At 36.1% G+C, this 72,089-nt stretch overlaps 4 protein-coding genes across 5 annotated transcripts in view; 2 read left to right on the top strand and 2 right to left on the bottom strand.

The window, feature by feature from the left end:
• The first annotated feature begins 8,166 nt into the window (after positions 1-8,166).
• Positions 8,167-9,688, top strand: LOC145605854 (serine/threonine-protein kinase WAG1-like). The gene has a single exon (XM_081661919.1). It carries the CDS (start codon positions 8,215-8,217, stop codon positions 9,631-9,633), a length of 1,419 nt encoding a protein of 472 aa, XP_081518045.1. The 5' UTR covers positions 8,167-8,214; the 3' UTR covers positions 9,634-9,688.
• A 6,200-nt stretch (positions 9,689-15,888) lies between these two features.
• On the bottom strand, positions 15,889-25,358 carry LOC145603684 (T-complex protein 1 subunit eta-like). Its single transcript, XM_081659638.1, has 13 exons — positions 24,905-25,358; positions 23,970-24,095; positions 23,659-23,862; positions 22,308-22,477; positions 22,096-22,231; positions 18,360-18,476; positions 18,156-18,275; positions 17,973-18,071; positions 17,803-17,892; positions 17,125-17,212; positions 16,926-17,014; positions 16,775-16,849; positions 15,889-16,392 (listed from the first exon to the last, which is right to left on the bottom strand). The coding sequence occupies exons 1-13, from the start codon at positions 25,178-25,180 to the stop codon at positions 16,297-16,299; spliced, it is 1,686 nt and encodes a 561-aa protein (XP_081515764.1). The 5' UTR covers positions 25,181-25,358; the 3' UTR covers positions 15,889-16,296.
• Positions 25,359-30,996: 5,638 nt separating this feature from the next.
• Positions 30,997-31,734, bottom strand: LOC145604184 (uncharacterized). Its single transcript, XM_081660127.1, has 3 exons — positions 31,695-31,734; positions 31,468-31,610; positions 30,997-31,374 (listed from the first exon to the last, which is right to left on the bottom strand). The coding sequence occupies exons 1-3, from the start codon at positions 31,732-31,734 to the stop codon at positions 30,997-30,999; spliced, it is 561 nt and encodes a 186-aa protein (XP_081516253.1).
• A 32,398-nt stretch (positions 31,735-64,132) lies between these two features.
• Positions 64,133-72,089, top strand: part of LOC145605877 (zinc finger BED domain-containing protein RICESLEEPER 1-like) — a 9,295-nt gene continuing 1,338 nt past the window's right edge. The window contains exons 1-3 of one of the 2 annotated variants that reach the window (XM_081661944.1): positions 64,133-64,293; positions 69,674-69,790; positions 70,861-72,089. The exon at positions 70,861-72,089 is cut by the window's right edge and continues 764 nt beyond it. In XM_081661944.1, the coding sequence (XP_081518070.1) occupies positions 70,891-72,089 (1,199 nt within the window). In that variant the 5' untranslated portion in view covers positions 64,133-64,293; positions 69,674-69,790; positions 70,861-70,890. The remainder of the gene's footprint in view (positions 64,294-69,673; positions 69,791-70,860) is intronic. The other variant, XM_081661943.1, reaches the window with a different exon arrangement.

Genomic DNA, 72,089 nt, shown 5'->3' with positions numbered 1-72,089 from the left:
GACAGAGAATACTTCAAAAAAGGATGATATAAGCAACAAGAGCCAGACAAAATCAAAAGCTACAAGCTAAAGTTATGGTTTTGACAAAATATGCACCATTATTTTGGCAATATATGCACTAAAGTTGGGAGATTAGTTAGGTCTTGACTTAGTTTTCTTGGGTCACCATTGTTGTAGACCAAAGCAACACATAACATGGCAAAAAATGGGAAATGCTAATCATAGAACCTTAATGTTTAAATAGAGATCATGTATGATGTTAACTTATTATTAGGCAAAAGAGAACAATTTAAATGCTCATGTGATTTCAGGACCTACTTATATGACCCCATGTTCTTTGATTAATTTTAGAATAATGTTTAGAAGATTGAAATTATTTGCATTTGGGCATATTGTATCACCTTGTAATCGAATAATCATATGACCATACTTAAATTAAGACTTTAAACATGAGCAACTTGTGGCCACATGGCTCTGCCTCACTTTATCCCTTGACTTCCAATTTTGTAACTGTGTCAATAGATTATCATGTTTGTTAGACCTTCACTTAAAGCATCTTTTGACTAGGTAAACCATAAGTCCATCATCGAGCTATAAAGGTAAAATTTGTATGAGCTATCGAGACGGATTTACAGTAATTTATTTGTAATGCTGGTATAAATTTTACGGAATTAAGATCATTTTAGTTTTTCATAAATTTGGTGAGAAATTGTTTGTTTTTTTCTTTTACAATAATCAATGTGTATGATTATGATAGGAACAAAAGAAACCATGATAGAGTGATTCGTAACAATCCTTGAGTGATTTTGGGGTGAAGGCCCTAACCTTTAAGAAAATAGACAAAGTGTGGCAATCTTTTGAATACGCAAATTCAAAAAACACTATAAAGGAAACAAACATTGAGCTGTTTACAACAACCATGATTTTGATATGTAACTAAATTTTTTTTTTGACAAATAAAAAACCTTACAATGTTGTACTTTCAATGAATGAGCACTGAAAAGGAACATAAACATTGAGGTGTTTACATCAACCATGATTTTGATATTTAACAAAAACAATTTTTAGACAAAAACCCTACATGGGCTACATTGTACATTTTTTGAAAATACAGCTTAACATGGATATTCTAAGCTAAAGTAAAGTTGAGACTGTCCAAGTTAAAATAATCGATACCCCTTATTCATCTAATAAACTTTCATTTTATAACATTTTTCATATCAGCGCTAATTTGATGTGGCCAGTCACATCAAGCGGCAAGCTGACAATTCTGACACACATCAAAACATTGACTGGATTCTCATTGACTGAGTAACCCTGACCGACTGAGTATCCTAGACGATCGAGTAACCCTGGCCACACCACCTATGAAAATTTGTTTTATCATATAAGAATATAACAATGTCATGCACTTTGATTAATATTCTTGTATGGCCACTTGAAAGAAACTATTACAATGATGATAAGATTTGGCATAGGATTCTCCTGCCACAATTTCGCTTAAAATCCAATTAACGAACTAATGACAATTACAGGAAGAGGGGGCATATGATCCAAGCCTGAGATATTGATGCTGAAATTAAATATAATAAACACCCGTCAAATAAGGAAACCATGACTATAATTAGAAGAAGCAGGTGATCTTAGCATTATTAGTACCATATCTTAAGCCTCAGTTATTGGTTAATTATGTGAGAACAGCCAAACCATAGTTAGTTGATCTGGTGATCCAGAATTATTCTTTTTAAGTACAACTAAGCTAGTGAGTGTCTCGGACAATGCCACGAATTGTTATTTTAATAATTTTTTTATTTATTAAGGAAATTTGATGTCATAGCATAGAAGTAATTGCAAGATTTAGGGAAAAAAAAGTACATACTTGAATATAATTTTTAAGTTTGAAAAAAAAAATAGCTTAAGTTAACCCAAGTTATGCAAGGAGCGAGCTAGCTAGCTAGGGTAAGAATAATTTATGTACATTAAAAATAAATTTACCGGTTTAATTAAATAATTGAAAACATGTCGATGCAATAGTCACCATTATCCCTACCTTATAAAGAGTAGAAGATGACTCTTAGGAATAGTGTGCTTCCAATTTTACCCTCATTAAATTAATATGTTGACTCTCATTATTATATTTAATATTTTTTTTTTTCATTAAACATATTATTAATTAATTCAAAAAAAAATTTTAACAAAAAACTTATAATGCTTTTTTTTTTTTTGAATTAAAAGTTCTAATGATGTATATGTTATTATTGTTATGTAAAAAGAAAAAAAATTGTATATACAAAAAGACTGTTTATTTTTCTTCCTTCGTGGTTGTTATGTTCTTTTTTATTACAATCTTGTCGTCCTTTAATTGCACTTATTGCTAAGGTATATTAGCTTTTGAAATGAACATTGTTTGATGGCACATAAACTACGTTATGAAATTTGAATGTGATTCATATTAAATAGTGATATTTGAGCAGATGTATCAAGAGATTTAAAAAAACTCTCCTTAAAAAAGTATAAAGAACTTAAAATCCCTAAAATCAAGGAAAATCGATGATAGGAAAAAAAAAGGGTATTAGTTATGGGGGAACTAAGAAGAAAAATAAACCTAAGTGGTTATTGCTTTAGGGCCTGTTCATATTTACTGAACTGAGCTGAACTGAACTGATTGGAGCTGAACTGAACTGATTGGAACTTAATTGAACTGAACTGAATTGAGCTGAAATGAATATTTTATGTGAGAGGGAAATTAAGAGCTGAACTGAACTGAACTGATTGGAACTGAACTGAACTGAACTGATTGGAGCTGAATTGAACTGAACTGAACTGAAATTAAGTAAATGTGAACAGGCCCCTAGTATTAGATATAGATATAGATATTAGATGGTCTTAGAACATTAAAGAACTTACATTATTAAATTTTTAGCTGCAACAAACATTTCACATATTATTACTCTCACAAACAATTCATTTAAAGAAAAACACACTAAATATTATTGAAACATGCAAATCAATTAAGAGTTCTAAACTAATAATTGTCGCTTAAGTTATGAAGGGATGCAAATTTTTAATATTATTTAATAATAATTTTGAAATAACACTATCAATCTTTTGAGGGTTTTAAAAAAAATTGTCATAAAATTTTTTTGGTGACTTTCTTGTACTTCTACAAAGCCACCACATAGGCACATAAACCAAATATTACGTATTAAAGGTCTACCACCCAAACCAAAGGTGTAAATATATACGTCAATACAAGTTCTCTACAAGAGCTAGTTCTTTGGGCGCATCACGGGAGTAGGCCACCCTAGTATAAGAAAATTTTACAAATATTGCAACATTACTATATACGCATATGCTTTCTCTCTTCTCATCACATGGGTCGCTATCTTTATTTCTCTTTGTCTCTCATCTGAATTTCCATGACTTTTCTTTGTTGCAATATTAAATTAAGTAAACGATGGAAGTATAATTAAATATTAGTAATATATATATATATATATATGTATATGTATATATGTATGTATATATATATGTATATATGTATATATATATATATATATATATATATATATATATATATATATATATATATGTATGTATATATGTATATATGTATATATATATAACAACGTATTTTATTTAAAAACATATTTCATGAATAAATTCATTTAACACGGAGTACGTTAAATTAAAAAAATAAAAATAAAAATTGTCAAAAGTAGTGTATATAAATAATAAAATGAAACGCTTCATTTATTTTGAAATGGAGGGATCGGAGTATTAGACAAAGGAACTGGGCTAAAAATACTTGTGTCTTTAAATTGAGATATCTATATGACTGAACTTTTTTCTTACACTTGTATGACTTGCCAGCATCACCACAAACTGAGATCCATGTGAATATACAAATTGTAATGTCTGCCACGTGGTCAACAATGGACCTACATTGTCGCTTCCAAAATATTAATGGAGGTTGCTTAAATACTTTCATGTTTGGAATTAACCTTGTAATCAAAAATTAAACATTATCACTATTTAAATACTTTCATGTTTGGAATTAACCTTGCCATGTAACCTTTGAAATTGAGAAACTAACCATCAATCAATTTTATAACTTTTATCTAACTAATTGAAATTGAAGTTCTCATAAACAATTGTCATATGGGTCGTTGTGATAATCATCTAAATATTTATATACTCCATATATATTCACAATACAAAAACTGTTGAACGCTCCCGGGACATTAAATAAAAGAATTAAAGGTGAGAATATTAAGGTAAAATCAACATTAATTACGCCGATCAAGGCGTGATTAATTATGTCATGCGTCTCAAACTTACTAGAACGAGTACTATTTTAAGTAATATATCAATTCGATATCTAACGCCGCCCTACGACGCTCGTCAACAAGATCCATTAAATGATTTGTTCTTTTCTCAAAAAGATTAAAAAAAAAAATTAAGGCCACTTTTTATTAATTTTCTTTGGAAGAAAACTTGCACCTTTATAAAATTAAATGTACTTAAAATCTACTTTCCTAAAGTTCATCTTAACTCACTAAAGTTACATTCTAGTGTTCTTATTATTTATTCTATTCCCTCTTTTTTCAAAATAAATGCTTCATTTTAATCTCTATATTTGCTAAAGCGGGAATTTGACCTATAGTATCTTTATTTATTCATATATATAATGTTGATACTCGGAAACAAATACCAACATGACTATGCTTATCTTATGTAAAGTACTACATATAATATATTAGTCAAAGTGACGTAAGTAAATAGTGTAAATGTCAAAATGGATCATTTTATGAAAGAGAGAGTATACTTCATCTAACAAAGACAAATTCCCTTGCCTTCTTGCCTCATGCAAGTAGCCATGCATTGAACGTTTGCACCAGCTAGCATAACCCAGCCTCCTCACCCACCACCCAGCCACCAGGCCTACCACCTGCCCCACTTTGTATTCTTAACCGATAGATCCTCCAAAACCTATTCTTCTAAACAATGGATGTTAGTTAATTAACTTCTAGTACATTCCAACAAATTAATTAATATAGTTTAACATCTAGTGACTAACTATATCTTTAAACTAACTCATGTACTTCTTTAGCTTTCATTTCCTTGCAACACTTCTCATTTCACACTTGTCGAACCAATACATTAGAAAAATTCTATTTTTAAAGTTAATAAATAATCATAATTAAAAAAAAAAAAAAAAAGCATACTATAAAAGTTTAAATTAAAATAGAGATGATGGAAAAAAGTCATGTATAGTCGTAGTGTCGTGTTCATTTCGTACTGTACATTAAAGCTATATAAAATATGTAAAATATAGAAATAATTTGACCAATTTATCAGAACGGATCGTGTTTAGGTTGATTTCTTGTTTTCTTTCAGTAACTTCATGTTCATGTCGTGTTGGTTTTGATCGTGTTATTAATGTGTCAAAAAATTGTCAAACTCTAATTTTAATTGACCAAAGCAAATCTAATATATATAGATTACCGAATTTAGTTATACGAGTAGTAAAATAGGTGAATAGTGCTTAGTTAAAGAGATGTAAATTTTTTTTTTTTTTTGAATAAATAAATAAATAAATAAATTTAAAAAAAAACCGTAATAATTTTGATACTCTCCCTTAACATGATTTATAGAATGGTAAAATTAAGAACGAATAAAACATAAGTCAATAGATAATGCATGGATGAAGGATGACACAAGTGGTTAAAAAGTAGGTAAATCATGACTTTAAGCTTAATCTACGCGTCAAATATGAATGGATAAAATCATAAAATTCATGAAATGCGAGTATAAACATTTAGTTAATTTATTAAAATAAAAAAATGTATTGTTTCAAAAAAAAAAAAAAAAAATGTATGCTTAAAACATAATCGATGAAAACTCGTTTTACTCCGCCCCATGCATACAAGTCCACCACCAGCACGTCAGCACGTGGCTTTTCTGCCGACTAACCGTTGTTTCTGCATCTCTTCACCTTCTATTCTGCTGCATGTTCTTCTCATTACAACTCCTTCTTAATTCATTATTACTTCATTAAATTATTTTCTGTAATTTTTCTACTCGTATTTTTCAATTAATTAGTTTAGTATGAGAAAGATGTAAGTGAATATGTATAAATAAACATGTATTGCACGTACTATAAATCAGACTGATTAATTAGCTTGATGTAATAAACCATGATTGTTTGGTAATAATGATGAAAATGATTTCATGCAAATTGAATAAAGTCATGCTACTTAAATGAGTCTGATCATTTACATAATTACATCAACTTGACTCGCATGTCTATCAATTTATATTGCTATTTAATTAGGGTAATATTGTTTTTATTTTCGGAAAAATAAGATCAGATAAAGGTTAGTTTAATCATATAAAGAATTTCATACAAAGTACTTGTATTAATTTAGATAAGGTTTGATGAGAGCTAATAAAAACTGCTTTAAAAAAAAAAAAAAAAAAAAAAAAAAGCGCTAATAAAAACTACCTAAGTCAACAATTTCATACAAAGTTAGGGCCTATTCACTTTAGCTTAATTTTATCAGCTCCCAATTTCATTCTCTCATAAAATATTCATTTCAGCTCTATTCATCAGTTCACTTCAGTTCAGCTCCAATCAGTTCATCAAATGTGAACAAGCCCTTAGTGCCGTATATATTTATTAGATAGGATTCGATCTCAATATCTTAATCCTCTATTTATATGGCAATATCCATTTGATATATAAATTTCCTCTATTATACATAGAAAGTTTTTTATGCTTCCTAATTACCAAGAAAATTACTCCCTTTGTTCGTTTTTTGTTCTTCCTATTTGAGATAATTTTACAAGGTAAAATAAATCAAAATAGAATAACAAAAATTAAGGATAGAGTAACGAATAGTCGAATAGATATTTAATTTAGCATAGCTCAACTTTAGCTATTTTGACAATTTGGTATCATGCGATCATAAATTCATAATTCAACGATGACGACTTATTTTTTTATTTATTTATTTATTTATTTTTTTTTTGAAAGAAGGTGACTTGTTGATATAATAGAGGTTCAAAGGGTGATAAAAAAAAATTAGCCTTCCGCAACTCGGCGACTATATTACTTGATTTATACCTCTTTGTTTAAGATTAAGGAAAATGCTATACATAATCCTTAGGGCTACATATAAGCATTAAATTACACTAAAAAATCGTAAAAAGTTAGGAAATCATGAAAATATAAACACTAATTACAATGATTTACGCTTGTTTTTGTCATGAATTCCTAATTTTATACAATTTTCAAGAGTGTATTTAATACTTATATATAGCCCTTAGGGCTACATATAACATTACCCTAAAATTAAAGTTCTTTTAATTATTACTCCCTCCGTCTCTTACTGATGGAATATATAAAGTCAATTAGGAATATATAACTCACTTGTAGAGTTGAATGGAGTAACCTATACAATAATTATATATACCATATGTTTTTCAATTAAAGATTAGGTTACTTATCAGATAACTGTGAATATTCAACTCAAATCATATTCTTATATAATATTCCAAGAAAATGTGTTTTTGTGGCCAAATTTCTATCTACGAATACAATTCAAATTCGCAATTAGTTTACTTTAATTTTAGAGGTGTCAAAACTTGATTCAAATTGATCCAATCTAACTTGAAAACTCCAATATAAATTTGAGTCATAACGACACAATTTTTTGACACAAGATTACTTTAAAATACACACCCAATACAATTTGAACTCACCATACTTGATTCAGATACCCGAATTGACACCTCTAATATTAAATCAATAATTTTCCTATGAATATAATTTTGTTTTTGTTGACACAATGGCACGACCCCCCAACACTGACGCTACATTGTCGCCTAGAAGGCCCTCATTGTCAGCACCAGCCTTTAATTCCCCGAACCACCCACTTTCTTTACTCTCTTCTTCCTCATTAATTAGTCAAACTCATCCAATTAATTTTACTCTTTACTTCGTACTTTCTTTTTACCTTTCTAATTAAATCCTCCTTTTTTCTCGCTCCACTTCTTTTTAGTCAACTCTTTTATTTTATTCATTTTATTCCTCTCTTCTCTCTCTTATAAAACACCCTCATTTCACATCCCCTTCAATGTATTGCTTCCCTCATCATTTTCACAAAAACCTCTAAAAACAATAAAACACTCAAAAAAAAATTCACAAAAATGGATGATGATACATTTTATTACTCTCAAGACACCGATCTTGATTTAAGCTTCACATCCACAACCACGGATCGAACCTTCGGGTCATCAAGCGCGCGAAGCAGTCTAGCTCGCAGCAGCTTAACCCTCAGCTTCAACGAGCGTATTTCAACTGGCGCATGTACTCCACACACCCACCACCAAAACATTATTCGTCCTCATAGACGAGAAGACCCGCACTGGTCAGCTATCCGTGCAGCCACAAACCTCTCACCCGACGGCCGTCTCCATCTCCGCAACCTTAAACTCTTACGCATACTCGGCACGGGGAATCTAGGCCGTGTCTTCTTATGCCGTATTAGAGATTACCACCATTCTAGCCCAAATTCCCATTTTGCCCTTAAAGTCGTAGATAAAGATTCTTTATCTTCGAAAAAACTCTCACATGTTCAAACTGAGGCTGAGATTTTATCTATGCTAGACCACCCTTTCCTCCCTACGCTTTACGCGCACGTGGAGGTTTCTCATTATACATGTTTATTGATCGATTATTGTTCGGGTGGAGATCTCCACTCGCTGCTTCGTAAGCAGCCGAGCTACCGGTTACCGGCCTCGGCGGTGAAATTTTACGCCGCCGAGGTTTTGGTAGCGTTGGAATATCTCCACTCGTTAGGGATAGTTTATCGAGATTTAAAGCCGGAGAATATCTTAATTAAGGAAGATGGTCATATTATGTTGTCTGATTTTGATCTTTGTTTTAAATCTGACGTGACGGCCAAGATAGAGAAACTTGAAGGCCAAGTTTATCGGACGGGTGGGATTAAATCTAGGAGGAGTAGAAGGTTTGATCGGACGATGGAGGATGAGTTTGTGGCGGAGCCCATTGGAGCATTCTCGAAGTCATGTGTTGGGACCCACGAGTATCTTGCTCCAGAGTTAGTTAGTGGTAACGGTCACGGTAACGGCGTTGATTGGTGGGGTTTTGGGGTATTGATATACGAGTTGTTGTATGGGACCACCCCGTTTAAGGGGGTTAATAAGGAGGCGACTCTAAGGAATATAGCCTCGTCTCGGGATGTTAGATTTGATTATGTTGAGGAGAGAGATATCGAGGATGATAAGGATATGGCCGCGGCTAAGGATCTTATTGAGAAGTTGTTGGTGAAGGATCCGAGTCAGAGGATGGGTGCTACTAGAGGGGCCGCTGAGATTAAGAAACATCCGTTTTTTAACGGTGTTAAGTGGGCGTTAATTCGAAGTTACCGGCCACCCGAGGTGCGTGGGGGGCTCGTGAGGAAGAGTAAGAGTCACGTGAGCATGGTCCATAGGAGGAAGAAGTGGTGGTGGCGAAGTTTGAATCATTTGTTAAGGAAAAATAAAGGGTCTAAGGTGTCACATAATAGTAGTAGTATCAGTTGTGGTATTGTCAATAATAATTAGTAAAAGTAACATATAATTAGAAATCTTTGATTTGTATTACCTTGTTTTGTTAGATTTGAGGAAGAGATTGAGGCTTTGTATAAAAAAAACAAGTGAGATGTTTGATCAATTTTGTGGGTTTTGATACGTACACTTATATTTGAGGTAGTTTTTACGAAGATCTTATGTTCTTGTATATGGTATACGTAAAATTTAGTGAAAAAAAAAAATCGAGATTATTTTTCATTAATGGATCTATATATTCTTTGCTTAATAATTTATTGTTACATCAAGTTGATTGATGCATTATTGAGCGTCATTTAGCCATTAATATGCATGTTGTTCATTTTTGGATCTGAAATTTAAAATTTTCTATGATTTGTTGTCAATTTGCAAGTTGACCTCATCATTTGCACCATTCTACAGTTATTTTTACAAGTATTAGAGTGGATAACTTTATATTAGCCGATGTAACTCTTTCTAGATTGTTAACCATATTTATATATATAAAAATTATATGAAATTATACATATAATAGCTCGGCTTTTCCTTAAAAAACGAAAATATAGAAAGTATATATATATATATCAATATGATATCGTAGACTAGAATTAGTCTATTACTCTGAATATGGATATATTCAGAGTTGGTCGTTTTAGGTTTAGTTTGGACAATGCTTGTTTAGGACGACTAGAGATGGGTTAACAACCACGCTAATTAGGCCATTACAGCGAGTCATTGGAAATTTTGTTGGACAACCGCGCCTGGCTTGGTAAGCTGAAGAGTTTGAACAAAATTGAGGTGTTTAGAGCTCCCTTAAATCTTACAACATTTGTTCATCCTCTTTAGGGGTAATGCCCTAATCTACTATATCATAGAAGTATTCAAATAAATCAAGAATATGCTTTAGAATGATAATTAACATATCATAATAGAATTACAATAACAATAATCTAGATTCTTTCAATGATGACAAATTTAATTAGTTGACTTTTCATTTCAAGCACCAATTTTAATTATGCAAACAAATTTTGCAATTGAGTTAATAATTAGTTCAAGTTGAGACATAAAAATAATCTCTCTCGAATCTTTATTAGGAATTACATATAATCACAAAAATATTTAGCGGCAACCCCTTAACCATATCCATATCCACCCACATACCCGCTGGGTACATATCAAATTCATACCGAACTAGGTGGATTATAAACCTAAATCCATACTTACATACCAATATTGCTGATGCTAACGCAAGTGCAAGTTAGTCCTACAAAACATCATCATTATAAGTCAAACCTCAAGGTCGCGACACATAATCCTTAGCAATAGACCAAGTGTTACTTGTTTAAAAATATGCCGCAAAATGATACATTAGATAAAATATTGTTAAACTATCTCATACTACAGGTTTGCCACATTATAGTCATATGGATACATGTGTGTAAGTGTAACCATGTACGAAGTATAAGAGATTTAATACCCCTGTCGCAAATTAACTTATTGTTACTCTACCTCATATATACCAAGTGTTGGCTAGTTTGCCACTTTATAGTCGTATGAATACGCGTGTGTATCCACATGAGATGTCATACTTTTTCTTGCGATATAAATTATTGTTAATCTACCTCATATAGTCATATATATACTACGTAGCAAAATTTTGCCTCTATTATTATTGATTTCATATGAATATGAGTGTGTATTCAATGTATCCTCAAGATACTATATACCTTTGCCACGATATAAATTATTGTTAATCTACCTCATGCTACGGGCAAAACTATGCCGCTTTGATTGTATTCATATGAATAAGGCATGGAAGACGGATTTTTTCAGGATCAATTGTTTTCAACTCTGAGGCTTGTCGTTCAAAGAATGTTGCTCCATAACATGAGTAAAATGGTGCATTTACTTTCTCTGTTACTTAGATGCCAATCAAAAGAATAGGTTTACCATTTAGCCAACAAGATAAAGTACTAATTTATTGACCTCCTTACCAACCAACCATTGTATTTGAATTCCAAATATTTGCAATATTTGGTTACTCATTTTCAGGGTGAGTACATTGTACTTGACTGATGAACTACATTAATGCTTTAAAATTGAAAGCATTGCATATTTGTACAATTCAGTCAATTAATCATCAATCACTTTCAATATTGCTGGAAAATAAAATGTTACTGATTAGTAGTTCAATTATTTTGTTACTCCCTCCGTCCCTAAATTACATTCCTCTTTGAAAATTTACACGGGAATTAAGGAGGGAAGAATAAGACAAATAACAATAATTAGATAATGCAATGGGAAGTACAAAGATAGAATAGTTAATACTCATGACATGTCATCAATCCTTTGCTAAAAAAAAGGACCAATCACATGCTCCTAATTGAAAATTTTTAACCAATCACATTCATTGTAATTTGGCACAAGGATTATAAGTGAGATTAGGTAAGGATGAGTGAGAAAGCATTAAATATAAAACAGAAAAAGAGAGTTGATTTACTAAAAAAAACTTACCAAAAATAGAAAGGAGGAATGTAATTTTGGAATATCAAAAATAGAAAGGAAGAATGTAATTTAGGGGCGGAGGGAGTAGTATTATTTGTGGTATCAATTGATACAAAACATAATAATGTTGCGGAGTACTCTGATTTATTTTCTTATACTATACTCTCTCCGTTTCACATTTATCTTCGTTTTTTTTTTTTAACTATGTAGGTTTCTCAATGTAAATCTTTGGCCATAATTAATTGTGACATTAGAAAAATCTAATACTATTTGACAAGAAATTCAATTTAGTTGATTGAAAAATCTTTGTGTTCAAGGTAATAAGCTCTACTATTAAAACAAAATCGTTACCAAAATTTCAGATTATATCATCAAATTTTAAGTGAATCAAACAATCATTTGATTTTCAATAACAGAAATCTTGTCTGATTGGAACAATAATTTGGATATACTTTGGAAGACAATACCAAATGGGCTTCCATGTACCAAACATTCAAACAATCTTGATTGATACTTGTAATAAAGTATTTTTAAAATAACTTGTAACCAAAAAAAAAAAAAAAAAAAAAAAAAAAAAAGGCAATTCTAAAATAAACTATTCCCTCTAATTTATGTGGACTGTGGAGTAATATATATAGTGCATGTATCTAATTTCCCAAAATGTTATGAATGTTTTTGATAATTTTATTTTTGCTTTACATAATTATACTATAGCTTTTTCATATAAAATACCCTTACATTTCTAAAACGGATTTTGCCCATGAGTTATTTTTTTATTCACCATATACCCATGAAAATTTTCAAATTAATCATATACACTTGAGCTTTACAAAAATATCACCAGATGCCCAAATGACTAACGGACGTTCACTCCGTTAGTCATTAAGGGGTAGATTTGCCACGTGGCAACCTATGATTGCCTAACATTTATATTAATTAATTTTTTACATAATTATATTTTATTAATTATCAATAAATAAATAAAAAAAAATAAACCCACCTACCATAGCCTAGCCCCGCTGGTGCGGATGCTGCCTGAAACCCCACGCCGGCGATAGCCCAAACGCGACACCCCCACCTACCGGTCCCCCTTTGCTTCCCCTGAACCACCCATTCCCCAATCCCTAAAACACCTTCCTCTCTCCCTCAAAAACCCCTCCCTTTCCCACCGCCAGCGTCCACACTCTCATCCCCTAAACCATCTCACCGAAACCCCAAAATAAAAAAAATAAAAAAACCCCAAAACCAAAATCCTAGATTTTGATATTTAGGGTTTCGAATTTTCGATTTTGGGCTTTTCGTGGGAGGGAAAGGATTAAAGAATGGTTGTGAGTGGTGGTCAGCGTCGATGGGGAAAGGACCAGGGCTGCTGGGGTCTGTTGATTCCAGCACTAGAGCGGGGAGGGGTTGGGGTTCGCTAAAGAAGAGAGAAAGCTTTACATTTAGGGGTCTCAAGGAGGGGTGAGGATGTTAGGGAGAGTTCGTCGGCGGGGAACGGGCTAGTCGGTGTCGGCGACGCTGGCAAGGGGCTGGCTGGTGCCGGCGACGTTGGCTAGCTGGTGGGTTAGAGGTGGTGGATAGGTTTTTTTTTTTTTGAAATTTTTTTAACAAAGTTTTTTTCTTAAATTTTTTATAATTAATGAAATAATTAAAAAAAAATAACCAATCAGGTGCTGTCACGTGGCATAATTAGCCCTAATGACTAACGGAGTTAACCACCGTCAGTCTTTAAGGGCATTTGGTGACATCCATGTAAAACTCGTGAGTATATGGTGAATTTGAAATTTTCCATGGATATATGGTGAACAAAAATATAACTCGGGGGCATTTGGTGAAAAATCCATTTCTAAAATTTCTAAGGTGCACTATATGCATGGTACACCCGAAAGAACACTACACGTCTACAAATGCGTATAAAGAACACGGGTAAAAAACGCAAGCTTGATCATTATCTTTGAGTTGATCATTCTTTGGGTATGGATTGTATGTTCTTCACATTATAAAGTTTGTTCCTTAATATATGCCTACCTTATATCCATCCATATACCTTATAAAAAGTACAAAATTACTCTTATGAATAGTGTAATGCCAATTATACCCTTCAAAATGTGTATTTACATACGTACTTAGTAATATGTACATGTTACTTTTAATGAATAGTGTTTGAACAATTATACCCTTTAAAATATTTATGTACTTTTATGCTTTTATATATGTTAGTTGTCTTGGACATTTTTATGTACTTTTATGCTTTTATATATGTTAATTGTCTTGGACATTTATACCACATAAATATAGTTGTTTACATATTTTCACTTAGGGTCTGTTCACATTTACTAAATTGAGTTGAACTGAACTGAACTGATTGGAGCTGAACTAACTGAACTGAATATTTTATGAGAGAAGGAAATTAGGAACTGAATTGAATTGAACTGAATTGAACTGATTGAAACTGAACTAAACTGAACTGATTGGAGCTGAACTAAACTGAACTAAACTTATGCTGAAGTGAACATGCCCTTATTGTTAATTTAACTAAATTTGTGAATTACTCCGTAAAGGCCAAACCGAAAGATCTTCTACATATGTCTAGCTATAACGCGCGTGTTAGCTGCCCTAGTGGAGATAAACAAGGTTCTTTGGATTTCAATAATAAAAATTACTCTCTCGATTTTTAAATACTTGATCTACTTCTCCATACACAGTTTTAATAGAAATTGGAGAAATTAATAAAATATGGAAGTAGTAGAGTAGGTGAAAAAATAAAAAATTATAAAAAGCAAAAGTAATTAAAAGAATTAAAGGAAAGAGAGCATGAAATTAATAAAATACTACGTATAATTTATATTGAGTCCACTAGTTGAACTCAGGGCCTGTTCATATTTACTAAACTGAGCTGAACTGAATTGATCGGAGCTGAACTGAACTGAATAATTGGAGCTAAACTGAACTGAAATGAATATTTTATGAGAGAAGGAAATTAAGTGCTAAACTAAACTTAACTGATTAGAGCTGAACTGAACTAAACTGAAATTAAGCTGAAGTGGACAAACCCTAAATATTGTAAAAGTTTTTCAAATAAGAAAATGAAACAAATATTTAAAAATGACCGGAAGTGAAAAATAAAGCAAGTACTCCCTCCGTTTTTTTTATATGCATCACTTTCTATTTAGGGGTGTTTTTTTTTTATAAATACATCACTTCTATATTTAGTAACTTTATACTATATTTTATTATTTCTCTCTCTTCTCAAATACCCCACCCAAAATATTTTATCATATCACTATCTTTTATAGTCTCCACTTATATAATTAAATAAATCAATCTCTCACATACTATCTATCTCATGACCCACATAATACTTTTATCAAAATAAATTAATCATCCAGTTGCCCCACTTGCACAATGTAATATTGAATCAAATAACTTTCCTAAAACTCCGTATAAATGCAAGTGATGCATTTAAAAAAAAAAAAAAACAAAAGTATTTAAAAAACAGAGGGATTAATACTACTAGTAAGCTCATGTTAGTTGATTCTTTTATATTTTTTTAGGTATTATACTTTTTTTTTAAAAAAAAAAAAAAAAAAAGAGGTACTTGTATTATATATACTCCCTCCGTCCCTAAATTACATCCCTACTTCCCTCTATTATGTGAGAAATAAATGCTAGAAATAGAAATGTAATTTAGGGACGGAGGGAGTATCTTATTATTTTGTTATTTTCTTTATCCCTTAATAATTATTCATACTTGAGGACATTGGCTTGGCAAAGGTGCCTAAAATAAATGTATAAAATAAAGTATGTTGCGAATACATAAAGCATTGCCCATAAAAAACAGAGCGTTCAGATAACAACAAACCGGCTGATACCTACACAAACAAAATTTTCAAACCTTCCCTAATCCCCTCAACATTATATTCAAATCAAGCAGTACTACTAGAATTTAATTGCACCACAAATAAGAAGCACAACACACAGGGAAGCACAATTTTGATTCGAGCAAACCCAACAGTGTAGAGCACAATTGGTTTAGCCTATATGCAATTGTCTTCCTCTCAACTGGATATGCTTGAACATTGCCCTTCCTCAGATAACTTCACATGGTACGGACAGGATGGCATCACATCAAAACTTCAGCTAACTCCTACGTGATTGCAATCCCCAGGATTAAGCTCATCGCCTTCTCATTCCTCGTCCACGACCGCCGAATCCACCTGCACCTCGTCCTCTACCTCCCATAGCAGCAGCATCACCTTGAGCACTCTCTGACTGCATTACACGAAGAAAAAGAAAATCACTTAATACTGTCCCACAATAATCTGGGTCCTCAAAAGTTAAAACACCTTCCCTCCTAAAATTGACAAGGCCCCTTGATGTGGGGACGTCAACATCAAAGCCTGGCACTACACTAACGTACGAAGCAGCTGGGCAAGAGCTGTAGCTAGGTAGGACAAAGAACCAGTCATTTTCCCCAAGTGAGAACAGTGCATGTGTAGATTGAAGTGGATTTGTGCTACTAATTAAGTGCTCGAAATATCAACAAGACATGTTGAGTTGTTGATGATAATAATAATAATTAATACAATGAATAATCAATCATCAAAATATTAAACAGCAAACCAGTAGAGGCACCAATATCATGATTTTGTACCTTGGGATTCTTCACTGTCTCATCAACACTCAAGACGAGACAGGCTGCCTCTGTAGCCGCATTAATTGCATTAATCTGGAACAGCATAATGTTAGCACAATAAAAAGAAAAACAATTTGCTTTGTCAAGCACAAACAGAAACAATACATACTTTAACAACTGCTGGCTCCCAAACAAAATTGGCAAAGGAATCAGCTATGCCTCCAGTGTTAATGTCCACCCCATAATTAGCACCCTCCCCTACAAATAAACAGTATAGATTAAGCTACTATTCAACAATTTAGCAGACTTGATCTTTTTGAGATATTATAGGGTCAAACCATCAAACATAGATATAGAAGCAACAGTACCAGAGGGAAGTGCATGCTTCTGTCTCAATTTGTTCAGCACATCTGTCGCATCAAATCCAGCATTGTCACAAAGTTGTCTCGGAATTACCTGATATAAGGAGAAAATGCATGTAAAGGGAGAAGTATTCTAAATTATAAGCAACCAGATTTAAGAAAATAAAATTTATTTTAAGAAAAGGTAAAGGAAGATGGTAAAAGGTTTCAACATCTTTTACGAATATACTTCCTCTGTCCTTCATGTTTGAAACAACTGAGTTAGCACGAAGATTAAGGAAGAACTAAAAAGGGGTAGGGTGATCCAGCTTTACCCATGTGATTATAAGAAAAGAGATGAGAGAAAAGTTAATAGAATAGGGCAAAGTTATAAATTCAAATGTAAAATGTCTCCCAGAAGAGAATTTTTGCAATAGATGAGAAATTTCTACAAAAGGCAATCGTTGCAATAATTCAAGGAAGTATAGAAAAAGAAGAGGAAAAATTTATGGCACATCCAGAACTAATATCTATAGCAAGTTAGCAACACAATAATGCAATAATGAGAAGCAAGAAACGAATGGAGCTGCAAAGTCTCCAATGCAGGTCATGCCTCTATGGAAAGAAAAAAAAAAAAAAAAAAAAAATCTATATAGGAAATAAGCTTTTCAAAGCGATTAGAACAGAAGCAAGATCAGGACAAACCTCCAAAGCTTTGGCATAAGAGTTTATGAAAAGCTGAGATTTTCCTGCTATAGTCCTGGCATGCTGCCTTAGGTGTCGGCTTATTTCCATCTAGAAAAATTAAATCCCAAGTCAGCACAGAAAATGATACTAGACTACAGCAGAATTAACTCTCTTGTAATATCACATACATCTATGGCCCCACCACCAGCAACCACTGTAGAGTTCTTAACAGCTCTTCTAACTATCATAATAGCATCGTGCAGGCTGCGCTCAGCTTCTTCAATGAACTGAAGTGGCACAAGCAATTAATATCAACACAAATAAGAGAACGTAGCAAAATTAAACAGCATACTAGGCAGTCCACCACTCACCTGATCAGCTCCGCCACGAAGAACAATGGTGGCTGTATGACCAGAAGGACATCCACTGAAAATATTGAACCTCTCATTTCCAACTTGCTTCTCCTCAAATATCTCACATGTTCCAAGAACCTTTTCAAAGTCCAAGGTTACTCAGTATACAAACAATTTTAAATCTCTTTTATATGCTAATGGAAGCAAACAAACTAATCACACCTCATCAATTATATTGTTGACTGATGTTTGGACAGTTCCACCAGTTGCAGCAGCAACACGTTGTAGATCTTCCTCAGCAACACGGCCAGCACAGAATATATCTCTATCCGCAAAATACTACATACAAGGAGAATTCAGCATGGCTGTGAGCAAATATTAAAATCAAACTGTAAAGCATTCAACTACAACATCACTCAAAATGAGTACATACCAACTAGGACACAGACAAAATATGAAATGGATACAGAAAATGGCAACAGCAAAGTAGTAAGATATAGATCCGATATAGTACAAATACAATTAAATTTTATTTTCCCCCTGGTAATCAATCTACATTTTAGATCGAATAAAGCACAAATTGGGTACTAAACTTTGGCATTTGTTGCAAATTGGTACTAAATTTCCATTGTCGCAAACTAGGTACTAAACTTTGTATTGAACCTGCCTGAGTTTATTAACTTTCCAGCAAGGTTACTACAGTTTTTTTTTTTTTAAAAAAAGGTAAATTATCCGCTTCCTCTGCAAAGGAGCAACAGGTACTTCAACAAGGAAAATGCCTGCTTAACACTATGTTTGGATAACAATAGTGAAGGGAAAGGGAAGGGGAGGAAAAAGGAGGTGAGGGGAGGGAGAAGGTGGTCTTTAATTTTCCTACCAAATCTCTCCAACAATGGAGGGATTTGGTTTATTAAAAGGGGAAGGAAAATGAATCCTCCCAATTCCCTCCCCATCCCTCCTTGCATAAGGTATCCAAACAAAGGATGGTGCATCCTTTCTTTTCTCTTCTCTTCCTTTCCTGTCCATTCCTCTCTATCCAAACATAGTGTAACTCTTGCTGTAAGAATGGTTGTCAACATTTTTTTCAACACCATATTAGAGTAGTAGCTTTCGTTTTGTTTACCAATCCATCTGACAATGCTACATTTCAATTCTGGCCAAAATTAGCTGCTACTATGGGCCTGTTGTCATTTACTGAGCTGAGTTGAACTGAATTGTATGTGAGAAAAGGGAATTAGGAACTGAACTGAACTAAGCTGAGCTAAACATAACTGAAATTAAGCAAAAGAGAACAGGCCCTATATAATGATTTTAGGATGCCTATGATGCACTTACTACTTACAACTAAGTGTGCTAAATAGGCATTATTTATACTTGATACATGTAACAGATTTGCACTATCTTCTCCTGCAGTCCCTATTACTACTAAAAAAATGCCAATTAACAATAAGGTTAGAAATAGCCATTAACAACGGTTGTCAACTGCTGTAGATGCAAGCGATGTACAAGGGAACATTCTATAACAGATGGGAGGAATCATGTCACTTGTTTCAATTTTCTTTCCTACATGACCACTATCTTCCCTTACTTATATAATTAGTGACAAAACTTAGCAACTTAGTATAATCGTTTCAGCCTATGTCTTAAATGCTTTAGTTAACTGGCTACAACTGGTCAACAATGATCGGTACAAAGTTTAGTACCTAAATTGCAACATCACATAGTTGAATACTCAATCTGCAACAAATGCCAAAGTTTAGTACCCAACTTTGTGCTTTACTCAATTTAAATCTATCAGAAAATGTTTCTAAATATAAATAATAAGAAAATGGCAAAAGCAAATTTAGCACGTACCCTATTGCCAAATCCATAAAAATAGTTACAATGTGCTTGGAACCCAGAAATATAATGAGAGATGCTCCGCTCCACAATAAAGAAAGATGGCAAATTTTAAAAAAATCACCAGGAAATTATTACAAAGTCGAAATTATAATAATAGACAGATGAGCAAGGGACTTTTTATGTATTCAATCCATTGGAAAACGTACTACATAGCAACAAATCTATGAAAGAAAGACGTACCAAGTGACACTAGACACATTATAAACTATAGGAATGCAATGATCCAAACTAAATTTCATGAAAATAGTTTATACATAGGTTCAGATGTATGCAATCCAACCCTTGCTAGTAAAAGGCTATTTTAGAGGATATATCCAATCGACAAATCACTCACATAAAAACATTAATTATAGACAAAAAAAAAATGTACGTTACAAATTTATAAACAAGTTTAATTGACTACAACTTAGAAAGTAGCTAACAATGATAACCATGTGATGAAAAAGTAGACTACTTAAGAATGTTAGGAAGTGACATTACAAACAGCAATAGCAAAAATACAAATGTATAAATTTAAATATCGGTGAGTTAAAATAAAATAGAATATGTAAAAGTACAAAGTAATCCCTATCACAACATAAGAAAAAGAGGGAGAAGGAAAGGATGGGAGATGATACACAACATTCACCTCTTGTGATCATGCCACTCTTTCTTTACAAAAAGTCATGCCTTCTATAAGCTCTAAGTAGGGTAAGTCCTACCACATCATCATTGATTATTCTTAGGTCTACCTCTTCTTAACATCAAAATGCCTGCTCCGTCTAACTTATTACAAATACATGTCACCTCCCAAGTTATCTCTTATTGTTCCATTGTTATGCTATCTTTTCTAGTATGATTGTACCTCCAAGTATTTCATCTTCACCACCAAGTAAATGCAATATTGAGTTCTCTTGACCAGTTACAACTTAACCCTATTATGAGTAATTTAATAGCTATACAATATTATTTGCGCCTAAATTTATTTTGTCACCAATCACCTTATAAAATATTGATTATAACATATAGCTACACTAAACTAACGATGCAACTTACAATATCTTCACAATCCCACATTCTCAAGCATAATTAACCTTAAGCAATATAAAATTTAAAACCAATATCCATCTTAAATATTCATTGGCATCCCTCCTCCCTAGTTCGGCCCTTTTTAAAATTCTTTGCCTCTTAAGGCATCTTCCACAGTTCTTACATGACATATATTGTATTCACTTGTCACATAGGTCACATAGATGAAACCCAAACATGACAGGTTCCAATGGATTGCAACCTATGTTACATTGACACGGGTACGGGTATCCGATATTGGTACGGATCCGAGTGTCCGATACGTCATTTTCAAAAATTTAGGACACGGGGACACCGTCTTTACTTTGGACTTGGGTACGGATACGACAATAAAAGAAAAAAAAAATAGGATAATCATAGCAAGTCCCCATAAAAAAATTTGCAATTTTTATTTTAAATTAGACTGTATAATATACTCTGTATAGTAATACTATTTTTTTTTTTAACGAAAAGTAGTACTACTACTAGTCTACTACCTAAGTACCTAATATAATAGTCTAATACTGCCAAAACTCTTATTGATACTGCCAAATTTTAAAAGCATATGTTGAAATTTCTGTAAAAAGAGAGTGGAGTGTGGGTCCAATAAAAGACTCAACCATTCATTTTTTATTTCTCTCTCCTCTCTCCTCTCTCCTCTGTTGAGTGTTACTGTTCGCCATTTTTGAAGCTCTTCCCTGCTATTTTTGAAGCTCTTCCCTGCTATTTTTGAAGCTCCAAGACAACTATGCCATACCCGAGAGCCAAACGGAGTGTCCGGAACGGATTTCATACCCGGGTCCGTGTCGGGTCGTACTGACCCGGGTATGAGGCCAAAAATGGCGTGTCCGAGTAACATAGATTGCAACGAAAAAGGGATTCGAAACTTGTCTATCAAAACTTGAAAGAGTATTGCTCAATTTGGTCTTATTAAACCAGGTTATCAGGTAAACGCATTACAAGAAAAAGATAAATAAAAACATCAAAAGGAGTCCCCAAAAGTCAATACCTGTGTTGCTAGGTCTCCAATTGCCAACCGTGAAAGAACAATTTTAGCACCAGTCTGCACACATTTGTCTAATTTGTCATAGATAATATTCCATTCTGCATCAACAATTGACTGATATTGGGATGGATCTGAAAGCCTGCAGTAGAGAGGAGTGAGTATGAAGAAAGCAAATCAATACAATATATCAACATAAATCTATCAACCACATCTACCTTATCTCTGCATTTTCTTTCTCAGATTTCAGTTCCAACTCAATGTTCAACAGAAGTATCTTAGGTGAAACAAACTTCTTAGGCTGTTGTTCAAAACCAGCATAAGAAAACGTCTTCTTAAATGCTACACCATTGACAAGAAATGAATCTCGCATATTGCCTCCAGGTACCTACATGAAAACCCAGCCATATTAGCCCCATCCACTATCAAGGCACCCAGAAAATGTTAACAAGAATACATCTGAGCATATAAAAAGGGTCAAATATGTGTACATGTTCACACATGTATTTGTGTGTGATATATGTAAGAAAAAAGAATATAAGATCATTAAGCAGTATAGGAGCAAGTGATTGCTGAAATTTGTGAGTGGTTCCTTAAGGGATAAGGTGAGGGGAAGTGTAACTTCTAACAGAAGTCCAGAAGCTGGTCACATTTTTCTGAAGGGCAGCCTGTCATTGGCGCCCCTTCTTTCAAAATTCAAGGTCATTTCACTAAGTTCCTTCAGCATGGTTTCAAAACTCAGTTTTATTTAATCTTCCATCCAGACCACAGATTGATTTGATTCCCTGGCGTTGTATTAATCTGAATGTATAGAGGGGTACGGTAAGGTAATAGCAGCAATTACTTGTGCACTTCAAATCTCTTCCTTAGGCAATAAAACTCATGAAAGGAGCTAATAAAAATATTCAGGTTTTGCAAGATAGTCAAGTGGGCACTCCTACAGAATGAAGCAGTTGCTAGCATTCATACTATTGCATTTACTCAATAATATCTTTGTGGGTCAGTGGGTCTAGAGTAACAGTTGTTTAATCTGGAACAGACTTCAAATCAACAAGATCTAAATTGAGAAGTAGTCCACATTTGCATAATTAAATAACGCTTTATGAAACCCCATAGACCAAAACATTAAAGATTACAACATCCACTATAAAGCTACAGAGATGCTGGATGCACTATTTCACTTCACCATAAATCATATTCCTACTTGCAACTGCTGACCCAAAACAGACAATTTGCCTCCACAATAGCTCCAACAGACATAAAGACAAAATCACAAGCACACTAGCCATTTCTAGTTTGAATCTACAGTTCACAATAATAATTGTAAGTAATGAATGACCATAACCAAAAAACGACCTGGCTAGTTTGCATAAAAGCTTAAGAAATTCAATGATAACAGAAAAGAAAAATAAAGAAAACATCCAACACAAAAAGTAGACAACCAAACAGCATTATAGGTTAAATTAGGTCATTTTTCAAACTTATCAACACAACCCTCCAAAACCCAAACCTAAAATTATACACTCTCCTGGAGTTTTTTACAGACAGAAAAAACAATCAAATAATTACCTTTTTAATTCCAATCATGCTCAACCTGTCATCAACTCCAACAGCAAGAACCGCACCAACAACCATGTTTGCAAAGAAATCTTTTTCTCCGCCAATAAGCTTTGAGCTAAGTGTTGTTGCTGCACACTTCGCTAATAAGCCTTTCTTTTCTTCTAAACTCTTTCCTTCAATACTAACAGCCAAATCTTTAACCTTCTCAATAGCCTGCAAATATATTAAATTTCCAGAGAATATTAGTTTAAGTATTAGACTCATCATGTGACAACAAGAAGATTAAACTACAACAATAATGCCAAATCACGATGCAATACCAATTGGGAAGCAATTCGATAACTTCGAATCAAATTCTGTGGATGGACTCCATCTTCAACAAAAGGCTTTGCCTCCTTCAAAAATTCACCAGCTAGTAATACAACTGTTGTAGTACCATCGCCAACCTACAAATAACATGTTTATTAATTAATATATGTAAATAAATCATCCAAATTCACATAACCAGAGAATAATCCAACCATTTGATTGATTTATCAATATAACCAACAATTCATGTTATTATGTAACTGCATCTACCAAAAATGAAAAAGATTTTTTAACGCAAACTAAAAGTTGTGAATTCCACTTAAACTTAGTCAGGTACGGTTGAATAAATCAAACAATGCTCACTTCAAATAAATAACACCATGAGAAAATTGATGAAAAAGTTTCAAACAAGAACCATTATTTTAGAAAAATTAAATCCCAACCTACTTCCAAAATTATATACTAATCATCAAACTTGAATCAATGAAAAGTTTGCAAATTTCATTCCATCTACTTCCAAAACTTAAACAAGTCTAACTCCAGCTCAATTCAACTTGTACTAGTATAAATGCAAAGTATTTTAAACAAGGGTGTATCATAAAAACGTCGAAAAATGAAAAGAAAATGCCTAGAGTAATCAAAACACCAACCCCGAACCAAACCCTAATATCAACAATTATAACCCAAATAAACCCTAGTTCTAGAATAATCAAAACACCAACCCCAGCATCACTTTTATTAAATTAAAAAGCAACACTTCATCAGAATTAAATCAGTAATTTGTTAACATACTTCATTCATCCACTTCAATTAATTAAGCAATCAATCCAATCACTAAATCTAGCTAAATTAACACAAATTAGCAAAAATGCAACACATTTCAACAGCTAAAATCTCCATAACTTGGCAAAAAACTTAGAAAAATTAGTGAAAAGAAAAGGGGTACCTCAGAATCTTGAGAACGGGCGATATCGACGAGGATCTTAGCAGCAGGATGAATAATATCAAGAAGCTTCATAATAGTAGCACCATCATTAGAAATGGTGGTATTACCTTTATCGTCATGGATGAGTTTGTCCATACCACGAGGACCTAGAGTAGTGCGAACAACATCGGCGATTCCAGTGCAAGCGTTGATGTTGCTAATTAGCTGCGCTTTGCCTTGCGAAGTGTCAGTGCCTTCTTTGAGGAGTATGATCTGGGGCTGCATCATCGCCGCCATTGTTGGGGAGGAGAGAGAAAATGAGGGAACTAGGTTTTGCAGAGAGTGAAGAGGAGTGCGAGTGTATGGGAGAAAACGCAGGTTTTTTGGTTTTGTGTTTTTTGAAAAAGAAGGTGCCGGTTATTTCTAGATGGGAATTGGGGATTTGGGGGTGTTCAATTGCGTAACTAGTTTTTGGCGAGGGCTATATTCCGGGTCATGATACAGTTGAAGGTATTAATGTTTGTCAAAAGTTTTTTTTTTCGATTCAAAAGAGGTACACAGACCAAAAGAAAAAGAGAAACAGCAGAAAATAAAAAACTACAGCACTACTAGCACCCTAAAGACACCCTACGGAGGGACTAAGCGAGGCAAAGCCACGCCCCTAGTATCCTCATCTAACACACGACCAAACTCTACCGGAATCTCATTATTGAAAAATACTAATTGAGAGTCTTGAATGACTCCGCGGTTTGCCAAAAGTTATAGGGAAGGTATTAACCTTTCAAAAGTTGTAGATAAAGTACTCAACTGAAAATTAACATTCTACAACAGGTTACCCAAAGTTTAAAAAAAAAAAAAAAAAAAAAAAAAAAAAAAATTAAATTTCTGACTAAAATTCAGAAGGTACTGATGTTTGCTCCATTTTTCCAATCAAAAAAACCTTATAATCTTCTTCCAAAACTTTCAACACTCAATTATGGATTCCCCACAATTCTAAAATACCCCATCAAATCAAAATCATCAATAAAATAAGCTCAAACCAATTCATCAGTGGTGAATTCATCAATAATGGATTTATTCTTTCAACGCTCATTAGATAATTTAATCAAGGAATTCGACTTCTTCCCCATAATCATAAACACCCCTTTCATCTTTCGTCTCAAAAGCCATTAAAGAAATTCGTCGCGAAATTAAATCAATGGACCCACAAATGAAATCCACTGCACTTCTCAAATTAACTTATCTTCATTTAATTTATGGGTTTGAAATTTCTTGGGATGCTTTTCATATAGTAGAAGTAATCAGTTACCCTCAATTCAATCTCAAAAGAATCTCAGTAGAAGTAATTAGTTACCAATCAATTCAGGAATGTTAGAATTTCAATTAAAAATAAATTAATTAATTAATTAATTGTTTCTTCTAATTTTTTTTTATTTGTTGCTTCTAAATTGAAGGTTTTCTAAGGAGAGAGAAATAGAGGAATCGAAGGATTTTTGTTGCAGTAATGGAGGAGAGAGAAAGTTGAGAGTTGGTGGATGGTGATGAAGGAAATGAAGCTTTTTTTTTTAAAGGAATATAAAAGAGGGAAACCAGTTGGAGCAAGTTACCACTTGGAGTTTTACCTGTTGTAATAAGTTGAGTACTCTAAATGCAACTTCTCAAACTTAAGTACCTTCTTTGCAATTTTTCCCAAACTTTAGTACCTTCAATTATATATAACTCGTAAGTAACATTACTATTGTAGGACATGTTCGCTTCAACTTGAATCATGTACTCCCTTTGTTTTTAAATACTTGCTCCATTTCTCCATGCGCGGAGTTTTAGGAGAAATTGGAGAAAGTAATAAAAATATGGAGGTAGTGGAGTTGGTGGAAGAATAAAAAAATGTAAAAAAAAAAACAAAAGTAGTGGAGAGAATTAGAGGAGAGAGAGTTTATATTGGATCCACTAGGTGAGAGAAAGGAATTAAAGATTGTAAAAGCTTTCCAAATAAGGAAATGGAGAAAGTATTTTAAAACGGCTGAAAAAGGAAAGTGGAGCAAGTATTTAAAAACGGAGGGAGTACTTATTACTTACTCAATCCGTTTTTAAATACTTGCTTTATTTCTTCAAACGCGGAGTTTTAGGAGAAATTGGAGAAAGTAATAAAATGTAAAGGTAGTGGGGTATTTGAGAGAATAAAAAATTGTAAAAAGCAAAAGTAGTGGAAGAATAAGAGGAAAGAGAATATTATGTGGGGTCCACTAGCTGTGAGAAATGAATTAAATTATTGTTAAAGCTTTCCAAAAAAAGGAAATGGAGCAAGTATTTAAAAACGGCCGAAAATAGAAAGTGGAGCAAGTATTTAAAAACGGAGGGAGTATTGTTTAGTAAATTAAGATAAGAGCAGACTAGATCAGAAACATTCAAGATCAAAACTATTAACAAAAATTATGAAAATTGCATATTTCAAAAGTTCAGAATGAGACGAATCTAACAAGAGCCATTTTGATGATGTTTTTCTTTATAGATTATTATTAAAATGCGGTCAAAGTTAATCAAATTATTAAATCAGATAAGGTAATAAAAAAAATTCAGATCAGATCTTATGAAAATCAGATCAAATCTTCTTATTTTAGGTGAAGAGAACAAGTCCTTAGAGGAGAATTCTAGGGGCGTGGCTATACCACGTTTAGTCCCTCCGTAGGTTGTTTTTAATGTTTTTAGTTTAGCTTTTTTTCTTTTGCTTTCTTGCCTCTTTTGATTCAAAACAATAAAATGGGTTGTTAAACGTCGCTCCCATTTTACATATTATCGCTCGCATTTTTATAAGGACTTTCCTTTTTTACCCCTATCATATAAATACGGGATTTCCACTCAACGACTCACATATTTCACTCTCTAACCTCATTCACTCTCATTTTATCTCTCTAAAAATTTAGAAAATTAAAATCTGAAAATTAAAAAAAAAAAAACAAAAAAACAAAAATCAAAACAAAACAACCACCGCCAACAACCACCTACAACCACCACATGAAGAACGAGGCAAAGGGATGGCTGAACCGAGGCAAATTAGGGTGACCTATGGCGGCGGTGGTGTTGGCGGCGGCGACGAACAGGTAACCCTCAAATAAAAAAATAAAAATAAAAAAAACAGAAGTGGGACTTCCGCCCAGAAATTCTGAAAGGACCTTAAAGGATCCGCCTGGAATTTCCATATCCTCCTTATCCTCCTGAAATTTCCGGAAAACCCAAGGAGGATCTGGAAATTCCAAGCGGATCCTCCAAGGTTCTTCCGGAAATTTTGGGCGGAAGTCCCGATTTCTAATTTTTTAATTTTTTTTCGTGAATAATTATTATTTATATTATTATTATTGTTATTGTTATTACTGTTATTTTTATATTTATGATTTTTATGTTGATTGGTTTTATTATTATTGTTACTATTATTATTGTTATTATTATTATTGTTGTTGTTGTTGTTGTTGTTGTTGTTGTTGTTGTTGTTCTTAGTAGCATGATTTTTGTAATTATGATTGTTGTTGTTGTTATTGTGATTATTATGTTATTAGTACATTATTTGTAATGTTATTGTTATTATTAGTAATAGAATTATTATTATTATTGTTGTTGTTGTTGTTGTTTCGATGATTTTTATTATGATTATTTTTATTATTGTTGTTATTATTATTAGTAGTAGTAGTATGTTATTGTTAGTATGATTTTTGTGATTATGATTATTGTTGTTGTTATTGTGATTATTATGCTATTAGTATATTTTAAAATTTGTGGTTGGTATGATTATTTTTCTGAGTATGATTATTGTTGTTGTTATTATTATTATTTTTGTTAATGGTGTTGGTATGAAATTAATTTATTTGAATATTATTTTTTGTAGTCCAACTTTAAGCAAGTAGTATATTTTGTAATTACTACTGATATTTGATGTTGTACTTATTTAATGTAAATAGAGGGTTTTGGTGCTCGTCATGCAATATCACGACGTTTGAATAAGCCTGTTAGGAGACAGTCATGTCGTTCGGTAATGACCGGGTCACCGATTCAGCACGAGCAGCAATATGGGTCTACTAGTGGTTGGTCGGGAGACCAACATGTAGGAAGTAGTTGGCCCATGTATTCGCCAGGTGGACTACCTACATCTGACGAGGAGGACGAAGACTCAGCTAGTCATGCTGGTGACCGGGATGAAGAATCGGACCCTCAGGATTATCATATGGTATATAGGGGTCAGCATGGGAGATTTGTTGGTAGTCAATTGAGTCAGCCTACTACCAGCTTGGCAGAGACATGGTTAGTGTAGGAGCCGATGCCAGGTGGTCCAGAGGATGGGGCTGTTATCCCTAGTTTTGCTGGTCACGTGGCACGATATATATGAGTCGAGCAGGATCAAAGTGTTTTGCGGTGTTTGAGTAGTCAAAGTTGTGTTCTGAGTTGGTAAAGTGGCAAGGTCGTCAATCAGTGGAGAACCTCAAGTTGATTGATGCCAGTTGGTTATCTCACTTACCCGGGCTTATGTTTAAAAAACTTGATTGGCCGTTGATTTCTGCTTTTGTTGAGAGATGACAACCAGATACAAACACAATTCATATGTCATTTGGGGAGATCACGATCACGTTGCACGATGTGTACAACATTCTTGGGCTGCGTGTCCATGGTAAGATGGTCACCACTACACCTAGCACGGACGTCTTACAAAACGCGTGCTCAGTTACCGTGGAAGGCATGGAAATGACTCCGGATGATTTGTGTGAGATTTGCGGCACAAAGACAATTTGGCAGGGTAGTGGGGTGTTAACTGATAAGATTATTGACTCGACTTTGGAGGCTTAGAGGTAGTTTAGTGTACATTATACATTATACTGCGTACTTGTGGTTAGTGCTTGGAGGTTCACTGTTTAAAGACAAGAGTGGTAACCGTACGCATCCTTCCTTCCTGCACGAGCTATGTCTTGGAGATGTCCCTATTAACGAGTACTCTTGGGGCGCAGCTACACTAGCTTACTTGTATTGGGAATTAGGTTCGGCATCATGGAAAGATGCTGATTAGATCGCTGGTTGTCTCACGCTTATGCAAGCATGGATTTACGAGTACTTTCCGTGCTTTCAGCCTCAACAGGGTACCTTGACGAGGGACCTTAATATCCCTCGTGCGTCTGCTTGGGATGTTGGAGCGAGATGTTCTAGCAAGAAGTTGGAGCACCTATTATCCTTCGTACTAGACTTGATGTGCTGACCACCTTGAGGTTAACTGGCTACCGTACGAAGTTGATCCTACACTAAAAGTGTCGTCCACTTTATTCATTGGTTGCATCCAGTACCGTAACATCATTGAGTTGTACATGCTTGATCGAGTGGTTCGACAGCTTGGATTCGTGCAAGGCATTCCTAGTAGCATTATCAGGCCAGAGAAGGCCAAGAGGCTGACTAACTTAACGATGTACCGGGTAGACTTTGGCATTGAGATGACATCTGTGATGTGGAGGAGGTTTGTCCCTGGTGAATCTTTTAGTGTAGTTTTAGGTGCCCTCACCAGAATTAGTGCTGGAGCTCCTACGGTTGCGCCTGGTTATATGCAGTGGCTGTACAGATTTTCTCACCCTCGTGTATCTCCAGGTTCAAGAGTAACAAGCAATCTACCTGAGAGAACTAACACGGATTATGTAAGTTTTTCTGTTTATTATACTATTAATTAGACTTTTAATAATTGTTGTGTATATAATATGTTGTTGTCTGATTTGCAGTGGATGAGTCGTTCCATGGAGATTCACCAAAGAGCACTGGGTGAGTATCCTCACATGTTGCGTGAAACTAGGACAATGACTGAGCAGCTTGTATTTGATTGGAAGTCAAAGATGGGGCTGTAGTTTACTCTGTATTAGTAGTAGTGGTTGCATTTTTTATTACTTGTTTGAACTGTTTTATATTTCTTTTTTATTCGACATGTAATTTATGAACTGGACACTTTTAGTTTTTTTTTTTTTTTTTTTTTTTTTTTTTTTTTTTTATTGCGTGTAATGTAAGATCTTAACTAACTTAGTGAAAGTGCATTAAAAATTACATTAATAATTACATATAGCTACAGCTGTTCAAACTTAGTGAAAGTACATTACAAACTACCTAACTAATGCATCCCACATGTTCCTTCTAACTTCATATTGTTGATCCCATCCATCAGCACTAGCCTCGTGGTGCTCAGTCCACCGACTGGTGATTAGCGGAAGGGGTGGCTTAGGCGTAAGGTCAAGACGGATGAAATGTGACCCACTAACTGTAGCAATCACGAACTCTCGACTCGGTGTCCGAACCCCGCTTCGTGCCCTCAGCGGTAACACTATGATGCATGGATAGTAGCTAGTTGGTACCAGGCCAACACCTAGACAAATTACCCTTGCGTTGAACCAAGTAGCAATTGGAAATAAATCTTGAATTTTTACCATCCAATGTCGCTGCCCAACAGCCCCACCATCCCATCGAATACGCTCTATGTTCATCTGTAGTTGTCCAATCCCGTAAATTCATTCGTACAGCTCAGGATGACCGGCGATCTCGTTCGATATTATTTCCTTAGCGTCAAACTACTGCGCCTGATCACCAAAGAAGAAGTCAGCCACACAACAAAAACCACAGTTCCCATCACCAATGACATCCTTCCACGACGTGATGTACAGCAACATCGGACCCGGAAGCTGGTTCAAATACCTGCAATGACTAATGTCACACGGATTTGCTGCACAAAATTAAAAATCAAATATTAGTGAATCTACAAGATGAAATACATTTAATTATTAGAATAATAGTTGTTTAATAGTACCTGTTTCTGTAGACACCAAATTTTGATCCTTATTTTCCATACTTTCTTTTTTTACTTTCAATTAACTAACAAATTTTGTGTAATTTCATAATTATAATAACAAATTTAATTTTGCTAACAAGAACTGCAATAATTAGACATAAGAGACAAATTCAAGTAGTGTTTATTTATAATTTTGGAGTATACAAAACCCTTATAATTTGTACTCCTAATTTACAAACAAAACACGAGGTTAATTTGAAGCACAACTCGAACCTTGTACACTCCGTGCCGAAAACTTCAAGTCGTCATTTATTCATGATTATGAAAATCATTAACGCCATTAGCAGCGCCACTAACGCCATAATCAAAGCTAAATATAAATTTAGCACTCGAAAATGCTCGTCGAGTGGAGATGGAGCTTGATGGTTTTGGTTGCCGGAAGCCATGGAAACCGAAGATGCAAATTTAATGGGTGTATTTTTTAGTAGATAATGGGGTGAATGGTGATTTCGGATAATGGAAATCTCCCTTTTATAGGGAGTAAATCTTATTCGTATTTTTATCATATCCCAATCGTGTAATCGTTTAGTCTAATAATAGTAATAATGTTATCTTTTAAAAATGAAATTAAAACAATGTTATTACCACTGATGTATGTAACAATTATTCCGTTTGACATATCTTGGTCGAGAGTATCAAATATTGACCCTTTAATCTGTACAATTTAAAAATCGTATCACTTTCTAATCCCGGATAAAGTTTAGCACTACTGATTTCATGTATCCTATTGTTATTATTATTTTAATATTTTCCATCACCTTTTAATACATAATAAAAAAAAAATTAAAAATGTGCATGAAATGTCTAAGAAACAATGACTAAAAAACAAAGATGCATTGAAATGTGCATAAAAATGTTGCTAACAAAGAGTAAAAGTCACGGTTTAAGTAACAATAATTAAATAATAATTAAATGACAATCTCTAAGAAACAAAAAAGTGCATGTAATGCATGCATGGTAATTGGTAATTGCAGTAAGTCACGGCTCCCCCTTTGTATTTTTTTTTTTTTTTTTTTTTTTTGTTGTTTAACTTCCTTAATTATAACTTGTTTTAGTTCCACCATTTTACTTTGTTAATAACGTACTACTATCCCATTTTTTGAACCTCCCCTTTCTCAATTAACCACTCAGCCTCCGGACCATCCTTAATTGCTACTATTTTGTTATGCCATATACGAGCAATGGTGCTTAAGTGAAAAAGGTAGTATTACGATCACTATCCTTTATCCACTCGACTCTCGATTTCTAGTACCATAGGAGCTCCTTTTGAGCAAGCACCTCATCAAGTTCCTTTCTCAACTTCGATTCTAATTTAATCAAGTCCCTCGCTTTTTGTAAGGCAAGGGCACGCTGCACACCTGCTATTCGAGCTAAGAGGTTGCGTTTTTTCTTGAAAATATTGTGAAAAGTGGTTTTGTTCCAATATTGTAATTCTTCTGCTAATTTATGTAAGTGAGGCATCAAGGGAGCTTCCTTATCCCACTTACTCTCTACAATATCGCAAAAATTGTCATGAGTCATCCAAGCAGCTTGGAAGCGGAAAGGCCGGTTAATCTCTGAAATTAGAGCAAAGCCATTAAGGGCAATTAAGACAGGGCAATGATTTGATTGAACCGCAAAGAGGTGCTTAACAGCAGCATTTGGAAACCTCAAACTCCATTCACAGTTACAAAGTGCACGATCAAGTCTCGTACTCTGCCAAGTTTGTACATTCGTACCTCTAGACCACGTATGAGAGGCACCAGAGAACTCAATCTCAAGCAAGCCCACATCTTCCACCCATTCATTGAAACGAGCAGCTCGTCGAGAAGTCTCCGCACAGCTGGAACTTCTTTCCCACTGATATCAAGTATCATTAAAATCCCCTACTAATAACCAAGGGAGGTTATTAGAATAAGCATGATCCTTTAATTCTCTCCAAAGTTCCTGCCTCTTTGTGGGATCTGGGCTACCATACACCGCTGTGAAATACCATGGTATACCATCAACCCTCTTAATTTCCATAGTGATGAACTAATTATGCTTACGAATTGGTTCAACTGTGACTAACTCTCTCCGCCAATACACCCATATGCCACCACTGAAACCTTGAGCATCGACCCTTGTATGGCCATTATACCCAATCACATTCGCAATTCTTTCCGTTTGAGCACCCCCCATGTGAGTTTCAACAAGTGCCACTACATTAGGTTTATGCACCCTAATGATTTCTTTTAAAGCCAAAATAAATTCACGACTTCCTGCTCCTTGTACGTTCCAAACCATACAAGAAATTGGCAGAGAATTAGAGGATAAATTTGCAAAGTTTGCATTCATTGTATCAATTGAGAAATTGGGGTTACTCAAATAAGCTTCTTCCATTAATCGAATTAATTGATTAATTTCAACTAAAATTTGAAGATAGACCACCAGTTCTGGTGGCTCTGGCATCAGTTCCACCCAAGTTTCCATCCGAACCTCCATCACATGTGTTAGGGGATCTGCTATGGTCAAGTAGGGGTTGTCCATTTGTTGCCCACAAAAAGAGTTTTCTCAGGTGGGATTTTAAGTGAGATCACCTCCTGCTGTAAATTTTCATACTCTTGTAAGCAATCTGTTTCCTCTGTTTCGATCACTATATTATCCTCCTGGGTGACTTCTTTGGTTGACTCTTCTGTAGGCTACTCTACTCCAAAAAAGTTCTCTTTTCCAGGAAAAATATTATTGCTTTTGTTTCTTTTGTGGCTAGAATTGGAATTTCATTCTCAATAGGCTTCAAGGAATTTATTTTTTGGTAAGCGATTTTTTGTGAATTAGATTTTCCATTCACATTGCCTTTTTTTTTATTCGAGGAATTATTAACCCCTGCCTTATTCAATCCCACTTGGAAATTAATATCCTTAGCATTATTTTGAGAATTTTCCCCAAGATTTACTATAGGAACAATCTCATTATTTTTGGAAAAAAATTAAGATGAGAATACCTCCATATATTTTGTATGTATATCTTCCAAATTAATATCTTTCTGTTGCTCATCTTGTGCCTCACTCTCCCCATTTAGTGCCTCAAATCTCGACCCTAAAGATTTTTGAAGATTCTGTTTTGAAATTTGTTTTGGCACCCCTGCCTTCTCTTGATTTTTTGTAGCCTGACCACCACCTTCTTTGGTGGTTTCCGGTGGTGGTTTATCAGTCTTTGGATTTCTCTTCCTCACCGGCTTCTTAACCAACATCCATGATCCAAAGTCATGTTCCACCTCTGGTCTTGGACCTTTGTCAATCACCTTTGCAATTCCAGGTTCATGATTAGTAGCAATCACATTATTAACTTGATAAATTACTGTATCTTCATTCATATGTGTAGATTCGCACTGATCTTCCACATGCCCCAACATACCACATTTGTAGCAAATTAACTTGATACCCTCATACTGAATTCTCCAAATTTTTCCTTTTAGCCAAAACTTTGATAGCAAGGGTTTTGATAGATCGATCTGCACACTCAGCCTTGTGAATTTCCCTCGTTCAGCATAATGCAGTAGATTTATCCACCCTAATAACCTTAACAATCTTGGCACCAATTTTCTTGAGTAACTCTTTATCAAAGTATTCAACAGAGTTCGGTATCCGGACCCAAGCTGTCAAGACTTTAATGGAAGCTTCTTCTGGTATGAAATTGGGAGTCCATTTACGAATGGTTAAATACTTATCATCAATCAACCAGGGACCTTGAGTTAACACAAAGTTATAATCCTCTTGATTATTGAACCTAGCAATGAAGTATTTGCACCCAATGTCTGTAAGAGACATTATTTCTCCCTTCAATTGCCATTTTCTTTTTAATCTCTTCATTAATCCCATGTACCCCAGACTACCAACAAACATACGAATAATGAAGGTATTTCTCCATGGGCGACGCATAGCCTTCTTCTCTTCTTTTGTGAGTAAAATGACAGGGCACCTATCATTTCCCACAAAGTCTTCCGGTGGCTCATCATCGTCCAAAACATCATCTTCATCATTAGACAGCTGAATGTTGTTAGCAGCCATTGCTTCCAATTGAGTATCCCTAACATACCTCTAAAAGATCTTTGAGATTTGTTTACCATGGTTGCAGCCTTTCCATGGTTATTTGGATCTCCATGCATCCCCAAACCTGGTTGTTGGGTTCCCAAATTAATCTCCATATCGGGGTTTCATTCATTCTCATTCTTATTGAAAATTTCATGGGTGATTTTTCATTTTATCTTTTTGTTGGAATGAGCCACCTGGTCAGAGACCTCCGGTGGGATGAGTGGTGGGAATTGGGAAGGCTTTTGCGCAGAATTCATTCGAGTAGCTATAATATTCAAATATATTTTGTTTATCATGTATGGTAATTGGTAATTGCACTTTGTCACGGCTCCCCCTTTGTATTTTTTTTTTATTTTTTTTGTTGTTTAACATTCTTAATTATAACTTGTTTTAGTTCCACCATTTTACTTTGTTAATAACGTTCTACTATTTCATTTTTCATCTTCTTCCTTCCTTTCAAATCCTCACCAAAACACCATTACAGCTATACCTTCATGACTTACTTCTTTTCTCTGTTTCATACACTCAGAAATAACAAGTGTAAGTATGCATGCTATTTCTCTTCCTGGTTATTGCAATGATGACAATGTTAACAGTGAAAGAGTGGCTCTAAGCAAAGATAACTCTGTCATTACCACTTATTTGATATGTCAAATTCCTACAAAAAAAGAAAATGGTAAGCCATGGTTGTAATTTAGCAACAAAAATCTGAAAATGGTGTGATATGACAATACGTTGTATCACTGAGCTGTGTTTCTTCCCAAACGGTAAGGTGATATGACTACCCACAATCAATGGCAATCAACATTTTTCTCCTTGTTATTTTCTGATAATTGGGTTTTGTAATAGTGTGATTTTGTTAATGGTAAGTCTGAAATACGAAGAGTAAGTACAAGGAAATACACTCTTCAAAAAAAAGTAGTACCAATTAACAATTATATTAAAATTATATTAGTACTTTTTTAGTCATTAATAATATTGTCATTTGTTCAGTCAAATTAATTAAGTTTTGCATGAAGTAGTAGGCTAATTCTATTTCATCAACCTCATTAAGACGAATTTTGGTTACAATTTCTACCTAACTCTTGTAATCGTACGTATTTATTTCGTATAACAGTATAATCTTTGTACTTTGTATTTTAGCTCCCATTTGCTCCCGTATATATATACACCCCACTCTTCACGAGAAGGGAGAGAGAAAAAGAGATCGAAGAGAGCAGCTAAAACAAAAACCTCATAAAAAGAAGTCTAAATTATTTTGGCACTATAATTAGATATAAAAAAAAAGTTAAAATTTTTATTTTCAGTAAAAAAAAAAAAAAAGATTGTAGAAAGACTTGGCCTCAAATTAAATCGATCATTTTGACACCACTTTTACTAATTCCTCGAGATAGCTACTCAAAGTCAAAGGTAATATTTTCTTTCTTTTTATTTGTGATTTCATATTATTTTTTACATACATTTACTAACTTTTCTACTTTTGTGTGTTCCATAACCGCATAGGGCACTATATGTGCCTGTTTCCTAATTTGGAAACCAAGTAGAATTTGACCGACCGCAAGTGAGTTTGAGAGTGAGTATACATGATTTGTTTGATTTTTTTTCCTTTGTATGTATCATAATTATGTAGAGTATGAAATGGATGCAATGATAATTGTACAAAATGCATAAGGAAGCTCTAAAGAATGAATGATGGAATTCTAGCAAACCATTTTCGACCACTTTATTTTTTATTATGTAAAAATCGTTTTTAATAATAAAATTAAGAAATAAAATTTTCACAGTAAGCTTATGTATTTAGGAGTGTATAAGACTTGGAATTTTATAAAAATAAATTTTAACCAACCCACAAAAAATCAAACATTAAGGCTTAGTAACACCACAAATTTCTTACTACAGGTTTGTCCATTTTCCAATTTCGACCAATATTCTTTTTTAATAATAAAATTTAAATTGACTACCTAGAAATTAGATTCCTTAACCTTTGTAAATTGGGATCACACGTTCTCATAGGATAAATACTCTATTTTTTTTATGATTTTTACAAAACAAGGTATTAAAATGTTAAATTGATTTGAGGCTGTTTTTCCCAACCAAGAATATTTTTTTTATTTGACATATCAAATGACTTCTAAAAAGGGAGAATTGTCTACAGAGCATCTACATGTTTGTCCTTAACATATCATTAAAAGGATCATACCAATTTCGAAGTACTTTGACCATTATCACCCAATTCCCCATGAACGTCCCAAACTGGAGTGATTTTAAAGAAAATCCATTACTTTTAATTCAACCGTTGGATGAATACCAATTTTTGATATGTTGTAGAAGACTTGTAGACCTTTTCAACGACCTATCATAACTCAAATCCGACCATTATAACATGAGTTATGGTATCCGAAATATTAGAGAAATTTTAAACCCTTAAGAAGTTAAAGGAAGAAAAGAATTAACATTATTATATAATTTGTGTCACCCTATATACCTCAGGTACTTTTTTCTTAGAATATTTTAAATTAAGGAAGCTATAAATTACTCATGCCTCAAGTTAATATTAATCCAAAAAAAGACACATATGTATCCCTTTAAGACTAACACTTTTTTTTTTTAAAAAAAAAAGTCTTCTTCATCCTATGGCTATATGAAATGAGCATTATAAATAATTTATTTATTTTAGAATAGAATGTCTTGTAATTTTTACAGAAATCTTGTTTAAGTTTTAATTTCATCACCATTCGGAAGAGCAAAATTTCCTTATGCATTTCTTAATAAAGAGACAACTAACTTTTAATTAAGTGAAATATGGCTTTGCATGCTTGTATCATTTTATTAATTAAATAAATCTTTCGAGTTATAGTTTATGGCTTATATTTAAATAAGAGGGTAAAATTGAATATTCAATCATGATAGGTTATAAGATGATCTATTTGCCGCAGAGAATTATACTTTTAAAGTTTTATTATCTCTGATAGATCGCTAACGTAATCTAACATGATTAAGGTTTTCAATTCACTACCTATCATTTAGATTTAAGCCATATAGAATGTCCATTTTGCATAAGTCAATTTCATACAATTCAAATACATTTCCTTCGTATTATTCTCGATTCATACCAAATAAATGCCCTTTTTAGCACACTCAAATCCATACAATCTCTTTTTGGAAGTTGGTCAACCCTAAATAAAGCCGTTAACTGAAACGCATTTTACAAACAAAAAATCATTCTCCTCAAAGAAACTCCTATGGTGTCGCTGATTCTAGTGACTTCCTCAACCTTAATAAATTGACCTCCATCTTGAAAGCAAGATTGCTCAGCCTCACTCAAATGACCCTACACGGATCGAACACCCCTCCCCAAAAAAAAAAACTTCTTGAAACCTCGTATGAAATTTTTGACCATGTATAAATGGACGTTCGTAAGAACTACGTAGGGTTTTGATCCGGGAGTGGATTTAAATCCCACAATGAACGGTACGTAGGGCAACTTTAATGCTCAAACCCACAATGAACGGTTTAATTCATTTTTATTTTACATTTGAGTGTGATTGACAATGTGAAAATTTTCGTGTTTTTATGCATTAGTTTAAGGAAAAGTATGTGAATAACTATAACCAATTAACAACGTACCAGTAAGAGCATGTTCCAATTCGTTAGAACAGAGGAAGAGACGAGTTCCAAACATTCGATCTTCCTAACTTATACCTCGTACCTAGATCTCTAATTTTCCTAAGACCATACTTATATATTGCCTCAACTAATGGAGTTAATGTTGTTTTCTATTTGAAAATAATCATAAATAAAAAGACCATCTGTAGGGAATATTTCAAGCATTATCCCAAACTTGAGCCCCATTGTGATCATACACTTAAGTGGTGGCGTCCAAAGGGAAAGAAACGAGAGCAAAAGAGTCGCCAACAAGTTTTAGGAACTTGTAAACCGTTCACAGGGTGAAGGTTCCATCCCTTAACGATCCATGAGATCGTCAACTCCAATAGGTCTGGAACCATGACTGGTGTTCGGGGATGAGGGTACGAATCCAATATAAAAGAGAAAGAACTCGCCCTATAAAATAGGCCTCAACTTTATTCTACTCGTATTCATGTGCGCTTTCTGACTAAAATGCAATCATTAGGTTAACCCTAAACCTATTTAAGCTATGTTGGTTGAATATTAATGCACAAACAAAACTATTATTGGCGATCACTTGAATTAAAATCATATTAGCTTAAACAAAATTATTAATTATCTTCTTAAGCGTGATTTCAAGTACAAATTCTCTTTAAACATGCATAAAAGGCGTGATCAAGCAATACCAATAATATATATCAAGCAACATGATAAAAACGATAATAACAATAATTATAACAATCATCATAATCATAACAATAAAGCATAATAACAATAGCAAGATCCTAGGCATGATACTAATAAGATTAATAACAAACCCTAGTATGTCACTAAGCAATAAAGATCAAAGCTTTAGCCCTGACATGATACTAACATGCTATTAGAAAAGGGTAAAAACAACCTAAATTTGATACTAGAAAGCAATAAAAACATCCTAACATGATACTAGGAATTAAACAAATCTAAACATGCTTTCTACATCGAAATAATAGAGAAGTAATTCAAATCACTTACTTTGAAGCCTCGTACCTCTTTCTAATAACAAAATACACGCGTTAGTAAAGTTCAATAAAATAATAAAATCAAAAAATTACATTAAATAATTGAAAGAAAGAGTTAAAAAGTTTAGACTGAATTTGGGACCAAACTCTCAGAAATTATCAACCTTTCACGTCTAGGGCGAAGGCAACTTCGAACTTGGCTAGGTGTGTCTAGATCTAATGAGTGCGGAATTGTGTTTGTAAAAGGGTTGGTTTAGAAAGAGAGAGAAAGAATAAGCTATATTGCTCAAGAGAGAAGAGAGAGAATTAGGTGATTGTTGATGGTTGTGGATTGATGATTGAAAACGGAGGTCCAAGGACCCTGTTTATAAGAAAATAGTCCGGATACCGATACAAAACAGTCAGAATTTGAATCGGAATAAAATTGATTCTGTCGCAAAGCTATCGCGAGCGACAGATCCTAGTTTGTTGCCTGGCGACAAGTCTGTTGTTTGGCGCTGTAACAGTTTTTTGTGGATTTTGTTTTATCATATCTTTTGATCTAGAAGTCCAAATAAGGCATATAATATGTCTTTGGAAAGCTATTGAAGTATACTTTCCAACCCAATCAGAATCAGAATAAAATATTTTGTAGACAAAAAAATATAGCCGAAATAGTGGAAGGATGTCAGTTTTAGATAGAGTTTCGTATTTCTTTCATATCTTTTTCATTATCGCTCAGAATTAATATTATAATATATCATTGGAAAGATAATTTCAAGATCTATCCAACCATATAAATTTTGATTAATATTATGTGGCATGAAAATAATATCTGAATGTCTTTGAAAATCTTTAAATTCGAATAGAACTAGGACTTAAAAAAAGGAAAGTTTTTATTTAATTTAAATTCCTTAATCTTATCTTTTCAAAAAGGATAATTAAGATCTTTTAGAAACTTATAGAAGCTTCTAATTAATCCTAATTGGTTTAGGAATGGGATTAAACCTTTGGACCCTCCACATGATCATTGGGTCGTAGGAAAAATCCAATTTGGGCCTAGTTTAGTATTTTGGCCATAACTTCCTCATTATTCATCGGAATTGCGCTTATAATATATCGTTGGAAATGTCTTTTAAAGCCCCATCCAACTACACTATTAGTTGACCCTTATCATGGACCAAACTAAACTGGATAACACGTTTTCATAAATAGAGCAGATTTTCAAAAACAAAAAGAAGAAATTTTTAATAAAAACAACCGCAACACTAGACTTTTTACACTTTCACTTCATTCGATTATCATTTGACGTGAAAGATATTCATCATTGGTTTGATTTTGGGGAGACACAAATGGGTGTCTACACCGTCTCTATTCGGGAAACAATACAGTGGCGGCTCTAATTTCTTTTTTAATCAAAAAATCAACTTACGTGGGATTTTGACTTTTAATTTTAATTAGTCAAAAAATGGGTACCACAGTTTCTTGGTCACCACCACGTTGAGTGTATCGACGGTTTACATGCTCGAAATAACTTTGATCCTGCCTGGTATCATTGTTCATCCGTTGACCACGAACATTGAGGTTCACATGTGGTTCTTGCAAGTTTGTATGATCCGGATGCAGCTCTTCCTCAATGATGCGAGATACATTTTGAAGCACAGCAGGATCACTATCCATGACCTCATCAACCAAGGAACGAAAATGTGCAGCCTCCTTTGTCGAATTGTTAACCAACTCAGGAATGTTAACACCATCACCAATAACCAAAGTCTTCCATAAAGAATGAATTTGCCTGTTATACAAGCCTATATGTGCAACTAGCGAATCATGAATCTGGCAAGCACATGGTACACCATGGGTCACACGCATAGCACATCCACAACGTTCATAAACCTAGTAACTCAAATCCCGCATCCTTTTCGTCTCGCCATCAAGTACTTTCAAGCAATGTTGAGACACTTTGTCATTTATACGTGACAGTGGCAATTGTCTGTGCATCTCACCAATTTTAAATCAAAATGCCTCCAAAGCATTACGAATTGCAATGATTCAATTATCAATATGACAATGGACTCGTGCCCATACGGTATCCAAAGAACCTGCTATTGATTCAGATTAGTAAAAAATTATAATTTTTTATTATAATTAAAATTACGAAGTAAAGACAACAACTAATATAGTAAAACAACTAACCTGTGGATGATTCAAAACCACGTCTTCACTGCTGAATGTTGGCTCTCAACTCTACAGTTGCTCGTGTTACCAAAGTGAAGAACTTGGTTCGTCTAGTATGTCGCAAATTTGGTTTTGTGACAAAACCATGTTCCCTCAACATGTTAAATCACAGTCGAAAAACTTGTCCACCTTGCTTTCATGGTAACTAGAGCATCATCATACTCTGCCTCGATTGTTTCATCCATGATACGTTTCCATTTGCCATTTTTAAATCTCTTACCAATCTTCTTGTTTTTAAACATTTGCGTCACCTTAGCCTCCACATCTTTGTTAATGTGCCATCGATAGAGTAAATGCGACGTCCCTGGAAACACTTTTCTCAAAGCCGCACAAAGCCCAAGTTCGTGGTTTGACAAAAATACCGATGGCTCGTTATCATACCCAATCAACTCCCTTAATCTCTGCAACACCCACCAGTAGCTAGTCGTGCACTCATTGCGCATGAAAACATAACCAACTAGGAAATTTTGGTTTGTCGGTGTCACACCCATATCGGTTGGTCTTGTAAATAAAATCCATACCTATTACATGTGGGTATGTGCGGAGTATGTTGACCGTGATCGGGTGCACCATAATGCATGTTGCAGGACGCCAAGGTCATCGGCCATGACCCAGTAAATGTGCTTACTCTCTCTCGCCAAATGAAGAAATTGCTGAACAACTCCTCTTCCTTCAGACATCTCCATCCTCAAGTCATTCCGGCAATTGTAAATGTGCCTGATGTTTGGATGATCATCAAGAAATTGCTCTGCAATAGTTGCCATGATGTTACGGGGCGCAACCTTGAACTTTGTCATGTCACGCACAACCTATTTTGCACCCGGGCTCATTCCGCTAACTTTACGAATGACCCTCTAGATACACAATCATTGGGTGGTTATGTGTCCCTGTGTGATCATTTTTCGCACGGATCTTCCAACTGATAGTGGTGACTTCATGAAATGTCTTTATGTAAAAAGGACAACCATTAGCTTTGGTTTTTGTGTCCTTCTGTATCGCGTTCTCCAAATCTCTCGGCTTGCTCCTCCGTGACCAATCACATCTCAAATATTGATACGACCGACCATCTCTGGTTTTGTTATAAGACGATTTCACCAAAATAAATCCCAAATTTATGGAAACAGCATCCGCCCATGTAACTGCATCCTCAAACGTTGGAAATAACATTTTCGTGACGAAGTTCCCATTATAATTCACACCTTCACCGCCGTCATCAGATTCCAAATCCTATACAAATTAAATAAAACAATGGTCTAAGACATTATGTTCTTTTTTATAATATTAATAATAGTATTTGTAAAATATTATTACAACTAATAATATCACTATTCACAAAATAATATGAAGTAATAATTATAACATTATTAACATTAACACTAAGTACAAAAACAATAATAACATTAACATTAATTATATGAATTATTAAAATATTATTAATTACCACATTAAAATTTAAATACTAATAAGAAGACTAAGTCAATAAATTTAATTAATTAATAACAAAAAAAATTAATAAAATTAACAATACCAACATTAACACTAATAACGTCAATAAAAAAAACTTGATACACTATTACAAAACAATAATAACATAATTACTAATCACTCAAATTATCAAAAACATAATCACAACAACAAAAAAACACAAAAAATAAACAAAGTAATTTAATTAATATATAAAAAAAATGGAAAAGGGACATCCGCCCAAAATTTCAGGATGTCCAAGGTGGATCCAAATATTTCAGGCGGATCCACCTTAATTGGGACATCCGGATTTTTTGGGCGGATGTCCCTTTCCCAGAAAAAAATCCTTACAGATTCTTCCGACACATTCTTCGATGTACGAATGTCCCATTCGTTCATCATCCAAGACCTGTCGCTAAAACTTCATAATTTATTTTTTTTTTTAGAAAAAAAACGATTTTTGGTAGTGGATCGAAACAAGTGAATTTGGAGGTCGTGGGACCGATGTGGTGGGCTCGGGATTCACGTGGTACAAAATTTGGGGGACCGTTTGATATAATAATGTTCATGACCAACAAAGTCCTCTTTTATTTAACAACTTGCATAAAGGGCATACTTGTCCATTCAAGTAAAAAAATGAGCGTTAGTATGTACGTGAAATGGGAGCGACGAATAGTTGTTCACAGTTTTTTTTTTACACAATTAACTACTGGGTACGGAGTACTGTATATTAAAAGTAAAATTTTATACTACTACTTGTAAAATAACCTTCGTTTTTAAAGTTGACAAATTTTATATCACCAGGCCCGAAGAATGGCATGTGCAAGGTGCCCTCTTGCACAGGGCCCCCAATTTTAAAGGGGCCCATTTTTCTTTCACCTATTCTTAATATTTTTTTTTAAAAAAAGTAAACTCCCCTTGTTTGTAATGCCAGCAAGTAGCGGTTTTCACGACTATCTATCACACTAATTTTCCTCATTATTTTCCATCTTTTTTCAAGGATTTCAAGTTTCCATCTTAATTTCTCCAATTTTCCAAATTATTCCATAATTACATCAATCAATTACATGGAAAATTGTACTGCATATTTTTTTCATTCAAGAATTTTCATTTAATGGAAAAAAAAAATTAGTCAAATTCAAACTATTATTGTTCCATAACAATGGCAATGAGAAATCTGTTTCGATTTTCCATCATTATTGTATAAAACGGCTAATTATCTTCCCTTATATATATGGGTTTCCTCCATCATTCTTCAATCATCTTCATCTAATTCCCAAATTCCCAGTTGACACAAAATCAAACAAAAACAAATTGAAGCATTATTTTAGGGGAACGAATTGAAGCAAATTGAAGGCTTGAAGCAATTAATTTTAGTTGATCAGTTATTTGCCCAACGAATCGATTAAAGGTAATTTTTTTTTATTTTTTAATTTTTTCTGGTTTTGATAATGTAGCAATTTCAGTTGGTCTAGTTCCGTAGTTCGTTGTATAATTATTTAAAGTTGTGCTAGCCTATTAATATATCTTGCAGAACATTGTTATTCACTAATTCAATATGTGAATATCATTGGTAGGTCCACCTTCCTGCATTCAACCAAAGGCCTATTATTATTGATGTGTTGTGCAATTCAATGGTTACTAGTTCGTGAAGGTAATTGATAGTCTAATTTGTGTCATATTAAACTTTAATATCTAAGTTAAACTACTATGTATCTAAGCAAATTTTTTATTTTTGGCGAAGGTCGAAACCTTATGAACAAAGATGGAGAATCAACCTTAATTATCAAGCTTTGAACAAGGATGAATAAAATATCTGAATTTCATTTTGCGTAATTAAATACTTCGTATATCATTGTCATAAAGCATTTTCATTTTGTAATGTATATATTGTATATTTTTTACATTATTAAGGGGCCCCTTTTTTCGATTTAGAACAGGGCCCCCAAAATCATTGCTACAGCCGTGTATATCACTTTTGTTAACACACTATCTTAACGATTAATATTTTCACTTATCGGTTTAATAAAATTATAAAAAGTGGATATTAATAAAAATACACATTGGACAATAAAAATAAGACCCCACATGACTATATATTATCGTACCAATAAATCACAAAAGTTAGTCAAAGTAAAGTTTGTGAATAGTGTTGTTACACCTAAAATGAATTTTTTTTTTCATCTTGACTTAAACACGTTGGCTAAGGGGAGATAGAATTTGAAACCATGTTAAAACTTAGTCTAACGATGAGAGTGTGATTGAATGAACGAGGCCCAGTTGGAAAGCCCAAAAAGAAGAAAGAAACCGGTAATAAAGCCAATTGAGTACTTTAAACTTCAAAAAGGATTGGCACCAAGAGCCATAATTATCTAGTGGTAATCGGAGTTAGTGGAGTAAACTGCATCAAGTTTGGTTATAAATAGAAAGAAATGCTCAAGAAAAAAAACAATAAGCATTTCATTTTATTCAAGCTTTCTTCTTATTAGCTTTCTTAGATTTCCCTTGGCTTAGTAGCCAAGCGGTAGTTTAATTCCTTAGCATCTATTAGTTGAAGATCAATCATTTATTCCAATTGTATGAATATGCATGGAGGTACGTACTTTTCCTTCAACTTTTATAACAGTAGCACTGACTTTATCTTTCAATTAATTAATGGAAAGTATTTGTATCTTTTGTCATATGTCTATCTACTCGATTCTTTAGCAATCTAACTTGTTTGTTTGACTTCTTTAATTTAAGGACAACTTCTTTACTATTTTATTGTGTTACATTTATCTTTCAATTAATTAATAGAAAGTATTTGTCTCTTTTGTCATATGTTTATGTACACAATTCTTTAGCTATCTAAATTGTTTAACTTCTTTAAGGACAACTTCTTTACTATTTTATTGTGTTACATTAGCGAGGTTATTAATCTTTTGAAACCAATAACAGTAAGGGCGAACCCTTAATATTTTAGAGCAAGGTAGGGTATTTGTATTGTTGGTAAAGAACAATATTTACCTTAACAAGTGTAAAAGTCAAATGGTGTTAACTAAAAAAAACGGAGGACGTATAAATATATTAGTTACATCTATTTTAAAAATATTTTTTCAATATGTGAAATAAGTACTCTTATTATTTAAAATATCAGCACATTTTCATTGTGTTTGGCCATATTGTATGTCCGACCAACACACACCAAAATAACTGAAGGGGTAACCCATGACTGACCGAGTAACCCATGATCGATTAAGAAACCCCTAACCGAGTAACCCCTGGACCTTGATTGAGTAACCCCTAACCGACAACCATGTAAACCTGACCACACCGTGTGGGCGGCTGCATATGAAACTTTGTGTTAAAATATATTTTTCGAATCATTATTAAGCATGCATCAAAATTCATATATGTAGACACCTAAAAATGTCTCCCCAAAATCAAACCCGATGATGAACAACCTTTCACCGCCATTATTGGACGGGTCGAGTATTTAATCTTGGGAGTGCTTAAAATCCATGTTCAATCAAGCACAACTTACAAATCAGTTAACAGATCAGTCCTAATGTTTTAGTCAAAACATAATCTAATAACTCACATTTTAGCCCAAACACCTTTTAATTCATTTCGTGTTATTTATTAATTTAGCCTGAAAAATAAATAATAAAAACCCTAAGTCTAAATAAGCCCGGAATTTTGAAATGGCACCTAAATGTCACGTACTTGATAATTAAGAAATAAAGTTAAAATGAATCTGGACGGTTTTCAGGAAAAATCAAATACCGTGTCACGGCAGAAATGCCGCGCAACGACATTTCACACCGTGTCACGGTATCCAGCGCCGCGACGCGTCATTTATTTAGGGTTTCTTCGCGGCGCCTTTTTATTTCTAGGGTTCCATGCTTCACCCTACTCATTTCCTCTATAAATACGAGGCTGATTTCCTCTGTTTCGGGGAGCCAAAAATCATTCTCTCTTCCTCTCATATGCACGAAAAATCATTTTATCTTCTCTTTCTTATGCTCTAGCTTAAACACTAGCCTACCCTATTCTTCCACAATACATCCTTTAAGCACTCCCCAGAGTCCACACTTTACCTGTAGTTCCACACTTAAACCAAGGCGTGAAAGGTAGATTTGTTTGAGGGGTTGTCCCTAAATCAACTCTAGTTTTTTATTGTTTTCAATAATTTTCCTTGAAATTACTAACGCGTTTATTGTTTTATAGTTGCAAGCAAACGAAATCAAAGTAAGGAATCATGTTCCTTTTGTTCATATAATATTTCTAACAATTTTTATTACGTTTGTCATATATTAATTGTTGGATTTATTGCTAACTTGCTTCCAATATTAATGTTGAATAGTTATTATTAATCACCATATTGCATGTTTAAAGGGAATATGTAATTGAATATCACGACTAATAAGATAATTTGGACAACCGGTTTAGGTTCCTTTTAATCTTGTTGTTTAATCAAGTGATCACTAATAATTAGAATTATGTGTTGCATTAATATTCAACCAATTTAGCATAATTATAGTTTGGAGCAAATTGAATCATTGTTTGTATGCCTTTGAGATCGCAGGAAATACTTTTCATAATAAGAATCGAATAGAGGCCAATACGGGCGAATGTAACTCCATGACTCACTTTGTACCTTCATCCCTAATCCTTCTTTCATGGTTTCGAACCGTATGGATTGGAGTTAGCAATCTCATGGATTATGAATGGGGTGTAACCTTCACGAGTCAATCGTTGTCCCTTATTCGTGGTTGCCTTTTATGATCTGTGAGCTGTTTACAAGTTCCTACTTTATTTCTCCCTAATCGTATATGTCAAATCCCGCTTAAGCTTCCTAAGAGTGCCAAACATATTCTCACATGCTTACTTAGGCGCGCTTCAAATGACGCCTACAATATCTAAGGAGTATGTAGGATCTTAAAATTATTAGTTTACTATGTTTTCAATTGTTATAAGAAATTTCTTGGAAGGGATATATTAGAGGGAAGAAAATCCATAGCTTAAAAGTTCAATAAAGTTGTTGGTTACATATTTTAAATAGCTTTAAATTAAATTTTAGGTATGAGCAAATAAAAGAAATGAGATTAATTTTGTTATTTTAGATTGTTGTTAATTATAAAATTATATTATTGAACATTAAATCATGAAATTTATTAACATCATTGACTCTTAATAATATATAACATTGTTGACATAAGTTGTGTCATTGGTCATGAGCAAATAATAGTGGTAATTAAAGGTAAACTACAATGAATATAAGGTCATGGGTTCAATTATCAATGCTTACAATTGTTAATTTTTGTTTGAAGAATAATAAATAGTGATCTTTAATAATATGATATGGCGCCACATCTGTTTTGGGTGTTTTTGTCCCTTGGGAGAGTTACAACTCGAAGACTGGTCCTGCTAACTCTGTACCTGCAAAAACAACGGAGACACCGGTTGGGTGGTGCTCCGCCTCCGACGCTCAAGTTAGTAACTTGAAGGCGAATAAAAAGTGCAGAAATTTAGGTGGGGATCTGCTTGGATTCCAAGCTCAGGTGTTCTCTGATGAGAGAGAAAGTAGGATGTAATAAATGATAGTAAATTTCTGAATGTCCCCCATTTTGGGGGAATATCTCCCTATTTATAGGGTCATTGGGAAAAGTGCCCCTCCCTAGGTCATTCTGACCTAGAACTGACGGGCTGCGCCGCCAAATAGCGGATTTTTGGGGAATTGGGCCCTTGAAGGCCGCAATTCTAAGAGAGTATCTGGAGAGGCCACGTGTCAGCTGGAGATTGGTCAAGGATGACCTGCCAGCCTCTGACACGTGGCACCTCCTCATTGGTCCACTTGTCAAGGGTAAAAATACCCCAAACATTTGCCCCTCACAGGTGGCACGTGGCAGGCCACGTGGCGCCTGTGACACGTGTCAGCCCATGAAGGGTGAACAGTGAAAACGACTATTTTTTGATAGTGGTGACGGGGATTCGTGCCGTTTCACCCCCTATAAATAGGGATTTACCCCCCCTCCTTCTCCTCTTCACTTTTCACAATCTTGACTTTCTAGAGAGAGAAAAAGAGTTTTCTAGAGAGAGGTGCTCTGATTCCGGTTGCGTTTAAGCAAGTTTAAGATTTCCGTGTGCTCTTTCGAAGTCACCCGGTCACCGGTTGCTTTGCCGTTTTCAGATTTTTTCAGAACTCAAAGTAAGGTAACCATCCGTTTCCTTCTTTAAGTTTTCTTCTTTTTCCTTTTTCTTTAGCCTGTATACACTCATTTCCGGCTGTATACATTAACTTTTCAAAAAATAAAATGAACTCTCCATTTGCACACACGGCACTGCCTAGGACGCTCAGCCGGTCACCAGGGATGGCTGAGTCTAGAACCGGGGGTGCCTTGTCTGGAGTTTCTGGAGTGCTTTGCTCATCTCCGGCTTCTTCCCTCTCTGTGTCTGTGCAGGACACAATGGCCAGAACTAAGCAAACGGCTACAAAGCCCAGCAGGCGGCGCACTAGGGAAGTGCCTGCAAGTGAAGTAGTGAGGGAGGAGGACTATGAGGCGGCTGAGCAAAGCAACTCAGCTGAGGACACCCCGTCTACCTCCAGCAACAGCGACTCGAGGGGAGACGGTGAGGAGACCGCCTCCTCTCCAGACCAACCAAATAACTCAGCTGAAGAGGCTACTGAAGAGCAAGAAGGATCCGGCTCTGAGGAAGAGGACCTTGCTGAGGCTTATCGCCAAACAGCAAAGAAGGAAGTAAACCCGGATCCTACTAAGACCCGGATGAAGCCTGGAGACAGGTCCCTTCTTCAAAGCGGCTTTGAGGCTTTCAAACAACAACATCCCTTTGGGGATGACTGGGACATTATCGTCCCTATGGCTGATGCTGTTCTAGCCTGGGGGGATGACATTGAGAATGCAGACAACTACTTTGTCTGCTATGAGGCGGTGATAGAAGCCAGCCTCCGCTTTCCCCTTCACAGAGGCATCCGGAAGATCCTGAAGGGATATGACTTGGGAGTGTGGCAACTAACGCCTAACTCTTGGGTCAATATCCTGAGCTACATCGCCGCCTGCGAGCTCCAGGACATTGAGCCTAGCTTCACCGCCTTCGCCCACATGCACTATCTCAAAAGTGCCCCAGGCGGATATGGAGCGTGGTACACTATTTCCACGCTCCCGGAATGTCTGATGACTTTGGACAAGGTGTCCAAGTGGGGAGGCTGGAAAGACAAGTGGTACTTGGTCTCCTCCCCTCAAATAAGAATAAACAAGATCCTCTGGCGCTTCAACAAGGAGCCGGCTTTGGTGGGCCAAAAGTGCGTACGCCCAGCTCTCACTACCAAAGCCTGGGAGCAAATAATAGAGCCGGAGTTCTTCAAGACAACAACTGAGCCTTTGGGGGATGGGACTCACATAGTTGTTCCAAGAAACTGGATCCCGCACCCGGATTTCTTTGCGGATGAGAGATTCTTATCCGCCTACGGGTTGAGCCCTATGTTTCCAAAGGGTAGATACACTCACCCACCCGGCGGTCTTCCGCCTGCAATTTAAATTTCATTGTTTTGAACTTTTTCTTGTTCTAACACTTTTTATGTTTTTCTGCAGAGGAAGCAAGGAGAATGGTTGATCCGGCTAAGACTCCGGCTAAATTTGCGGCTCTGCTCCGCAAGGAAAATATCTTGGCCAAGAAGGCCACCATTGAGGCCAAGGAGGCCAAAAAAGGCGGGGTAAGATAACTTAAACTTTTCTTGAAATTTTTCAAGTTCTTTTGATTCCGGATGACTTATGTTTTCCTTGTGTTTTTGCAGGCTTCAACTGGTATCCTCCCCCGCTCCGTAACAAAGGTCTTAAAAAGACCTGGGGATGAGAACCTTCAGAAACCGGCTGCTAAAACCGGGAGGAAGGCAACCTCAACGATCTCTGGCACTAATGCCAAAGGCCACCCAACAATCGGGGGAAAGGGCCCCGAAGCCATGGCAACTCTGAGTGAAAACTCAGAGAAGTCAAAGAGAAAGCCGGATGCTACTGAAGCATCGAAGGATGGCGAGCCATCCAGGGCTGCAGGTGGTGCTGCAGCCGCAGGGGAGGAGCCGGCGAGGGTCGACTCCAAAGGTAAGATTAAGATTCTTTGGCCGCTTGATTTTATGCGCGTCAAGACTACGACTGACCCTTCCGGGGGTTCCGTGAGTAGCCGGCAAAGAATGAATGCCAAATATGCTGCTAGTCTCTCACCAAGTCCTTCTTATGCTGCAGATGCTACTTCTGCCCCGGACCTGGCGGGGTTTGGCAAACGGATGGTGAGGACTCTCACCCAAACGGAGAAGAACTCCATACCCAACCGCCATGAGATCGACTTCGACCAGATTCTGGGGCAGCTGGCGGAGGTAAGTGAAACTTGCCCCTTATCTTTTTTTATTCGTTTCATTTCATCTTTCAATTTTGCTAAGTGTTTAGTTTCCCGGATGACCTTGCTCAGGTTATGGTCCGGGTGGATGGGCTCCGGGTGCCATTCCGGAAGAAACAGGAAGAGGTAAGTGATGCCAAGAGAAGGGCTCAAGCCAATCTCAACTCTGCTGAATATGCCTATATTAACTTTGATGTTGAGATTAAAGCCCTCGAGTTGAAACAGGAGGAGCTGGTCAAGACCTTGACGGCTGCCAACGATGAGGCTAACAGCCGGATCAGCGACCTGGAGCTTCAACTGAAAAATGCCGGCTCAAACCTCAAAGTCTTGGAGGGGGCTGATAAAAAGAATGCTGACCTAAGGAAGGACAAGTCCCGGCTGACTGCTGAGCTTGCCACCCTGAAAAGTCAGCATGCTGAGGAGCTCAAGGCTGAGCAGGAACGACTCATCAAGGAGAATGAGCGGGATAATGAGATCCGCCTCCGGATGGCCTGGGGGCTTCTCTACCCTGAGGTAGACTTTGATGTCTACAAACTGAGGTATGACTACGCCACTGCGGCGTATGATGCCAAGGTTCTTGGGGAGCCTGCTCCACCTCGATTCAAGCCCTGGGCAGCTGAGAATGGTGCTGAGGTCTCGGACACTGAGGAGCCGGACCTGGATGAGATAATAAAGGAACTGGACAACAAGGACAGCCAGCCTGAAGAGGTTGTGGCTCCGGATGATGTTCCTTCAACAACTCTAGCCCAACCGGAACAACCCCAAGTGTAGCTCCCCTCCTTCTCTGCGGCAGTATGCCAACCACTTTTTTTTGTTTTTCAGCGGCTGTGTGCCAACTTTTACTTTTCCGGCCTGTGCGCCGAGTAATTGTGTAATTTCTCTTTCTTTTTTTTTATCTCTGTATACCGGATGTGGATCCGGCTAACAATCATTCCTGGCCTTGAGCCAGTTTATTTATTGAAGTATACCGACTTAGTCGGTTTTCTTATACTTGCACAATTTTTCAATTTTCAATTTTTTTCACTTTTGCATATATACTCAATATATACTTGTGAATTTGCCTATCTTATGAAAATCCTGCGGCAGGTACAAATCCGGTTGTCCTTGCCCCTGGGCGGTTGTGTGGTTGGTTTAATCTGAAAAAGGATTGATTGTCTTGGAAACTTCTCATACTTTAAAGAGTATGGGATGTTTGTAAGACAATCAATCACAATAGTGATTGCCCCAAACCAAGTACACAGCCGGCCAAATGACAGACATACAACCTCTGCCCCAGTCGGTATCAAACCACCTGGGCATTCTTTATAGCCATTACGCAAAAAAGGGTTTGCCCTAAAAGTGCGCAACTTGAAGAAAATTTTACTAAGTAAAGACTTATGATGGTACCCCGGCTGATACTTGCAGGCAGCCGGAGTTTTCACAACCAAGAATTACTTGGGAGAAATAACATGGTCAGACAGCTATGAGTTGGCTGGTCTAGCCACTCAATCTTTGCCGCCTTCATGGGTATATAGAACGAGCAAGGTGGCTGTTCTCTGCGACGATTGCACCCGGAGGGGTGTCGCCGGACGCCTATATCCAAAACAGGATAGACGAATTTGTAAAAAAGACAACCATCTAGCCTTTGGCTTCTGGTCTAGTTGAAGACCGGTTGCATAGCCACTAAACGGTTTTGTGCTTAACTTAAGGATCCGGCTGTTGGCCTTTTGTCACTATGGACTTTTGATTTTATATACTAAGTATCAGACTTAGTTTTTTATCTGGCCATTGGCCTCAAGTTATTCACATATTAAATTTGCTACTAAACTTTTCAACATCTGTATGGGTAAACCCAGACGGAAATAAAAAGACAATAAATGAAACAAAAGCATTTCTCATTAATACTTCTTGTTGCAAAAAACTTTACAATACTCAGAAGTAGTACTTTTTTAAGTTATCTACATTCCAAGTTCTAGGCAGGCGTCTACCGTCTGGGGTTTCCAGGCGGTATGTGCCATCCCTAACTTCTTCATAGATCCGGTAGGGGCCTTCCCAGTTAGGAGTTAGCTTACCAAGCTCATTGGCCCTACCGGTTGCCTCCATTTTCCGTAACACAAAATCGTCCACTTTCAAAGGACGTTTGTGCACTCTTTTGTTGTAGGCTCTCGTCATTCTCAGACGGTATATCTCATGTCGCAGGGCAGCATTGCCCCTGCGTTCCGGGAGGGAGTCCAATGTCAGCCGCATGGCCTCCCAATTTGCCTCTTCATCATAGAGCATCACTTTGAGCGTGGGCTCATAGTGTTCAATGGGTAAAACGGCTTCAGCCCCGTATACCATGAGAAATGGGGTTTCTCCGGTTGACCCCTTGGCAGTTGTCAGGATGGCCCAAAGGACATGAATTAACTCTTCAGCCTATAGACCACCGGCTCTTTCAATTTTCTTTTTAATGCCGTCTGAGATGAGTTTGTTGAATGCCTCAACCTGACCATTTGCTTGAGGACGGCCGACTGAGGCAAAGTAACTTGAGATACCCTGATCTCCTAACCAAGTCTTGAGCTGAGGCGTCTCAAACTGAGGGCCATTGTCAAATACCATAGACATAGGTACCCCAAACCGGGTGATAATATTCTTCCAGATGAAAGAGATGACATCCTTTGTCTTGATATTCTTAACTGCCTCCGCCTCCACCCATTTGGTGAAATAATCCACAGCCACCAAGATATAGCGCTTTCCGCCTGGAGCAGGCGTATAAGGACCCAAAATGTCCATGCCTCACTTAGCAAACGGGACTGGGCTGTGGATTTCCGTCAGATCAGTAGTCGGGCGATGTATTAGCTTGCCAAACCTCTGGCATTTATCACATTTCTTCATAAATTCTTTGGCGTCTGCCTCAAGGGTAGGCCAAAAATAATGCCGCTTGGCTCTGACGGCTAGGGACTTGCCGCCTATGTGGGAGGCGCAAAATCCCGCATGCAGCTCTTCGAGTACCTCTTTCCCCTTTTCTGGGGTAACACATTTCAACAGGGGCTTGAGAAAACCAGCCTTGAAGAGTTCTCCGTTTCTCAACTCGAAGTTAGCTGCTCTCTTTTTCATGACGGTTGCCTCCTGAGGTGAATCAGGGAGCGTGCCGTCTGCAAGATACGCCCGGATGCCATCCATCCAAGTAGAACTTCGATCCAGAATTCCAATGGGCTCTTCATAAATACTTCTTTTTTCAAGAACTTCCCAAAAGACTGACCGAGGCGTATCATGACAGGCGGATGATGCCAATTTTGACAGTGCATCCGCCGGGTGGTTATCTGACCGGGGCACTTGATTCAATCTGAATTCCTCAAGTGTCCCAGCCTCATCTTTGACAGCCTGAAGATATTTGATCATAGCCGGATGGGTCGCTTCATAAGTGCCCTCATACTGGCTAACAACCAACTGAGAATCAGAATGGGCGTCAATCTTTGTTGCCCCTGCTGCCTTACAGGATTCTGGCTAGCAGGGCTTCATACTCCGCCTCATTATTTGAGGCCTGAAACTTGAACCGTAGTGCATACTCATATCTATCTCCTTCCGGAGATTCACAAACAATGCCTGCACCACAGCCGTTCTTTGTAGAGCTCCCATCTACATACACCTTCCAAACCTGATCAATATTATCCGGAAGAACCGGACGAGTCATTTCAACAATGAAGTCGGCAAACGCCTGACCTTTCACTGCTTTCCTTGGTTCGTAGGAGATTTCAAGACTTTGCATTTCAATAGCCCATTTCAACATTCTACCGGATGACTCCAGAGTGGACATTGGCCGCTTGAGGGGCTGATCGGTGTAGATTACCACCGGATGTGCCAGAAAGTATGGCTTCAACTTTTTTAAGGCCATATATAGAGCAAGACCAAATTTTTCCACCATGGGGTACCAGAGTTCAGCATTTTTTAACACATGGCTAATGAAGTATACCGGGAGCTGAGTACCGTCTCGTTCAGCAAGGAGAACGGCACTGAGAGCATGGTCTGAGACGGCTAGGTACATGTACAACTTCTCTCTAGGCAAAGGACTAACAAGCCTTGGCAAAGAGTGTAAGTGTTCTTTCAATTTTTGGAATGCCGCCTCAGCATCATCCCCCCATTTAAATCTAGTCTTCTTCCTGATTGCTTGGAAGAAGTAAAGGCATTTGTCACCTGACCGGCTGAGGAATCTCCCCAAGGCGGCCAGGCAACCGGTGAGTCTCTGAACTTCCTTGACAGTGCGGGGTGACTTCATATCAATTACCGCCTGTATCTTCTCAGGGTTAGCCTCTATCCCCCTTTGATCAATCAGGAATCCGAGAAACTTCCCAGACTCAACACCAAAGACGCACTTCTTAGGATTTAACATAACCTTATGCCGCCTGAGTGTGGTGAAGGTTTCTCGGAGATCAGCAAGGTGATCCGCCTGCTGCTTGGATTTGACTATCATGTCATCAATGTACGCTTCTACGTTCCTCCCAATTTGATTAATGAAGACTGTATTAATCATCCGTTGGAACGTAGCCGGCGCATTCTTCAAGCCAAATGGCATCACAGTATAACAGAATAACCCCTGATCAGTGACGAAGGCCGTCTTTTCTTGATCTTTTTTCCACAGAGGTATCTGATGAAAGCCGGAATAGGCATCCATAAAACTCATCAAGGCATGTCCGGCTGTTGAATCGACCAAGCTGCAATTTTTGGAAGTGGATAACTATCCTTTGGGCATGCCTTGTTGAGATCTGTGTAGTCTACACACATCCGCCAGGTACCATTCGGCTTCTTTACAAGCACAACGTTTTCCACCCAGTCGGGGAAATTACAAGGCTGAATGAACCTGGCATCCAACAGCTTTTTTACTTCGGCAGCTGCCGCCTGACTTCTTTCCTCACCGTGGTTCCTCTTCTTTTGCCGGATAGGCTTCATTTTTGGATCCACGGCGAATTTGTGGACAGCGAGATCCGGGCTGATGCCTGGCATCTCTTCCACTTCAAAGGCAAACACATCTTTGAATTCTTTCAGCAGAAGGTGCAAGTCTGCACCCAGAACAGCATTAGCAACCGTCCTAACCTTAACAGTTCGCTCTGGACGGCTGTCGTCTAGAACAAGATCAATACTTTCACCAGCCGGTTGGGGACGGAGCTCCTCTGACCGTTCACCGGTCAGTGATTGCTATTTCTTTTCTTTTTTCACCACCACCAGCTCTGCAGCTTTTCTCTTTTTTCCGGCTGCTGGTGGGGGTGAAGGAGCATCCTTGACATTGTCAAGGTCTATTGGTTCCTTCCCTTGGCCGTCTGCGACCACAGTATCTTTGACGGCTGAGAGGTAGCACTCCCGGGCCGTCTTCTGATCCCCGTTCAGGGAACCAACAGAACCATCATCCCTCTCATACTTGATGAGCATGAGAGACGGGATGATTACCGCCTTGGCTTCGTTGAGGGTTGGCATCCCAAGAATGATGTTGTAGGCAGTCAACTCTTCAACGACCAAGAATCTGACGACAATATGTCGTCCCTGGCCCTTCTCACCCAACCGGATGGGTAAATCAATTCTTCCGGCTGGATAGACCATCCCACCCCCAAAACCAACTAAGGGGTGGGTGACCGGATGCATGCTGCTGGAGTTGTATTTCAGCTTCTGCAAGCACCGGAGGCTGATGATGTCCGACGAGCTGCCGGTGTCAATAAGGATGCGCCCAACTAACTGGTTGGCGACCTTGCATTCAATAACAACCGGGTCGTCATGCGGGCGGCGGACGCTGCCCCTGTCCTTCTCAGTAATGAGGACATCTGGAAAAGTGGAGCTGGCAGACGCCTGCTCCTCATCATCCTTATCCATCTTTCGAAGATGGCTTTTGGTGCCCCGGATGGTAGGGCCACCACAAGTGAATTCGCCTGCTATGGTGTAGACCGGATCCCTGTCGGTTTCCGAACTACTAGTAGGCTGGGGGGTAGCCTTAGAGGACTGACCCTTGTTCTTCTTCTTTGCCCCGGCTGGGGACTTAGAAATATAGGACTTCAGAAGCCCTTTGTCAGCCAGACGGTCCAACGTCCGCTGTAAACTGAAGCAGTCGTTAGTGTCATGGCCAACCTCCTCATGGAACTAACAATATTTATTTTTGTTCCGAGACTGGACGGAACTCTTCATTGGATTCGGCTTCTCAATGGACAGCCGGTCCTTCACCTCCATGAGGATGGAGTTGCAGTCTTTGTTAAACTCATACCCGGGAACGTATGGTTTAAACTCTTTTTTCTTCTTCTGGACGGCTGCTCAGAATCACTGACCGCCCAGACTTCTTTTCTTTTCTTGCTCTCTTCTTTTTTCTTTGCCGGCTGAGCAGACCGGCTCTCTTTTTGTTTTTCAGACTTCTTGGAGTCCGACTGGCTACCAGGCGTGCAGAGGTCGGTTGCTTGTATATAGCTTTCCGCCTCCCTCAGGGCCGCCTATAGCGTAAATGCCCCTTTTCTGACAAGGTCGAACTTAAAAGTCGACCCGTCTCTCAGACCCTTGAAGAAGTCTGTAAATGCTACCTCGTCAGACAGCCCCTGGATCTGAATTCTGACCAGGTTGAACCGTCTGACATATGAGCGTAGCCCTTCCCTCTCTCCCTGCTTAATGGTGCTCAAGTCTAAACTTGTCTTCTTAGCAGGGATGTTCATTGAGAAGTTGGTGGCAAACAAGAAGGCTAGCTTCTTGAAGCAATCAATAGATCCGGCTGGCAAGTTGCCAAACCATTGTTGGGCAATGCCCTTCAATGTAGCCGGAAAACAGCGGCACCAGGTGGCATCATCCCAACCTTGTAAACACATTAGGTTGGTATATGCCATCAGGTGGTCTTCTAGGTTGGTGGTGCCATCATAAGCACCAACCAAAATGTTCTTAACCTTGGCCGGCTGAGCCGCCTCGGTTATATTGGCTGCAAAGGCAGACGACTGTTCGCCTAGCCTCATCAGCCGGAGCTGCCAGTCCAGTGGCTGGACATTAGTATATGACACCTGACCTCCGAATGGGGGTGGCTGCATGAACTGGAGGCCATATTTCCCATACTGCGCCTGGGGTGCGTATGGCATAGACCCTATCATCAGCTGAGGTTCGGTGTTGACGGATTTACCGCCTGTTCGAATCTCATGCAAGGAAATAGAATTCCTTGTAGAAGCTTCCTTGAAGCTGTCTGGAAAGCTGGAGGTAGAAGCTGACTCAGATTGTTGCTGCCTCCTTCGATTGATGACTGCTCTAGCATCGAAGGTAGACGTATTTTTGGCCTCCGGCTGGGGTTGCCGAGGCTGCCTCTGGGGCATCAGAATCTTGGACCAGTCAAGTTTTGCGGCTGCCTTCTCTTTTGGGTGAGGGGTTGGCTGCCTGTCCTTGACTGGCTTCTTCTTCTTCCCATCATTGGGAGTCTTTTTAGCCGGCGGACTCTTGGTAGAGCCTGCCTTGTTGTTAATCATCTCCTTGATTTCACCCTTGAAGGAGTTCATGAATTTCATGAGCTCGTTCCGGGTGACTGGAGCTTCTCCTCTGGTCTTCCGGGTTCCCCCGTCTGACCTCCCAGTGGGCCAGCTGCTTGGACCCGCCTGGTCTAGATTTCGCTCCAGTTGATCTCTGGAACGAATGGATTTAGAGATGAGGGAGCCATCCTTAGTTATGTAGGTCTCCACATCATTGTCTTCTTCTTCTTCCTCCTCCTCAGTGAATACCTCTGGCTGAGGCTGAGGCGGAGGCTGAGGGATTTCAAACCCTTTCGGCTGAATAACCGGTTGCACGTCCTCTTGGTTACCCATCTGAGTACCCGGACGTAGAGAGGTAGAATTGAGAATTGGTACAGAATTTTGAACCATCTTGAGGTACTCTCCCCACAGACGGCGCCAAATGTTTTGGGTGTTTTTGTCCCTTGGGAGAGTTACAACTCGAAGACTGGTCCTGCTGACTCTGTACCTGCAAAAACAACGGAGACACCGGTTGGGTGGTGCTCCGCCTCCAACGCTCAAGTTAGTAACTTGAAGGAGAATAAAAAGTGCGGAAATTTAGGTGGGGATCTGCTTGGATTCCAAGCTCAGGTGTTCTCTGATGAGAGAGAAAGTAGGATGTAATAAATGATAGTAAATTTCTGAATGTCCCCCATTTTGGGGGAATATCTCCCTATTTATAAGGTCATTGGGAAAAGTGCCCCTCCCTAGGTCATTCTGACCTAGAACTGATGGGCTGCGCCGCCAAATAGCGGATTTTTGGGGATTTGGCCCTTGAAGGCCGCAATTCTAAGAGAGTATCGGGAGAGGCCACGTGTCAGCTGGAGATTGGTCAAGGATGACCTGCCATCCTCTGACATGTGGCACCTCCTCATTGGTCCACTCGTCAAGGGTAAAAATACCCCAAACAACATCAATCCCGCTTTGCCATTGAGTTTTAATATTATGTAAACTAGTGTGTGGCCTAAACGTTGCTCCGAGGTGCTACTTTATTTAAACTTTGTGAATACATGTATAAAGGTATTTAATATTTATCGTGACTTTTAATTTTCTTCTTTTTTAGTTAGACCATGTGATTTATAATTATATACATTAATTTCGTATTTATGACATGGTTGATAATTGACTTAGATAGTTGAATAATCATCCTTTTTATAAGAGGTTGGGTGTTCAAATCTCTTATATAGAGTAATGTTGGTTGATTGGGTAATGTGACATAATGATTAAGGTTGATTGAGTGGTGATGTGATTAATGAAGGGGTCTTAGGATCTACGTGTCACATAGATAGACATTCTTAGGAATGTCTTTTAGTATATTAAACTAGTTTTTGGCCCAGGTGATGCTCCGGATTATTTTTTGTATATAAAAATTATAACAAAATAAAGTGAAATATATTGGTGGTTTTATAAAAAATAATATCATCTGTTAAATATTTTAAATATAATTAAACATCAAAATTCATTATTTAATATGCACCAACATAAATGTTATATTGTATCAATTTGTTTTATTTGTTAAAGGGATTTTATTATTATTATTATTATTCAGCTATCATAATAAATTATTCCTTTGAGTAAACCTATTTCATGGTTAAAAATAAAAAACCTTTAAAGTTGCTTTGCATTTTTTTGGGTTATATATTTTAATTAACTGTAACCTATATGAATTATGGTTGAGTAACTGAAAGAAATGAAATTGATTTTGCAATCAAATTATTGTTAAAATATACACATGCATATAAGTTCACAATTAAAATTTTAGAATTTATTTATGAACATGAATAACACTTTTTAATACAATTTTATCATCATAAGATGTCATTGGAGCAGTGGTTAGTTAAAGTTTAATTTTAATTAATATGAGGTTATGGGTTCAAATATTAATGCTAATAAATTTTTATGCATGAGAAAACATTAATGTATGATTATTAATAGTAGGTGACATGACAACACGTGGCAAGATTACAATCCTTGCCATTGAGTTTTAATATATATATTGATTGATTGGTATTGATATTGATATATAAAAATATTAGATAAAGCAACACAACACTAATTATGGTTGTATTTAAAGACTTGCTTGAAATATTCAAAAGCCTCTATTTTATTGATGCGGAAATTCAAAAGTCTCTAAGTACTATTAACAAAGTAACAAAAAGGCGCCCAACTGAACTTGTCCCACCAGACTGAATGGAAAAAAAAAAAGCAGTCCAATCTTTGGATTGAGTAATTTAAAAAACGAGTACTCGGTCTGGTCTCCTTCGGTCCGTAACCTTTTAAAAAACGATCTTGGACGGTTAAATCAATTACTTTTTGTTTAAAATCATAAATTAAAGCCCTTTAATGTTTAACTAGTTTTTGGACTTTTTTTTAAAAAAAAGTTATAGCAAACTAAGTAAAATACAAATGTTGATTAGTTATAATTATTTTGATATTGGTGGTTTTATAATAATAAGTACCATTTTATTTATATATAGTAACTATTATTGAGTGGAATTCATTATTCAATATATATGGTAACTTAAATATTATTTTATATTAGTTCTACCTTATGGGTATCTATAAAATCCCAATATCCATTATTCAAACAATTCACTCAGCCATGGCCAAGTTTTGGTGGGGTCAAAAGACTTCCAAACTGATGGTCCACTGGAAGAACTGAGCTTATATTATGTGTTTAACGATGTTATGTTCTTCTTGGAAGACAATGGTAAAGAATTATTGAAGTACCTAACTCTCTTCTCGAAAGGGTGATGAAGGCAAAGTATTTCCCGAATTGCTCTTTTCTTTGAGCTTCGTTAGTAGTTTATCTTGGAGGACTATATTGGGGTCTAGATATTTAATTGAGGATGGAATGATGTGCAGGGTGGGGAATGGTTCCAATTTTGATGTTTGAAGTGACTCGTGGCTTGCGGATAGGATTATTGTGGTCTTTTAGCAGCTAGTGAAAGGGTGGCTAAGATTGACAAGGCAAGGTCCAATATCTTATTGACTTTGATACAAAGGACAAGAATGTGAGCTTGATTGAAGAGTATTTCAAGGAACGAGATTTCAAAAGCATTCTCTCCATCACTTTGAGCAATATTGAGTTGCAAAATGACATAACGTGGGCTTAATCAATGAATATCGAGCATACAGTTAAAACAACTTATATGTTGGGTAAGTAGAAATGTAACATGGATGATTTTCATAAGCTTTTGTTGATATATGGTCTTTGGATGTCTCTCCGAAAGTAAGACACTTCTTGTGGAGGTTATGCGCAAATACTCTCCTTGCGCGTGATCTTGTACATAGGCGTCACATGGATTCAGTTGGGCGCCCTTGGTGCCAAAGCGTAAGAGAAAGTGTTGAGCTTGCTATATTTGATTGCCTGATCAGAGAGCTTTGGGAAGACTATGGTTGTGCGAATATGACTAACTAATGTAAGGGTGAAATTTGTGCGATATGGTGGAAAATTGAAGGAGATTGGATGCAATTACGAGACATAAAGGGATTTTTTTGGCCCGGTGCATTTGGGGTGAGCATAATCACAAGGTGTTTGATAATATAGTTACCCCAAATGGTGTCCTCTTTAGAGTGTATGCCCATGTTGGTAAAAGAACATGGCAAGTATTCAGCAGCCGCAGCAAAAGAGAAAGAAAGTTCGAAAGTTTGGCAGCCTCCCCTTCCCGATTTTATTAAGATTAATACATATTACATATGCTTCTTTGTAGGGATGGGAGGGCTTGGGGGGCAATAGCTAGGGATCATGAAGGCCACATTTTGTAGTGCATTCTGCAACACGCATTTGTCGAGCTCACTAGTCACCGCATGGAGCTGGCTCCTAGACTTGGCCACATATATGGGTATGAAAGGAAATCATCCTCGAAACTGACTGCCAACTCCTCGTAAAAAGGCTGAACAAGAGTGTTGTTTTCCTCTCGAAGCTTGACACAGTGCTTGATGACATTTTTAGTATTGCTCGTTTTTTTTATATCTGTTAGATAGTCTCATATATAAAGAGAGGACAATTTTATTGCCCATCATCTCGCAAAACTTTTTCCGTTTGACCATGAGCAAGTGTGACATTGCTCCTTATGTATTGATGGATAATTTATCATCATTCACCTATGTAATCCTTTCTCTATTCACCAAAAAAAAAAGTACTAGATAAAATACCGTTGATAATATTTAGATCTAACTGTTACATTACATGTCGTGCCATTAATCTATATTTTCATTTTTATGTTTTTTTGGCCCCTTTAAAGCTTTTCACTTCTACGCTGCACCTCTCTTTCTCTCTCTCCTCCATTGAAGCGTATTTCGAGTTCTCCATTGAAGCGTATTTCGAGCTCTCTTCATCATTGAACCAGCTTCTGCGGTAAGCTACTTTTTCCTTTTCCCCTTTCTATAATCGAATTTCAATTTCACAATCTAGGGTTTATCGTTAATTTAATTGTCAGTATAGTCATTTTAGGGGTTCTTCTAAGCTGTATTATTGAACAAATTATTGCTTGTAATTACTGAGCTATGAATGATTTTAGTGAGCAATTTTGTTGATACTCTTAAGCGAGAAGAATTTTATGTGATTTTGGAGCCTAATTTGATAATTGAATCAAATTTGGTTGCTAGTGTGTTGCAAGATTTTATTTATAACCCTTATATGTTAGGATGAAAGTATAAAATTGGATCTTTTCTCCCTAAACCCAGGCGGTCGCCCCGCCGTTTTGGCACAGGGACGGGTAGAATTGGAATCGGAATTGAGATTACCTGCATTTTGATGGTTATCATTATTATTTGACAAGAATTAGTTCATTATTTGATATAAATTAATTGGAAGTCTGCAGCAATTGATGTTTTACAGTGTTATCACATTGTGTGTTTGATGAAACCGGATTATTTAATCTTAACTAAACACCAAAGCCAATGAATAAATATCAGAGTGAAGATGTAAAATAGGGTGGATTTGACTTTCTAAAATGTTATATTCTTGTTTATGAAAAGAAACACTCTGTTTAATCCTCTTCTACTTCAAGCGAAATTTGAAATACAGAACTCCATGATAGTGAACAGAAAACTCCTCGATTGCAAGCATGTCAGCAAAATTCCCTCCATCACACAATTTTTTTAGTTTGTATGAAAGATTATTACTTTTTATGTTTATTTTTGATTTATTTAGTACGCAGTCAGTGGTGCCCTACCACTCTTTAAGTCCTGGTTCCACCACTACTTTCAACCATCTTTTGTCATGCATTTTCTTCACTTATCTATTTTGTATATTTTCTATTTTTATTTGAATTTTTTTGTTGATTTTTACTATCTTAGTCACATGTGAGGATTATGGATTTTGCCTGATAGGATGATATTACTGTTGAAATCTTGTTGTTAAACATATTCTATTGGGTTTTTTGTTGACTTTGTTTTGTTGTTGTTGTTATATGTCTGATTAGTCTATGCCCTCTGCTTAATTGTAGTTGAATAATCATATTATCCTCTTTCCAATATGTTACTCCCTCCGTCCCTTATCTACATGCCTATTTGCCATTTTCACGGGAATTAAAGAACTTAAAGATTCCTTAAAACCCATAATTGGGAAGTGCAAATGTGCATGTGAGGTTAGAGAGGGATAGAGAGAAAGAAAATGTAGTTGGTAATTATTGAAGAGATAGAGAGAGAAAGTGTTGGAAATGATGTCAAAAGTACAAAAAAAATAAAAGAAAATTGATGACAACTCATCAATAAAAGGGAATATTGTTAAAAAGTACATTCTTTAGATAGAAATAGGCATATAGTTTTGAAACCCCCAAAAAGGAAAGTAGGCGTGTAGATAAGGGGTGGAAGGAGTATTGATTGAATAATATGTTTTGGGGTGATTTGTCTTTTTAAGGAGGGAGCAGAGTAGAAAAGGGCAATAAAGGGCATAATAAAGTTTTGTTTCATTGAATTAATTACTATATATAGTCTATGAATTTGATTGAATAAGAAATTTGAGCTCTGGAGGAAATATTGGCAGTGTTGGATTAGAGGTCAAGTGAGAGAACTTGATCTGACATTTTAATACTTGAAGATGAAAAGAACCACAATACAAAAAATGCCTAATTGCACAATTAGAGTCGCACATCAACACAAATGCACAAGTCAAATTCTTACAGCCACCAAAAAAAAAACTTTAGAAAACCACACATGACCAAATCAAAAATCAACTTATTCATACCAAAAATCTAAACAAAAGAACAAAAAACGAGGGAAAAATTAAAATACAAAAATGGAACTTGAAACGATGGCCTTTTAATATAGTACTTGAACAAGATTTGAGAAAAAAATTTGAGTAGAGAAAATAACTAAAAAAAAAGCCCTAGAAATTTATAAGTCAACTGGATTAGGTCATTTTGTTGGATGAGAAGATGGTGTTTTAGGTTAGATTCTAACCCCCCTGATACGTTATGAAGTTTGATGATTAACATGGCCAATCATTCAATTTATTTTGGCATGAATCTGTTTCTGACCATTCTATGTTAGGATGGAAAACAAAATGGGCTTTGTCTTCCTGTGTGCCTACCCTCCTGACATATCTTAGGATGGGTCTAAATTTTGAAGGAAGGTGAGCTGAGTGAGAGAGAGAGAGATAAATTATAAAAGGTTATATGAGAGGTAGATGAGTAGATAGAAGGGTTTAGGGGTAAAGGGGAGAAGGAAGGAATTCATTTTTTTTCGTTATTTGGATCACAATTGAGTCATTGGGAGATGGAAAGGGAGAAAAGAAATTGAAGAATTGGGAAGTGAAATTTATTCTTTTGTAAAACAATTCTTGCTATCCCAAATGATATCAGCCTTGATTAGTGCTCCAACAAAAGAAAGTGACAATAGTTAGATCCCTACCTTATTAACCATGTTTTACTAGCCCACCCTTGGAATGACTTGCACCTTAATTAAATTGTTGTGATACTTGAGCTAGAACAAGTAAAATTAGATTTGTTAACTAACATGTCTGGACAGCAAACAGAGACAATACAACTGCACCATTTTGTCAACGCAGGTGGAATGTGGAGCATTTGGGTTGTACCCCTGCTAATTGCTAGGTGCTTCGAATGCCACAGTTGTTGCTGCTGTAAGATCCAATTCCCACTTTCCAATCAGGGTGTATCACTACATGTATTGTTTGATAAGAAATGAGGATTTGTTTACTTCTAATCCTTTTCCCCCTTTCCTTAGTCCAGTCCAATTATTGTCTATATAACGGTAAATAGATCCCATCCTTTCCCTCCTCTCTGCCCCTTCCATTCCCTCCACATTTTTTGATATAAAACCTCTTGATTGTTATATACTTTTTATTGCTTTTAGCAAGTAGTACTACATACATGAACTTAGAGGAATCTCCTTGGGCTTATTTTGCACATTTAGTTGACTCTATTTCTTTTTAGGTTTCAATAAATTCGTTTCCCTAGTATGGGCATTTCTTTGATATTGGAGTACAAGTGTAGGTCAATGGAGGGTAAACATTGCTAATTATTTTATTTTACTGTATTATTTGATATGTATATTTGTTTATTGATTTGAAAAAATGATGACACAGGAGTTGTGATAGATCTTAGAATCATAACCAAATTGCGTACCATCGTTGTAGCTTTTAATTCTATGAGGTTTAATGTGTTTTCATGTCTCTATTAAATCAATTTTAACTCACTGAAGATTTTGATAGGAAAACATATTTGTATTGTATTTACTTTGTGTTAGTTTTGGTTAATTCTCTTGGAAACGAAGAAATTACTACTTCCCCATTGAGGAAATATTAGATTTGTCCTTGATATGCTTGAAAATTTAGTTTCATAACTTGAATCAAGATTCCTTTTTTTTTTTTTACTCTTTTTGGAGGAATTAGCATTCCTAATACTTGTGTATGTGAAAAAAAATTTCAATTTGCCAACAGTAGGCAATTTGGTTTTAATGGTTCTGCTAACCATTTAAATAAATCCATTTTTATGAGGTGGGAACCATTGATTTGTAAAATTAGAAGTCTTTAACAAATATTATTGTGATAAAAAAAGGAAATCTCTTCTTTTCTTCTTTGTTACCAATCTTTTGCCTGGCTTAAGCTTTGATGCTTTGTCGTGATTTTTGCTTAGTACTAGTATATCTTAAGGGTGAAGTGTTAGAATGTTTTGATGGTAGCCTTTTTTATTTGAATTGTATCATGTATTAATTTTTTAAGTAATACAGAGAGTTGATAAACCAGACGCCTAGTTTTTTAAAGACGCCTTCCTGCTGGCTGTTTATTTATGTTTGAAGGATTTTCTTAATCATATGGCTAACAGGATTATAGGAGTTCTTACAAAGACAACCTCTAGAGCCTAAACTGGCCCATAGGGCTGTATATGTCTTCATATACTCTGCTTGTGGCACTTACTAATTCTCATATTTGAATGTTGTTTACTTTTGATGGAAGGCTATTTTGTAGTTTGTCTAGATAACTCTCCACTTTTTGGGCTGTGGGTGATGCATACCTTCTTTGGTAAAGATGACATAAATAGGCTCTCAATTATGTTCTATGATGCATGGAAACGTGAAAATTCATCGGCGTATCGTTTCAGAAACGTTTTACGTTTCGAAACACGTTTCTTGAAAGTTTTCTGGCTTTGCGAAACGTGTCACACCATTTGAAAGTTTGGAAACCTTGGGGAAACTTTAGCAAGGGTATAAAAAAGCGTTTTTCCTTTAAAAAAGCAATTAAACCTTGGTGATTTGGGGTTTATTTTTGTTTTAATTTGAGAAAAAAAGGGAAATCTTACAAATTACCGTTATCGTCATCGTTCATCTGCGTGACTCCCGTATGGCCGTATGTAGAATATTAGGAGTTGGAGGAAAAGCCTAAACTACTTTGTCTTATTATGATGAACAAATTTTAGTTTTTATTCGCAATTGATGATCTTTAATTGTCTGCATATATATTCTTATTGCTTGAGAAGAAGAGAAATATGAATGATATTGGGGACATTGTATTAGAAGACATTGTTTTAGAAAAGAGAAAAAGTTTGGTCCTAATCAATTGGTATTTTATTCTAAGTAAATAGCTTTATTTATTTATTATTTTTTTGTTTCTCCATTTCTCATAATCTGATAATATTCGTTCCTCGATTCCCGTTTCCTCGTTTCCGTGCAACCTATATTATGTTCTATGGTGCTAAATATTAATGTTATTTGCACCATTGTACTTGTATCAGAATTCTTCTTTCGTAAAGGTGTATGTCGATCTATACTCCATGAGAAGCATTCCTTATTTTGAATATGGTTATGCTGTTGGGATAGCTGTTTATGTGCTGGTATGGTTGCATGCTTGTTCTAATCTGAAATAGATTAATTGGTATTATTAAGTCCCTTGGAGGTAGACTGGTAGACAGGTAGCTAAAGACTTATGCTTGCCTTTTGAATTATACCCCATTGCAAATATGTCCTTCAGCCTTCACATTATCTTACTATCAGTGCCTATGTGGTGGTTTGAGTTGGGTTTATCATTTACATTGACTCATTTTATCACTCATGAGTCCTGACCATTCTTAATGTCTTTGGATTTACCAGCGAGGCTGTAATGTAATTGTCTGTGCATCTCCCTTAACCTGGATTTCCTTTTGCTGAAGAAAATGAGTTTGACAATATCAGATGTTTCACATTATATTTAGCAATATTGTTTGGGATTACATTATTCTTCTTAATTCTTTTTATAGTTCTATGATGAGTAACGCATTTACCTCTGATCTTTCCCCTAGGCTGGAGCCTTGTTGTTAGCATTGACATATTGACTATGATGAATAAGGCATTTACATTTGATCCTTCCCCTAGGCTGGAGCCTTGTTGTAGGCATTGACATATATTGACTATGATGAGTAAGTCATTTTATATCTGATCTTTCCCCTAGGCAGGAGCCTTGTTTTTGGCATTGACATATTGATATAATGTGGTATATACAGACATGGGACTTTTTACAAATGCAGCATGTTGCTAGAGTAGCTTTAGTTCTGAGCCCTTTGCAACCCCTTAAAACTCATCATGGCTAACTTGATATTGCAAATGATATTGAAATTTTCAGGTTGCTGTCTTTTCTTCTGTTTTGCGTTTTAGTGAATAAATTAATTAACAGCATTAATTCTTCACAATTTCCTCCATTTGCTTATAATTTGCTCACTTGGCTTTACATCAATACCAATGTATCCCATACATTATGTGAGGGAAAAGGTAAGTTGTGATAGTGACATGTGTGCAGTGTATGTGAGAGTAAAGTGGTGGTCCATTGTCTAAACATGGTAAGTTTAACGAGTGTAGATTTAAGAAGAAATTTTCAAACAAGCAAAGTTAGTAAATTACAACAACAACAAATAACAGGGGGAGCATGCTACAGGCCTATAGCTCCGTAATTTAAAAAAAATAAAATAAAAAAAAGAGTAAAGCTAGTAAATTAAAAAGTACATTGCTTGCTTTGTTTGGAAAGATGGCATTTTACTTTCCATTGGTATGGACGTATGGTAGCACTAACGCAACAATGGTGATTTTTTTTCTTATTCTATTATTATTTTTTTTCCTGTAACATTTTTACAGCAATTGTTGCATTGTTGTGTGTGTGTGTGCGTGTTGGGGGAGAGGGGGGGGGGGGGGTGAGGGAGAATATTCATGCCTTCAATGGTTTTCATATGAAATTTGTGAAATTTTTTAGCTAGATCCGGAGCTTTTGGTTTATGGATTGGGTGATCATATTCTTGTTATCTGTCCACATGATAAGCCTATGGAAGAAGGAAACCTTATATATATATATATATATATATATATATATATATATATATATATATATATATATATATATATATATATATAGGGTTTATATGGTTCTACGTGTTTTGTTTTTATCACTAGGCTGTATCAATCCACTGAAATCATTTTCCTTTTGAATTTTGTTCTGCAGATATTGACACCTAGCCCTACTGCCCATGTGATGGAGATAACTAGTGAGACAGTGATTAAGAAACCGAAGCGGTTGACATCGGTCGTCTGGAATCACTTTGAAAGAGTAAAGAAGGCTGATATATGTTATGCTGTTTGTGTACATTGTAATAAGAGGCTAAGTGGGTCAAGTAATAGTGGAACAACACATTTGAGAAATCATTTGATGCGATGTTTGAAGCGATCCAATTATGATGTTTCTCAGCTGCTTGCTAAGAGAAGGAAGAAGGATACCACCGTAACTCTTACAAGCTATAACTTTGAAGAAGGGCAGCCAAAGAATGAACATATTCCAGTTGCCGCTATTAAGTTTGAGCCAGGGCCTAAAAGGGAAGAGGTTATTTCTATTGGGAGTACAAAATTTGACCAAGAGCGAAGTAGGATGGATCTTGCTAAGATGATCATATTACATGGTTATCCTTTGGCCATGGTTGACCATATTGGCTTCAAAGTTTTTGTGAAAAATTTACAGCCAATGTTTGATATTGCAACAAACAGTTCACTTGAGCTGGACTGCATTACCATATATGAGAAGGAGAAGAAGAAAGTTTATGGGACCATAGGCAAACTAAGTGGCAGGATTAGTGTTGCTGTTGATATGTGGAATTCACCTGAGAATGCTAGATACTTGTGTCTTACGGCCCACTACATTGATGAAGAATGGATTTTGCAGAAGAAGATACTAAATTTTATCATGATTGATGCTGCTCATACTGAAGATATACACTCTGAAGTGGTTATCAAATGTCTGATGGATTGGGACATAGAGAGGCGCCTTTTTTCCATGACATTTGGTGATCTTTTCACCAGTGATGATATTGTTTCCAGAATTAAAGACCATTTATCTCAAAATAGGCCTCTTCTTAGTGATGGTAAGCTGTTCGATGTGCGATGTGCAGCACATGCTCTGAAGTTGCTGGTTGAAGATACTATGGAAGTACTAAGTGAGGTGATACACAAGATTAGAGAAAGTATTCGTTATGTGAAAAGTACACAAACAATGCAGGGGAAGTTCAACGAATTAGCCCAACAAGCTGGAATAGATAACCAGAAGAATCTACTAGCTGACTGTCCTACACGGTGGAACTCGACATCTGTGATGCTTGAAACAGCACTAACATACAGAGCCGCTTTCTCTCTATTGCAGGAACATGATTCTGCCTATACAGTAGGTTTATCGGAAGAAGAGTG

This window comes from Chenopodium album, chromosome 22 (genome assembly GCF_948465745.1).
Source record: "Chenopodium album chromosome 22, dcCheAlbu1.1, whole genome shotgun sequence".
Classification (NCBI taxonomy): domain Eukaryota; kingdom Viridiplantae; phylum Streptophyta; class Magnoliopsida; order Caryophyllales; family Amaranthaceae; genus Chenopodium; species Chenopodium album.
Note: the sequence above shows the minus strand (reverse complement) of the source record. Positions and strands in the feature narration are given on the sequence as shown.

Bases quoted from the DNA above. Each gene is read 5' to 3' on its own strand.
- LOC145605854 (XM_081661919.1), top strand. From the start codon at position 8,215: ATGGATGATGATACATTTTATTACTCTCAAGACACCGATCTTGATTTA.
- LOC145603684 (XM_081659638.1), bottom strand. From the start codon at position 25,180: ATGGCGGCGATGATGCAGCCCCAGATCATACTCCTCAAAGAAGGCACT. The intron at 18,477-22,095 runs GTATTGACTTTT...CCTTGTATGTAG, and splicing joins TTGGAGACCTAGCAACACAG to TATTTTGCGGATAGAGATAT. The intron at 17,213-17,802 runs GTTTGTCCTGAT...TCCTTATATCAG, and splicing joins CTTATGCCAAAGCTTTGGAG to GTAATTCCGAGACAACTTTG.
- LOC145604184 (XM_081660127.1), bottom strand. From the start codon at position 31,734: ATGGAAAATAAGGATCAAAATTTGGTGTCTACAGAAACAG. The intron at 31,611-31,694 runs GTACTATTAAAC...AATTTTGTGCAG, and splicing joins TTTGGTGTCTACAGAAACAG to CAAATCCGTGTGACATTAGT. The intron at 31,375-31,467 runs GCGCAGTAGTTT...GGACAACTACAG, and splicing joins ACTTCTTCTTTGGTGATCAG to ATGAACATAGAGCGTATTCG.